Genomic DNA, 70,983 nt, shown 5'->3' on the forward strand with positions numbered 1-70,983 from the left:
AATCTGCACATGGCTGTGTCTATTCATCAATGTCAGCCACTGAGGAATCATTGGCTCTTGGTTTTGTGCTTCACCGCATACTGAACTTGACGGCGGCAGCATTGCCGCAGGGCTTCGGTTTGGCCTTTTGACACGCACTGACTTGTGTCAATGCTTTCCTGTCATTGTCTTTTATGTTATTACATGTAAAGATAATGTATATGCACAAAGCATGAAGGTACATGCTACAATTTCAACATTTTAACATACAACAAAACACACGTACAGAGCAAAAAAATAGTTTAATTCATGTCAATGTGATATGAGAAACTACTACTGTTGTACAAGAGCACATATGCATACACACGTTTCAGAGTGCACACTTATGTGTGTTGATCATGTGGTGTTCTCACACTCTCTCTACACTGAAAGCGCTGGTAGAGATTGAAGGTGAAAGATTTGACTTCCTACGTCACTACGCCCAGTGACAGTTGTCACCACGGAAACCATTTTTCTTGGCAGCATTCTAATGATGGGATTCCAGCAGTCGACTGCATGTTGGCGAGCAAAGTGGCGACAAAGGCTACGACACACTGAAAAAGACACATATTTGAGAGGGGAACTTTTTTTGGGGGGGGGGGGGGGGGTCCTACCTGTGGAGTCCGTACGGACTTGACCTGCAGGTTCCCTTCGATGAAAAACCAGACGTTGAGGCTTGAATCCCGTCACCTGTAATGTTATTGAATGATGAGCGTGAGAGGGCCAACATGCATCCCCATCACCACATGTAAATGTAAAACGACATTCCTGGCATGCAGCACAAGTTGTTTTATTTCACATAAGTAATTCACACACACACAGACTGACCTCTGCGTCTCTCAAACGGATCCATTTAACAGCTCAGCCTAAAGAGATGACGGGTGGATACAACTGTCCTCATCCAGCAGATGCTGGGAGTCAGTACATTAACCCCTCTACATTAAAAGATCCACGCTGCTATGAATTTATTTGGGGTTTCAGATCTCTTCAATTAGATATAAAGTAATGGAAGATCCTCCCTTAAATACATCTGCCTGCTTATTTCTTCCCCGTAGCACCATCACATTCCCTAAGGGTAAACCAATTTACATTCTTGTTTTGCTCTTCAGATCCATGCCAGTTTCCATGACAACATAGTTTCACTTTCTCATCCTCTCTGTCTCACTCTCTCTATCTGCCTCCACTCTCCGTCTCCTCTACTTTCATTCCCCACTGCTCCTCTCTTGTGTTCTTTTGACCTTCCACCAGTGTTTCATTTTCTTTCTCTTCAAATAGCGGGGTCCAAATTCCTCCTCTCCTCTCATTTTCTCACCTAGCCAGAGCTCATTCCTCTGCTCACCATCTACTCGCACAGAATGATGGGACTCAAACATGCCAAATCTCTGCGGGATAAGGTAGGATAACCCCCCGCCCCCACCATTTTTATCATAATAACATACAAATGCACAATACTCTGAGGACTTTTTTATACTCTTAAATATCCCTGAGCCGGTCTATTTGGCAGGACTGATGCCTACAGAGCATAAAATTACTGAAATAAAACATTGTGCAGTAGAGTATCATTTCCTTTGATTAAAAAATTACACTTGTTTGTGCCGACACAATAAGACACCAGAAGAGAAATGAGGAGAAACAGGATGTGTCTATCAAATAACGTGTGTTTGCTTATCCTTCAATTTAGCTATTTAAATATAAAAGAAAAAAGCATCCTTAATCCAGTCTTACCTAATTTCCCATCATAATTTGGGATCTAATTACAGAATAATGTGTTGTGTGCACATCTCTACCGAATGGCATGATTAAAATCTCAGGCCATTTAATTACGCAATAATTAAAAAAGCGTCTGATGCCAACAGGTGAGGTGGGGCTGCACGGGGCTGATTAATGCCAGGCTACTGTGCGTCGTCTGGAAGGGGAAGGTCATGCAGAAGGCGGTCGGTCTCCTGCGCCACTCTGACCGGTCTGCCAGCTCTTGGCTCCACATCTGCAGGTCAGGGAGTCGCAGGAAGCAGAAAGAAATCACCTCTGTGGGTCGTGATTGCTTTCACCGCTCCATTCTGACCCTCATCCGCTGCAGTTTTTCCTTTTTATTCCTCTCCTTGTGAAAGCACCAGTGTAAAAACCCACGTGTTCTGAACATACAATGGGTTGTCTCGTCAAAAACCATCAGAGGTACTCTTTTGTACTCCTCCTTTGAGCACAAGGACATCTTATGGGTGACCTAGAAACCTACATCCTAGGGTGAACAAGCAACAGTTGTCTTTTTTTAAACTCTAGTAGCAGTGGAAACACCAGGACAAGGAGCGCCTATAAAATGTGCTCTACCCCTGAACAATGACCCATGTCCCCTTGATCGTGGCAATTACTTTAGTTGGGCAAAGTGTAGACCAGCACCAGATAGGTATCGTCTTTTGCTACCCTGAGATATAGTGAACAGTTAGTATTGTTCATTAGATAAATGGACTTGTCTAAGACACATGTTGCGCTCTCTCAGCCTTTCACAGATCAAATCGGACTCCCGTCTCAAGTCAAAAACACGGTCGGTTTATTCGCAAAAATGCCTTCATCCACTCGAGGTTTCACTGGAGGGGATGTTCCCGAGCCTTCTGCTACCCACACCACCAGAGGGAGTAATCATCTGAGAAGAGTGCAACAACTGGATACTCACTCTGACTTCACTTCATAATGGTTTCTTCCCAAGCTCAGTTTACAGTGTTCCATGGTTGACTTTGAATCTGAAGGGGCACAGCCCTCTGCCACAGGGTGGTGGCCTGTCAATCAGAAATGGGATCTGATCTGAGAGCTAGTGTGGGATGGGTAGAATCAGATAATCAGATTGAAAAATAATATGCAATATATAATATATAATATAATATATACACACACACACACAAGCACATAGATTAGGATATGTCTTATTTGATTGATCGATTCCTGTCAATTTTAAGAAAAAGACAGCGACAGTGCATGGCTATATTTCATGTCGGAGTGTCGACATCCCTGTCACTTGGAATATTATGAATGTTTATTGGGAAAATCTGGAGTGGTGGAGAAAATAAAAAATAAAATGAAGAATCCGTCGGACTGTCGGGCAGCACATCAGTCCGGGGACAGATCGGCGCGCTGACATACGGATGCCCGCGTGGCCACACTAATGATCGGCGGCGGCGGGGAGTGAGTGGACTCGCGGCGCAGCGCAGCGCAGCGCAACGTCCTGCCCCTCCGCGTCTCCAGCAGTGGGAGTCGTGAACCGCTGCAAGGTGACACGTCCTCCGATTTCAACCGAAACTTCAGCCCGAGGAGCCGCCGTGTGAGCCCTTCTCCCGTCAAACGGCACCAAGCCTCCCCCGCGGTCCTTACCAACCCTGGGGATCGGGACCGTCCTTGCGCAGTGGCACGGCGCTCGGAGCGAGCGAGCGAGCGAGCGGGCGAGCAAGCGGTGGCGGCGGCCACCACTCCGGGGAATGTGGACCGGCCGTCAGTCCTGACACCGGCCTCTTCTGATCAGAGGCGGCAGCCGAATGGGGTAGAGTACACGGCGCTTTCAAAACACTGTCACCGCCGAAGCCATGCTAGTTGCGCCCCCCCCCCACCCCCCAACCGCCCTCCCCCCCCCACGAGCTGTCATCCCTGCGTGTGGACTCGTCTAACTTTCGCTCCTTTTTTTTTGTTTGTTACCAAGTCTCCTGGTCGCTAAGCGAAAGCCAATAGAAGAAAAGTTCCCATCCCGTTAGCTAGCGTCGGTTCGCCTCGCAAGACGTGTGCTGCGGCGACGTCTAGCCTAGCGGGGACGCGGATTAGCATGCTACGTTAGCCCCGCGGACCCGACTGGCGCAGCAGGTCTCCGGGCCGGGGGTTCACGTCGGGGGCATGTGTCCTCAAATCCCCCCCTTACGACGGCGCGGTGCCCGGCTCGAACTTTGCGTTGCGACGGGAACAAATTCCACGCAGACGCGGTCAAGGAGCCGAGTGTAGCCGACCAGCTAGCTCGGGTGGCGGACTCAGACCAAACAACAGTGTTTGGGCTGATTTGTTTGGTGCTAAGCGGCTACACCGTGTGCGGGAGGCGACGGTACCTGTCACTTCGACACACGACCCGGCCGGTGGGCTGGTGTGGACCGACACGATGCTAACGCTGCTGCCGCCGCCCGACCACTGTGGGACGGTTTACTGTCACTGTGGCCAGCGTCGCCTTAATGTAAACAAACTATATATATATATATGTTTGTGGTTTTTTATATATATATATATATACACACACACACATAATATATATATATATATGTTTGTGTTTATATATATATGTATACACACATAATATGTTATATGTTATATATATATATATATATATATATATATATATATATATATATATATATATATATATATATATAATTTTTTATTATTATTATTATTATTTTTTTGTATTATTTTATTTTGATAGGTATTTCCTGTCCCACTGTGATCGTCACACACGGGACACTGGGAGCTGCAGTCAGTTTATAACAACAAAAATATGACGTTGGTTAAAAGGTTAGTTGTCAAATTGAATCAACGAATATCGTAGATGATGGGATTTAAAAAGCCGAAGCGTGTTAATGTAGAAAGTGGCAGCATGAGTGGCAGCAAAAAGTGGAGTGTAGGTTAAATGCTCTTTCTCACACACTCACACACACCCTCTTTTTACTGTGTGTGTGTGTGTGTGTGTGTGTGTGTGTGTGTGTGGTCCCTGTCCAGTGAGCTTATGGCAACCCATGACCCTGCTTGTTCAGCCTGTTGAATATGGTGTGATAATGCTGCTCTTGAAAGCTGTTAACAGGAAGAGATACTGCAGATTTTCCCTGTTGGTACACACACACGCGCACACACACACACAGACACATGTACAGAGAGGCTGTGTGTGTGCGTGTGTGTTTGTGTGTGCACAGGCACATGCTGTGTGTGTATCTATAATATCCTGGTGAGCTATATATAGCGCCTAACAGAGTTTGCAACTTGATCTGAATTGTCTTTGAGGGCTACAGTACACTGTGCTCAGCATTCCACTTGAAGAGAAATACCTCCCGTGTCTTTCTTTATTCTTTAAAGGACAACTCGCTGCATCCCTGTAGGCCTTTGTGTGCAAACCAGTTTTATTTTACAGATATTGTTTTTGTGTGTGTTTTGTCCCTCAGGGGTCCTTGTACATGAGCTTGTTGTGGATAATGACGGAAAACTTTGTGCAAAACCAAACAAATGTAATATGTCGGGACATAATATTAATTCGTTTTTTGGTCCTAAACAAATGACAGAATAGATTGATGACAAAGCTGCCTTCCTGCAATGAGATGGCCAATGCGTCATTGTATAATTGAACAGCAATGCGAAATGTATGTATTGACATATTCTAGGCGTGAACGAAAAGTCTATTTCCTGCCTGTTTTGTTCTGTCTAGAGCTGATCTGAAGGAATAAGCGCGTGGCAGCCACTGCGTGTCCACACAGACGGCTCCTGTGCATGCAGAGACAGATTTGGTGAGCTGCTGACAAAGTGTTTCTTATCTGGCTAGGTGATCTGAGAACTTTGGGGTGAGTTACAGGGAGCACTCCTAAGGTGAGCTATGAAAGAATAATGTGACACTGAGAACGTTTCCACATGACAGAATGCACTAAGACATTTAAGTACTGGACTAGTGATTAATGTAAGAACCCAGTCTAATGTAAAATGTTTGAACCAAGCCTTTTTTTTTTGTGACATTCTGGTTCACATTAATGTCACAGTGTCAGTTGTGGTTCTGTCTTCCTACGTGTTTGTCTTTTGCATATTCTTGCATATCGCTCCCCACACTGCTACTGGTCCTTTTTGATTGCATTAAAGGTTCCATATTGTAGAAAGTGAGTAAGTTTTTTTTAGTATAAAGCAGGCCTAGTTCTATATGAATACTGGGAACGTGTTAAAGTGCTCAGTCCATGGAGAAATGCTCACAGCCCTGTTTTCAGAAGCGGTGCCTTGAAATGAGCCTTTAGCACCACGATAACACCTCTATAACTCTGTGATGTTACAATGAAACAGTAGCCACCCTCAGCGGGACCCACCGTCCATCCTCCATGTGTTTACTTGAAATCTGCTTTTAATTCATTCTCCATGAAAGACTCTTATTATTGTCTCTCCAACGATCTATTAAGCTTTTTTATCTGTTTTAATGCTGTTCTTCTAGCGACTGTTGGATTACTTTTAAATTGCTGTTTTGAGTTTCATCAATCATGATATTTCCCGAGTTACACTTGAAAACCCGCAATTATTATTTCTGTGGTTGGGAACTGCAAACATGCGTACTCGGGGTAAAGGATGAGTTCCGGAAAAAGGATAAGCTGCTCGATGGCTTTGTCTCCATAGCTGCTGCCCAGGCAAAGCACATTTCCCGCCATACTTTCCGCATATAAGTCTCCATTGGTACACATTCCTTTTCCAGTGACAGAAAGGTAGACTGCTCATTCTCCTTCTTCCGGTCATCCAGTCGCTTCATTCCACTCTTAGTGTGGATTCGGATTGTCCTCCCTATCGTCTTTTCCTATTTACAATTCCTTGACCTCAATAAAAAAAGGTCATGAGGTCAAGGAAAGGTGTAAAGGAAGACACACACTATTCTGCGTCATTATGAGACGGCGGATGTTATTGACGTGCATCTGCCGGGGTGAAAATACAAATTTCCGAAGAGGGACTAAAAAAAACTCAGCATCTCCATCCAGCATTTTTCAGTGTGTATAACCACCGTGTGGCATAAGATGTAAATGCTTTATAGGCAACGGTAACTTACATGATGACGTGTGTTCCTGCTGGGTCACATTCATACTCTTCTTCTTCTTCTACTTGTGGGGCTTCTATTTCTCCTTTGCTTTCCCATAGGAAGCTCCAGTGTACCCTATGCTAAAGGAGATAGGAAAGGAAGCATTCAAGCACCTTTCCTACACATTTAGTGAATCTGAACAGCTCTCATCATGGCTGCCGATTAAATACTTTCGGGTTATTTCAAGATTTAGGAAACTTCCTAAGCAAATTTGACTATTTGACCGAACCCTTGAGTTGTTTTCAGCAGACCTTGTCCTGAACTTTTCCTGCCAGCCCCCTAGAAAAAATTTTGCGGACATTTTATGGAGTTCATGTCTGAAAACAGCTTTGCTGTCCCAGCTGCCCAATCACCTCCCAGATGTCCCTGATGGTTGAGGATTCTGTGGCCAGATGGTTACTCTGATGCTGCCAGACGAACCAGGGGTTTGCACCAGAACCAGGCCCCAGGCTCTTGTGCTTGGTTCCACACCAGATCCAGACAGAGCATTTTGGTCCGAGTTTGACTCTCTGTTTGGCTCATTTCAGCACTGACTGCATTTACCAGTGAATCTCACCAAGCTACAGTAGCCTGCAATAATCTGTTACTCTCTGTTGTGCTTCCTCTCTTAGAAAAACTGTCTGCCAATCAGAAGAGAGGCTCTGAGCCTCTAATCTGATAGGCTGACCAACCTGTTGTTGCTAGAGCCCCGGAGAGAAGAGTGAGAGAGATATTAGACCTTTAATAAATGTTGGCATACTCAGAGCAGTGTGTTCAGGCTCTTTAACTTTAGTTTGTTCGGTCAGGTTAGGGCACACACTCAGACCTTGTGTGCTCGGTCCTTTTCTGAACAAAATTGGGTTTTGTGTGGTCAACAGTCCCTTGTCCTTTTTAGGTGAAAGGTTGGGTTTTGTCCAAGTTTGTTGTTGGACCCCTGCTTAGTTTTCAATACCTTGCGTCTCATCACCCTATGGGAGCAGAGGATTGTTGGAGACTCACTAAAATGCATTTTTTTTAATTCATGAGTGCGTAAACTTGCTGGTGTGTGGATGCAGAACTTGGCTGATGCTTGTCTGATTTCTAATGCCGGCCATATCAATGCACACTAGTATTTTGTCTTTGTGAGAGTCTCATATTTAGCAGTGTGGCTTCAACAATGTATACCATTTAACAGTGTATACCATTGTTCTCTCTAAGATTCTGCATCCGGGTGCTACATCTTTCTCTCCTCTTTGGCTTTCTTCTCCGGTGTTTTTGTAATCATACCATTATTTACAGTGGGTTTGTAGTAATGCCTCAGTATTTTACCTAACGAATGGAAAGAACATAATTTAATGGTACAAACTATAGCCAGCAAAAGCCAAACAAGTGCAAACACTGATGATCTACAGGTAATTTCCCTCCAGTAATTACAAGTGTCCGTGTTTAATCCAGGTGAATTACCGTTTTGGCTTTCTTTCATCTCCTTTATCATCTCACCTTAAGTTTGGCTCATCTTGTCTCATCGCCTCAGCCTTGGACACTCACCTTTTTACTCCTTCTATACATTCACCACTTGTTTATCCATTTCTGAATGGCTTCTGCCGTCCGTTTTTCCATCTTGCATCTGTGCTGTCACGCCTGCCTCCTGTCTGTGCTAAGGCTGCAGTTTGATCTTCTTCCTTGCTCTAGTTGGCTTTCGTCCCAGAATGTGCTACAGAGGATGCCACCCTTGACCCTCTGTACAAAGTGAGCCCAGTGCTTCTCTGTCGCTGAGTGGATGCACGACCATGAACCATAGGTGCCTAAAGGCTCCTTGCCACTTCATTTCTAGCCTGTTGCAGAATTCTTATTCTTAAATTGCCCATATATCCTCCTTGCTTTCAGAGAAATTCCCCTAGGTATCTGTTGATCATTTTTCATGGCTTCAGTGAATCAGTTCATCTTTTAGCCGAGTATCTCTTTAAGGCACTCATTTCTGTACGCTTCATAATGCTTTCCCTTGGTGTAAAAGGGTAGTTGCATCTTGGGTGATCTCTTTTGTTTAGAGAGGCCAGCAACATCAGAAGACACCCGAAGATGCTTTGAGGTCTTCACACATGTCTCAGTTTTCCTTTTCCTTTCAGTGGCCTTGCCTCTGTGGCCGGCCCCTCTCCCTGCACATCGCCTACTGGTTAGCCTATATTTACGCAGCCCGGTGACATGTTTTGTTTCCACAGCAACCTGCCATAACCCGCCTGTTTTACAATTCATTTTTTGGGGCTTTCATCTGTGCACTGTCCCATAATGCACTGCAGTTTACCCCCAACAAGTACTATGAGCAGACTGAGAAGGCAGCTATGATCACAGAATTGAGTCTGTATTAACTTCTACCAAAAGTAATCACACCTTTTTTTTATTTACTTATTTTATTATTATTTTATTTTTTTAGCAATAGAACTTTGGACTCAGTCTCTCAGCTCACCTCACATCTCATGTGAGATGTCAGATGTTTGTTCAAATGGATGTTGACCTGAAGTAACCTCTGGCTGCGCTGGCAGACTAATGCATTCCCACAACACCAGGCTACAGAAAAACAAACTGGATGTTAGGCGAAAAGAGAAAGCAGGAAAAAAAATAATATTATGGCAAGGGCAATAAAGAGCAAGACATAGATATGGCTATAGAGTTGAATATGGTAATCCATGAACAGGGTTTCCCTGCCTGTTGTATTTCACAGGCCCACTGTGCTGAGTGCTCGGACCAAAAAATGCCAATCACGCGAGATTTTTGAACAAGTTCCAGTTGTGTCCCTTCCTTGCCTCCAGCCCCCGACGGTATGCAAATGTGGTCTTCTCCTCCAACACAGGACTTTGAAATCCCCTGCCTCTGTGTTTAGAGCCTTCACACTGGCTGCATTAGTACCAAATCACATCTCCAAGATCAGTAGTAGTTTCTCAGTTCTTAATCTGGAATCAGTTGCTCTATTATCAGACACGGATGGCTGCTGCTTTCCATTAAGTGACCTCTCAGTGGTCACAAGAGACCCGTGATTGAAATATTTTTCTTATACATTGGTTTTGATTCTAACCAAAGCAGGGAAAATCAGAGAGTCAATTCATCAAGGAGTCTAAAGGCTGTAATCTATCGGGTGCTGGCACCAATAATCACTCAATGTGATTCAGTCCTGCAGTGGTAGGGCCGGTGGTCGGAGTGAATATTGTACTAGAAATTTATTTGACTTAATGATTAATGTTAAGATTAGCTAGTTAAAGCTACCGTTCTCTGGCTTCTTTTTCTTATTCTCCTCTGCCTCGGGCCCTGAGCCACAGCGGCATATATACGTCGTCACTTCCTATATCCGTAGTTTTGTTGTCTGCAGAGGTGTGTGACTTTGTCTCCATGACAATGCAATGGCAGCGATAATTGGACACAGTTTCACATTATTGCTCCCAGTTGATATTTTTACTTGCGTAGAAGTTGGACGGGGCTTGATGGCTGATTCAACATCTTTAAACCTAGCAGTGCTCGATCGTCATCATGTTTGGTGAATTCTCTAAAGTTGCATGGCTTGCAAATCAATTCATCTCCAACAACAGTAGGATAGCTGACAGAACCATTCTGTGCTTGCTTACAATGTCAACCTCCGATGTTTTTTTCCTATCAAACATGCTTTTAATTAACCCCAAGAACACTTCACTATAGATTTCAAATAATAGGCGTTGTCTCTATATTCAGACAATTATGTTTCTGCATCATACTGTGTCATAGGACGTGAACCACAGGAGACAATAACAGTACTCTCCTTTTCTCAGTTTCAGTTGTGTCCGTCTGTAGCTTTTCTTCTGAGATATGTGTTGGCTGTATATGATGAAGGATTGCAGGTTCAGTGTTTGGTACATGTTTGTCTGCCCTATGGCTACAAATAGTAGTTTTGGAAATCACAATAGTAAGGTACAAAGCAGCTCAAACAGTGACCAAACACATTGTGTCAGCAAGATAGTTTAGAGAAATTACACAATCCATTGCCCCACCCCCTAATTTTATTACACCGTTATGACGATACATCCCATTCAAATAGTTGAAGCTCAATGTGATCATGTGGTAGCATGGTTATTTCTAAATTCATGAGAGTTAAAAGTTGTCCATGTCACATCTGATGAAAATTTGGCATGGCCCACTTTCGAGTTGAATAATTTACTGAGGAAGGCCCACAGGTAGATCCACCAGCAGAGACTCAGATAATATGCAGGAAGTCTTAATCCGTGGAAAGTGGTCAGTGGTGATAAGGGTGGCAATTTTGGGCTTGTTTGAAACCCGTGTGGATATGAAGGGAGTTATTACACTGGCCACATAACCCACATTACAGTGTAACAGAGGCAGGCGGGCAAAAGCCCATCGGAGGTGTGTTGTATTCTTCATCTTTAGCAGGTTGTGATGAACTAGAGTTGAAGAACTTCACAATCAAATAGAGGCTTGGTGTAAGTTTGTGGCATTTGGAATATCAATTGTCGTGGTTATAAAACCCCTTTGCATGTTATGTGGACAAATTCCCTGACTGCAAAATACCTTTTCACGGCAGCCATTTTGATATGAAATGGATAAACACAGTTGTTACTGAGGCTCTGCAGAATTTGATAATGTAATCGGAATCACCTGTAATTAACCACTATTTAATATGAAAAATGCCAGTTTAATATAATATTTACATAACATAACACCAACAAAATATGTTGGCAAACTAGGAAGTAAGCCGAATATCAGTAGGTAAGCACCAGACACACAAACGGGACGCTGGTACCAGATTTACTGCCTCTCTCTCCCACTTCTCACCCATCTCCCCTCCTCTCTTTTTTCCCCATGTGTCCTGTGCATGAGCTCAAATGCCCCCTTTGCTAATTGTCTGTAATAGTGTTATGTGGCTCAGTGCAAGCCACTGTGTTTGTTTCCCCAATTACAGAGCCACGCAGTATTGTGTAGTAACACCAGGTCACAAAGGACACACAGCCAGCGGACCCTGAGGAGATATTACCTGAATTTGACAGGAAGTGTGTCAAATTAGAACCACTTACTCCACCTTTTAAAGAGGACATCCTTTTCGACTGCAAAATCAGTGTTAGGGAAGGAGATGATGATGTAAAACTAAGCTTTCTTTAAGTCCTGAGTGGAATCGGGGAATTGTCACTTTAAAAACCCACTTGTTGTTTTTAGAGGTTATTTGTTGGGAAATTCAGTATCTCTGTGCAGCCGTTATGGATGATGTTGGCCAGACATTCAGATAAGTTTGGAGATACTATGGACTAATTGATGATAAGATTGAGTGGAAAATGTAGGTGGTGAGAGCATCTTTGCAATGAAGTGAAAATCTTTTGATTAAACATTATCGCTATATTATGGTGGATATTGTGTCTTGTTAGTCATTTGCGCACCTTACCTCACAGTTTAACATCCAGCAGCCTTCAGACAAATCAAGCAGCCTCTGGTTAATCTTCTATCTTTTGGTTAATTTCACATTTGCAGTTGCTGTGCCATTATTAATAAAAGCTGTAGAACTGGGCAGACCCTGTCAGGGCAAGTTTTAACTGTGATCAGTCCGTCACAGGGGATTCATTTTGTTAACGGTCATACATGTTGTGTTAGCCGTGGCCGTGTGCTAAGAACATTTAACTAATTTTCCTGCTCTAAGCCTATATTTCGACTGGCGCCATGTGCAAATGCAGTTTATTAACCAGCCGATGTTGAAAAAGTCTTGACTGTGCACCTCTGTGTAACTGCGCGCTCTCCTGCGTCATACACATTACTCATTCATCAATACTGTTAAACACTTTGCCCTCAGTGTTTAATGGTGTTGATCCACAGTGCAGCACTGTGGTATCTGGGTTTTGGACCTGCCTTTGGATTTTGTTCTCACTGTTGGCCCCGACTTCCCAGGGCTCTCTTGGTCTATTAATACTTGCCTGGCCTAAAAATACAGAGTGCTGTGTGACCCACTGGGACTAAATAGGAGCTCAAACTCTTACCGTAAACACACCCACACAAAGTTATAAATTCTGACTATTATTAAAGTTGCTCTACTGTTGTACTGAAGCCTGGAAATCAACATCCCTGTAATATCATCGGAAAGAAGAAAAAAAAAATAACAGAAGAGAATTTTCCACACTCATTGGCAAATACCTTTTGGCAGACTTGATGATGCATCAAACCCCAAGGCCTAAACTCAGAACAGTGAAGTTTGTTTATAGCCATTTGAAGGAATGTAAGGGTGTGTGTTAGTGTGTGTTGGCTTGCTTTGTGTGTGTATATGTACTTATTATCCCGACTTTATTGAGTCTATATTTAAAGAGCATGTGCTATGGATGTTAAAACTGATTGAATTATTTACCATCATTTGTAGGGAGCAGTGACTGGATGAATCTGGACATGGTCCAACCGTCTTATTGAATTTGTCTGCCAAACAACTTCCAAAAATGTCAAATGACAATGTAGAACATTTTATGCCATAATGCATTTGTTGATTGTATGATGGCTAACATTTGCATAAACATATGCCCATCTGCTTTAACAGGAGCAACTCCAGCTGCACATTGGATTAAAAGATTATTAAGAGTCTCACATACTTAGAAAGTCAGTAAGAAAAACAAGACCCAAGACCAAAATAATCTGAAAGAGTTGAAGTAGAAGTGGCAATTAAAGCCATTTATTTTCAGCTCATTATAACACAAATCTAACAAAGGTTCTCAAAATGTGGGGTGGGAGTTTGGTCTTGCCAAACAAAATTAAATCAATAAATCAAAACTTGGCCTAACTAATCTCTGCCTTATCTTAAAAATAAAAACGACACTAAAACCAATACAGAAGTGGCACCAACCAATAAGCTTTGTGTCAAACAAGTAAATTTGAGTACCCCAACGTAACTATCGCCCTACCTCCCATCGCAAATCTTTTGCCATTATTCTTAACAATACGAGTGCAGTAGTGCAGCACCAGCTCAGGCAGGTCAAGAGCAGAGTGATGAGAGTGATGCGGCTTGAAATCTGCTTTTACTCATGGCCCAGAGTGAGGAGGGGGAAGTAGGAGGAGACCTATGAGCGCTGAGCAGCCATGGCCGGACTGCACAGGTGGAAACCAATGAGTCCTTTGGCACCTGGAGAGAAACAGAGGGGGGGGTAAATACACAAAACAAGCACTTTGCCCCTGCCTGGCACCTAGCAGCCTGCAAAGAGGAAGCCCGGTAATGGATAACAACATGTTAATTTGTCCACCACACAGATATACTTTTCATGAACCACAACACACTGTTGAACAGATTTTGCAAATTGGTGAAAAAAAATGGGCTGCTGCTGCTGCTGTCGGTCAACAGAGAGCTGAGCAAGACAACAATAACTGGTGGTGGATATGCTAATATGACAAAACCATACCAACAGAGATTAAAAGAGCACGGAGCCGAGGACGCAGCGCTCCCATGCACGCTCTGTTGTCTCTTGACGGCGGGCGCGTTCCCACATCATAATGACCACAGCCAATCACAGTTTCCCTCTCGTGACACACAACATAGTTGGCTTTTGTACTAACGTTCCACAGTGGGTGTCCACACGTGGGTAATAAACCGACATACCGATCACATTCCAGGTTCACCAGCGGCCTCCGCCTCCTCTCTTCAGGCTCATTCTGACGTCAGGCAGGACCTGTGTGTGCATAAGCATGTTTTGATTGGCTTCTGCCACACGCAAAGCGAAGCAACAGAACCACAATGCAGTTCGTGAATTCTTGACGTCGCCCCATTCAAAGTGAATGAGCAGCGCTTCCGTTGAAGCCTCCAACGTGGTGGTTTGAGTCTGTGACTGAGACACAGACGACTATGGCTGCAATAAACCCTGAATAAGATTTGTTTGGTGTGCACGGCTCTGTGAAGGCACCAGCTTGTTTGATACTTGATCCTAGCGGACCTCCATTATTGCTATACTTAATGTCAGTCACTCCCTTTGTCTGTCTCCTTGTCACACTTTTCTTTCGATGCTACACGAGGTGTTCCTTTAGATGGATGTTTAGTTTTGCTGTCCCAGCTTTGGCTGAAGGGTGCAAATGTGCCACGGTGCAATAATACCAGCAAAAGTTCTCCTTTTCTTCAAAAAACTCCTGGCAAATCTCATTGGGTTACATTTCTCTGCATGACAACCAATTGTAATTCCTTCACACTAATTCGTACTAATCATTTCTTTCCAATTTCCCCCCGTGTCATGTTCTTTGTGCCAAAGATGAGGGGATTACTTAGTAAAGTTAGCCAAGTAGTTTGTCTGTGGCGGGCTCTTGATCTGATCTTAAACACAACAAGCTACACAGGGCGGCATTCCAGCAATAGTCAGATGATGCATCTCTGCAGTATGTATTTCCTTGGGCTTTTTCGCGTGCAAACCGGCACTACAGTGGACTGATAGACTCTGGTCTGTTCCCAAGTGGCTTCCCCCTCCGTGACGTCCCCCGTCGGTTTGTTAACTGCCATTAGTGAGTGTGGATGATGCCGTGGCCTTGATTAGTCAGTCTCTGTCAATAGGTGTGTGTATTTAGTCACAGGAGCCAGCGCCCTTTACATAACAAGCTGAACGGGTGTTTGTACATCTCCAGTCTGAGCATGCTCCGTGGCACAGTGATACTTAAAGGGACGGTGTGTATATTTAGAAGAACACATTCACAGAAATTGAATATGTTGTGCATAACTATGTGTTCATATATGTATAATCACTCGCAAGAAAGAACCCCTGTTTTTTCGTCAACTTTGAATGAGTCAAATATGGTAACATTAGGGGGACCCGACCTCCGTTTAAGTCGCCTTGTTTGCCACGTCGTGTTGTGCTGCGTTCCACTGCGACTCGGGAGGTCGGGGAAAAAAATCACCAACCCGACTTCCGGGGTACGCGCTCCGAGGTATAATGGAACGCAGCATTGAATCCGGTTACAGAAGTGATGAAGGTTGTAAAACAGGAAGGAAAAGGGTTTGAGAGGCCAGAAAGAGAGCTGCAACCTTGTCCACACGGACACAGAGTTAGACTGAAAGTAAATGTTCATACAGTCCCTGCTGTGGCAGACACCATTTGAATGAGGGAGGAGGGAAAGGGAGCACTTCTCTTCAGGGACATTAACTTTTGATTGTACAACCTTGATTCTATTGCAGATTAATGGCACAGCAGCCAGGTTGATTTAATTTAATTCATCATTCAAATGTCATCATAATTAGGTACTAATCATTTCCCAAGATTAGCTGTGAAATGTCTTGTCGCGTTTGCGTGTTGAGGTCAGGATGTAATGAATGCAGATGACATCAATTAAGTTTAGTTACGGCTCTCCAGCTCTGCCTTATTAATCAACACCTTTTTTTTTAACAAAAATGAAAACAGATGGCATCACATACAAGACAGACTTTGCTTGGATCTGTCTGTGCTGATGTTTAATGTACAGTATTATACCTATATAATACAATGGCTTGGATTATTTTAATCACAGTGGATGTAATTTGAATTTGACTTGTTGATTAATAGAAAAAGAAAAACCTTAAAGGAAATGTGAAAACAAAACATATTGATCTACATGAAAAACAAACAACACAGAGTACAAGCAGTTCTCACTCTTTACTCTGACACGCCTCAGTCATCACTGTTCCACCCAGGTATTTTAAGTGGCAGAGAATGGAGATGTGCGTAATCAAGGAGTCTTGAGATATTTTTGGAATAATAATCCTTAAGGTCATGATTTGTACCATCTGAAGTTAATTGTTTGTAAACCAGACCTTCCACGTCACAGGTCTAATCCAAAATGAACTCATTACCGGTTTATGGTTTTTAATTGTGTCCTCCTGTCTGCGAGGCCCTAAAGCACTTTTCTCCAGATGTTGTAACACAATCTGGGTCTTGAAATGTTTCCAAATAAAATTATGTTTAAAGCTTGTGAACAGCACTGTGCAAATATTCTGCAATTTCTTGGCTTGAAAGGGACAAACCAGTTTTCTTTTCTTTTTTTTCAGACCTGTGACCTTTAAACATTAATATGCCAACCAAAACATGGCTAGTCACAACAGCATCCCATCTAGCTAATTGGAAACAACATTCAAGTCTCAAAGATATGTATGTATATATTCATTAAGGGCAGATTGATCACTTTTCTAAACCTAAATTCCAATTTGAAAAAATCATCCCGTCACAAAATTGCTTGAGCTGTTCACTGTTCTTGAGTCACTGTAATATTCCTTGTAGCTGTTTACTTAAATGTAGGCTCTGGACACGTGCAAAGCAGTGGGGATAATGGCAGTGCAAGGCCTATAACTCCTTGTTTACAAAATGTGAGACAACCTTTACTAGACCCTTCGATGCAGCACAGTTTCTTTTACAGTCCAAACTGCGCTGCACCTGACTTCTCCAGGCCTTCCCCTTGCCACTTTGTTGATCACATCAAATACAGCATAAGTGATTGGGGGGGTCTTCTTGCTATCCACTAGACTGGCATTCACTTTGGAATGACCTATCTTTTTCTTAACTATCCACTCAAAGGTCAGTGTCCAACCACACCATTAATCCGCCTCCTCTTTGTGTTACACAAAGCCAGTGAGTCACACTTTGTTAACAGGACTGATGTTTGACTGTCCCCGTCTGAGTTAATGAGTGATGAGGCCCTCAGCCGGCGAACAAGGCGCCTTTCTGTTCTGACTTGCGCCAGTGTTAGTTAATGACTAATTGTGGCACTGTGTTTACCATAACCTGTCAAGGTGAGTGAGTGCTACAGATGGTTCTGTAAGAGCCCGCCAGCTGACCTGACTGACTGTGCCGTGTGCAGAGGTGGTGTTGTGTCATAAGCCAAAAATGGAACACAGTGGAAATATTTACACGAGATCTGCTGGTTCACATCAGCCAAACTTTCTGGGCTAGATGTCTTCGAACAGGCTGTGATGACTGTTTTGACCAAGTATTGTTCGCCAGCAACAGGTGTGGGAGAGTCGTGTTGAGACCTGCACACACTGAAGAACTGTTTAACGAGCTCTGCACAAGCAGCTTTTTGGGGGATAGGAAGCGAGAACACTTTGCAACAAATTTGTCAACAAGGAGACGAAGCACACCCCAGTGGCAAAGGTTAAAATCAGAAGCTTCGGGTTATGGACACAGGCAGGTTGTGTCAAGAGGGCATCAGCTTGCTGCTATGGACATTCGTGTCCTTCATTCTCATTGCAGAGCTTGAATCCTGCTCAGCTGATATCTTTTTTTTTTCTCCCTTTACCAGTAAAGCTGGAAGCAGTTAGCTGCGGACTGCGGTGAAGGCCTCGTCTGTGCTTTCGGGTCACACTAAAATAGTTGTTTTTTTCGTTTTTTGAAAGGTTATTCTAATGAACTCTTCTACAAAAACTCAAATCTGTATTAAGCAGCTAATGAGTTTTGTCCCGTTTGTGCCTGAACTCAAAGTGTGCAACAGAGAGTGCGTCTCTGAGCGAGGGCGGGAGGGAGCGACAGGTATTGCTACAGACAGTGTTGTGGAATGTGTGGTGTTTTTGTGGTCTGTAAAGTGTTTGGTCGGGGGAGGGACCTGAAACACTGCTGAGCTACTTCTGAGTTGCAAGTCACTCCCTCGGCTTGAACTCAGTCTTTGCTCTCTGTCCCTTAAAGGGACAGTTACCCCGCAGTGTCTCTCTGGCCTCGCATTCCTGTCAATCTTTTGGCTTCGTCTCTCTCCGTCCTGTCTTTGCTCATGAAGTTTATATTGACCCCCGGGCCGAAGGCACACATGCTGACAGATAGCACTGACTGTAAAGGTTGCTATCTGCCCGCCACTGATGACAGTACTCTCTTGTTGTCCTACAGGTCCATGCGTGGTAAGTGAGGTGTCCTGGATTGCGTCATGGCAGTGTGTCAGCTGAACATCTGGGTGAGATGAGGTGAGTGCACATGCCGAAGAGTTTGCTTTGAAGCCCTAACCTGGCACTGGAACCAGTGTGTTTCCAATCAGCCACTTTGTGCAGAGTCAGGATTTAAGCTTTATTTTTCATGAAAGAAAAACAAGTAAAATTTATTGAGTAAAAAATATATTTACAAAATCTGTCCACTAACAATGTTATGAGTAATTATTTTACATTTCCAACTGCTTGTGCAGTGGTCAGATTTGTGTTACTCCCAGTCAGATCGGGCCTTGTAGAGAACTAATCCCAATGTGTCTTTCGATGTAAGGCCCAATACAATTCTGAAGATACTGATGTTCATTATTTTTCTTTTCTCCACCAGTGTTAACTGTGAGCAATGTGAGCTCCACTGACAAACGGGCACAGCTATTCCCCACACCGGACCCTCCGCCTTAATCACCAGCTAATCAAATGCTCCAAGACAGTAAACTGGCCAATCATGGCAAGCAGGTCACCAGCGATGGCCGATCCCAAATACCTGGCGTGAACCAGCAGGCTCAGCAGCAGGGAGCTGCTGGCCACCTGGGTTCAAAGGGCGTCATTGCCGGGAGCCATGGAGTCAAAACCAACCAGATTTCCCCGGGCAACCCTGGGCTCAAGGCTGTCAGCCAATCCGTGAGCAGCGTCGGAGGGATGCTGAAGACCAAAACCAAGCGGGAGCGGAGCGTCTCCATTGACTCTGGTGAATCAAGGAATGCCATTCCTCCACCCCTCGAGACAGATGCCAAAGGAGGTAAAGTATGCGTGCATAGAACAAACTGTCAGGGTCTGGGATGTGTAGACACTGTGTTTCTGTTCTAAGTATGCAGAAGTTCACTTCCTCTATGCTCCTATCAGCCAAATCTTTACCCCGAAAATAACAGATTACGTGAATTCACCGCCTCCACAGCAGGAAGTGAATATAAGGACTGAGAGGACACAAGCTTGTTTTCTCTCTCTCGCTGCCCTGACCTTTCAGCGAGGCATCAGAAGTTCCCCGTGGCTTTTGATAATTTGTTAGTTTGTGCCTTGTGCGCGCTGCAGTGAAGCTTTTCGGATGGCTCTCTTTGGTGCTCAGAGGGAGAGACGGGTCTTGAGGCTGTGAAAACTTAGGTAGCCCAGAGAGATTGTTAATAAAGTAAGGGATAATGCGTGGGTGGAAAGTCACTATGACAAAAAGTGTCGTTTTCAGAGTGTCTCTGTAAATATTTGTGTTTATGTGGTTCATCCGTTTCATTTGCATTTGTTTCCTGCTGCTTATTTAGATACATGTTCACCTGACGGTTAAACTGCAAATGACACTATTGTGTTTTCGTAAAAACTCATCTGGACTCCCTGTATATGACTTTAACCTCCTTTTTAAACGCACACATTTACAAAAGTACACACACGGTTGAAACACAGAGGTGTGGTACCAACACACACACCTTCCCAGAGTTGAAAAACAACAACTACCACCCTGATACCAAACAGGGAAACCTGTAGAGGTCCTGACAAATAGTTTGATCGGGTTTGCAAACATGGTTGCTAACCAATAACTAGTGGTAACAAAAACACATTCACTGAAAACAAGAGGTGGGCTCTTTCACACTGCCGCTCTGTGTGGAGGCAGCAGTCCTCCCTCTGTCCTCTTCTCTGTATTGTCGCTGCAAACTTCCTTCCTTCCTCACTGTACATTCACAGTCATTTAAGTCTTAAGTCTTTGACTTATTTGAAAGTAGTTTTCTGCCACAAAGAATAAAGACCTGACAGATCTTCAATGATTTGTCTATAGAGCATCACTATGAGTGACACAAATCGGGGACACTGGAGTTTAAACCCACTGTCAGAAGCTGTTTCTGTCCTCTTAAAGGCAGAATACCTTGTGGAAATGTTCAGGCTGCAGCATATTTCTTGCAGCTGTTTGCACCCACTGCACACACAACAGTTTGTACGTCCATAATATCATTACTCAGGGTTCCCACAGGGTCCCTGACATCTTTGAAAGTTTGTGAATTATAAAAAAAATGCAATTTTCTTCTGATATATTTATTGAAATTAGCCTAAGTAGAAACGCTACATTCTACTGTCAGCATGTGTGGCCTGTTGTCTCTCGCTCTTCGCTCTTCAACTTAGATAGAGAGACATTCACACATTCAAACCTCTCTCTTTTTAAATATTGTTCATAATGTTAATTGTCAATATAATAATTTGTCCTTAAATTGTTAGGGGATAGATTCTTGAATTTGATGATAAGGAAGGGTGGGAACCCTGATTATTGCGCAATGTGAGAGGGCTCAGCACACGATTAGAGAAAAAAGAAAACCACCACAAAGATGCGTGGAACTGCAAATGATCATGTATTTCATTTTTACCTGTTTTACCTGATGAGGTTTGAAATTGTAGCTAATATAAGAAAATAAGATTTATAGTTCAGTTTGTGTAGCATCAAGTTTTTTTTTAAACAAATATTTCCCTTTTTGCACCGAACAGCTCATAATGTTTTTTAAAAACTGGCTCAATGAGACATACTGTATCTCTGGTTAACATAATTCATTTTATGACATGTCTATGGTGCATTTTATTAACATGCTTTGTTGATGCTGGGAAGCTGGGCTGTAAAAAATTGCAGCAGGAAAGGCCATTTGCATTAGTATAGATAGTAGTACATTAGCTTCTTACTCTGGAAAATACAGTGGTGGGTCTACACCATTAGTGGTAAAAAAAAAAAAAAAAAACAACAATACTGGGCTAACCCCTTTTAAAGGGACAGTACTGTGACTGTTGTTATACAAGTGTTGATGTGTGTGTGTGTGTGTGTGTATTATTCTCTAGAGGGTGTTATGCGCAGTAAGCGGCGCTGTGTTCTGGAGAAGAAACAGCCATACAGTGGAGATGAATGGTGCTCTGGACCCGACACAGAGGAAGATGAAGACAAGCCACACACTACGACCCACCGTGAGTCGATCTGCCTCCACAGGAGAGGAAACACGGTGCCATTTGCTGTTATCTGAATGTACCATGTCCTCACTAACAATAGTGGCATTGTGGCCACAGCTGTGAGGGCAGGATGAATTACATGTAGAAATCCCCCTGCCATGTCTCAGTTTTATTTGCTCTGAAAGCAACAGGTTAAAGCCGTAAATTATCCACTGCTGTTTTCAGATCCTGCACATACACTGGAAGAAACAGGATGTCAGCCTCAAATGTCATACTCTACCTTCACACTGAGTTGAATTTACATGTGTTTTAGCTCCATCTAGTGTTTACATGTAGCCAGAAGGATGTACAAATGTGATGATTATGAACCAGGAGAAAAATGAAACCAGTGTGCTGCTGATTTCTTTCGCAGGGGAGCGTGGGCTTGCAGGTCCTATCCAGGGGCTCTCTGAACGCCTGTCAGCAGGGTCCATGTCTGAAGCTAGGGGTCCTCTAATGGGCTGTGGAGTGGGACCAGGGAGAAAGGCGGAACCACCTCAGTCTTCTCAGCAAGTGGTGTATGTTTTCACGACCAGCCTAGCCAACAGGTGAGAACTGCTTTCAAACCTGAAATGCAGTTGATTGTTTGCATCAGAAATACAGTATAGATTACTAGATCCTTAAAAAAAAACTTGATTTTGTAGATTTACATTAGATTATCTACCTGAACATTGAAATATGCAACTTCAGTGATGATTTAGCTTCTATTGTTCCTCTATATGTTTGACAGTGCTGCGGAAGCAGTAATGAAAGGACAGACCGATTCCATTCTTCTGTTTCACCAGCAAAATGTTCCACGCACCAAGTTGGAGCAGGTCAGACACCTACAGCTTAGTGGCAAATTAAACAAAACGTCAAGTTTGTGTTAATATTGTTTTTACTAGACAGGAGGAAAGTGGAATGCACTATTTAGGTTGTGTGTGTGTGTGTGTGTGTGTGTGTGTGTGTGTGTGTGTGTGTGTGTGTGTGTGTGTGTGTGTGTGTGTGTGTGTGTGTGTGTGTGTGTGTGTGTGTGTGTGTGGTAAATTGATAGATTATAATATCATATAATATAATACATACTAAAAATTATAATGTAATTCTAAGAGTACTAGTACCATTTCAATAGCTAAACTGGTTTCTTTTTCTTCGATTTGTCTAGGGACACCCATCAGGGAAGCTTCCTAACATATCTGAGAAGGTAAACTCCAACAGCTCCCCACCCACAGGCACCCCAAAATCCCAAAGCGGAACTCCGCGGCCAGCATCTGCAGGAGTTGGAGGCCCATTGCATCCTGCAGGGACACCGACATCAGCAGGACACTCTGATAGTGAATCCCCTCACACCAGATCAGGCGGTGCCTCCAGCAATAATAGCATTATGACCCAGAGGTCAGAAGGAGGGAACACAGCAACACCTGCAGGCACAGGCCCAGGAAGTGGAGATGGTGAGAGTGCAGGGGGTATGCCTATTCCTGTTGCTCCTGTTTCTCCTTCAGAGAGCTCCTCCATCCTATCTGCACACTTACAGAGTGATATAGGCCAGAGGAGTTGCCCAGGGAACTCCGATTGTCTTTCTAAAGAGCAGCTCGAACATAGGGAGCGCTCTTTGCAGACGCTGAGAGACATTGAGAGACTGTTTCTTCGCAGTGGGGCAAATGCAGGCCCTGGAGACACAGGGGGCACCAACAACAATGCTACTAATAACTCTTCCAACATAAATAATAACAACAATACTGACAGGAGTGCTATTCTTGAGGACAGTGACAATGGTACTATTAACTCTGGAAATTGCAACAGCAGTAGTATGCTATCATCAGCCTTGGCTCCGATGGGAGGGATGAAGAAATATGAAGAACCCAATCAGTCCATCATTCCTCATACACAGTCCCTTGGTGAACCTTCCCTTGACAGCCCTCAAATGGACTCTCACCATAACCTACCACAACACCCCCATCACCAGCTGTCTTCACCTGGGATGGATATGGGTCTCATACTTGGACCAGATGGCCTGACCCCAGAGCAAATGGCGTGGAGGAAACTTCAAGAAGAGTACTACCAAGAGAAGAGACGACAGCAGGAAATGCAACCTCCCACGCATCCACAGCACTTGAGAATGGTGACTGAGATGGGTGTACATGGCGGACCCATGATGATGAGAGGACCCCCTCCTCCCTACCATAGCAAGCCTGGAGACCAGCAGTGGGATCCGGGCAATATGATGGGAGGAGGAATGGGTGGAAATGCACGAATGATAGACATGCACCAAGCGGGACCACGTGGCCCGAGGTTCCTGGGACAGATGCAGAGAGGGCCACCTGGGGGAGGGGGATTTCCTGGTAGTCCAGGGGGAGGTTTATCAATGGAGGGACGAGGACCCCAAAGGCCGACCAGGCCAGGGATGTTTTGGCTAGATGACATAGGTGGTGGGGGTCCTTTTCATGGCTGCTATCCCGGCGGACCTCCTCAGCACTTACAGGGTGACCCAGATCATCTATTAACACGAGAGGAAATGTTTCGCATCATGGAAAAACGGCAAATGCAGGAGCTTTCCAGGTTTGAACTTGACAGATTAGCCAAACAGCAGCAACAGGACAACCTGGGCTCAAGAATGATGGATAATAATGGGGGCCCAGACTTTTCCAATTTGGGTATGGTCCGAGGCCCACCCTCAAACCGAGGTGATCCTATGGACTTTCCTGGCTCACGGGAGATTATGTGCTCTCCTGGAATGGGTCCTCAAATGAGAGACTTAGTGGATTCTCCTCACGGGAGCAACCTCACAATGAACATGAACTCACAGATGAATGTTCAGCAACAACAGCAGATGATGCTTTCTCAGAAACTCAGAGGAGGTCCTGCAGGAGGTGTGCCTTTAAGTGAGATGTTTAGTCCTGGAGAGATTGCACGAATCAGGGCTTCACACAATGGAAGAGGGGGACATAAAGGTATGATCCCAGGGCCTGATGGCCCCTTCCAGTTTCACAATCAAAGTCCCTTTTCTGGAGGACAGGTGGAAGGGCCCTATCTTCAACAACCTGGCCCTGGAATGTTTGGGTCGGACCAGCAAGGTCCTAATCAAATGGGAGGTACATCGCGGCTTAGTCATATGCCAATGACTGGAGGCCTCAGGGGAGCAGACCTTGGTCCTAGGCACCCTTCTGACCTATCAATCAATGTTAACCCCCTGACCTCTTCTTCAGTGCCTCCTCCTCATCAGCTCAAATCACCGTCCCTCAACCAAGCGCCGTCACCTCTTCTTCCCTCCCCCTCTGCTCCAGGACTGAAGTCTCCCTCACAGATCTCCTCTGCAGGGCATCATCCCACTCTTCCCCCTGCATCTGGTGCTGGGACCCCATCCTCTTCTTCCATGAAGTCTCCCCAGGTAATGGGGTCTTCCAACCTTGGTTTGCACTCTCCATCTGCCTCTCCTGGACGACTGAAGTCTCCAGCCATGGCTGTGGGTTCTCCAGGGTGGACGTCTCCTAAAGCAGCTCTTCCAAGTCCGGGTGGTCCTACCAGTGGGAAAGTAGTGGGCAACGGAGGAAGTAGCTCCACTGAGACAGGTACACTCAGAATTCAATCCAAAACACACGTGAGAGATCCCAGCACTGATATCGCCGATGTCTTATCATAATTAATGCTGTTCCTCATAATGCTGTGACACTAATCATCTTTATGTTATTTGCAGGCCAATCCCTCCCCCCCAGGAGTTCCAACTCTACCCCCATTAGCCAGCCAAGCTCTATGAATTCTAGTATGCCATTTACTTCCTCTCCTGATGCCCCTACATCTCAAAATCCTTTATCCCTTATCATGTCTCAAATGTCCAAGTATGCTATGCCCAGTTCTACTCCTCTCTACCATGATGCAATTAAAACAATTGCCACTTCAGATGATGAGATGCTGCCCGATCGACCTCTTCTATCTGGTGTTAGCATTGGAGGTATGAAAACAAGGACACATTGTGTAACAGTATGCTTAGAAGAAGCATCATAATTTCCCTGGTTAAGTGTGTCATTTGCTAGTATTTGTAGATGCCATCAGAGAAAGATTGACTGGCTGAATGAATGATGTGTTGATTCTTGTTTTATTGTTTTCTTCTTAACAAATTCCTTCTTAACCCTGTTATTGTTTTAGTGCTTTTTAAAAATATGAACAGGCATTCAGTTAACATTTCATAAGTGGGTTGAGAAAGGGGCAGTCTAATTTATCATTTTAATGTGATGTTACTGTGATATTTCACATGCTCACCTTGTTTTATCATCAGGAAACATGGGGAACCTCCAGACCTCCCAGATACTTGTCTCCCAAGGCTCCATTGGCCCACACAGTGATCCACAAAGCCCCATTGGTATTGTAAACCAAGGTCAGCAGCACCTATCCCATGACGCCTCAGGACCTGTTCTTTCTTCACCAAACCAAATGGGCATGCCTGCCATGAATTCTGCCATGATGGGGGGAGGGGCACCTGATGGAATGGGGCCCTGCAATGTTTCACCCATATCTCAGAACCAGATGTCAGGTTTTTCTCGCATGCAGCCACCCTCTCATGGGCCCATGCACTCACCTATTGGAGGAATGTCACAGAATTTCTCCCAGTCGAATGAGGATAGCCTGCCACCACAGCAGTTACACCTGCTTAGCAAAGGTCATACTCACCAACGCGCCTCTCACCCCTCAGACTCATTTGCCTCTCTGCCCATGGGGGAAGGCCCAGATCTAAGTGAAGTCATACGACCCTCTCATACGGGGATCCCTGAATTTGACCTTTCCCGCATCATTCCTTCTGATAAGCCCAGTAGCACTCTTCAGTATTTCCCAAAGCGTGAGCAACATCAGCATCCACATCAGGGGCCACCATCCCAGCAACCTACTCCACAGCAACTTCTCAAACAGCTGTCTTCTTCTGGCCCTCCACACAGCAGCGGTCCTTCATCCAACCCCCACTTAGCAAACCTACAGAATATGATGGCTGAACAGCAGCTGCCACTTCACCCTTCACATGTTGGGATACGCCACAGCATGGGTATTCATCAAGGGGGCTCTAGGGGTATGGTCTCTGGTGGGGGCATGGGCCCCATGTGCCCCCCTGGACATATGATGGGAAGGACAGGCATCAGTCCCCAGCAGCAATTTCAGCAACAGCAAGCCATGATGGCCAACAGCCTCCTCCACCATCCATCCAATCCATATCCTGGCATGATTTCCTCCCAGCAGCATCCACACAATCTGATGGCACAGCAAAACATTATGATGATGCAGGCTAAGCAGCGAGGCATGTCAATTCCAGGGGATCCCTTTGGCTCCCAGGGTCCTCTAATGTCCCATCAGGGTCCCATGATGGCCCCTCCCCATCCACAGTCAGGTGTGATCGGGCCCCAGTCTCTCAGACAGCGGGGAATGACTCTAGACAGTCCTATTGGCTATGGCCCTGGAGGCATGGCCAATATGCCATTCTGATCCAAATTTACAAACGCTGTAAAAGAAAAAGAAAAGTCTCCACTAGGTTACATTTCCCATTTTATCCAATTTTTTTCATTAATGCTATTCTTGCGGCTGTTTGAAAAGTGGAATGTAAAAAAAAAATGTATCTGTGATAGTTTTCAAATTAAAACTGATAAAAGAATTTGAATATTTAAAAGCACTGTCACATGGTTTAGTAACAAATCTGAAGCCATTTTCTAAAATACTGTAACATATGTATATTTAAAAGATGTGTGTATTTGTTGTGGGAACAGCGTGGCAGTCAGGAGAGGAGTGCCTCAAATTTATATTTGTTTTAATATCATTGATTTATTTTCTCCAACTACCAAACTGTTGTGCAAAGGAGCTATATATATGTATATATGTGTGTGTGTGTGTTTGTGTGTATTTATATAAATATATATATACACACACGCAGACAAACTTATAATATATACTTGCTGTATATAAGATGCAATTTGTGATTGTTTGCAGTTGTTCTGTATAGCTGTGTTTTAATTGAAGTCCAAAAAAAGAATAATACTGATCTATAATGTGGTTTTAGTTTTGTTTATTGTGTTGTCAATTACTGTCGTTTGATAACTGACAATGGGACACAGCTGTTGTATTATATATGAAATCTTTATTAAAATCAATTAGCAGTTGCTAAAATACAAGCAAAAACGGATTCAGCCAACAAAAGCTTCTTTTTTTTGGGCTTGACTGGGTAAATAAAACATCTGTAAAATGCAATCAAAGTAGCAATGAGTACTATATCGTCAGAACATCTGGTAAGACTTTCATATTATTCATCATTGCAATTGAAACACTGTAGAACAGAACATAAGCAGGGTAGTTACGGCTGATATTGTGTTAGTTTATTAGATTCATTTGATTAGAATCTCGTGCTGATGGTTGTTGCTCCATCAGAAATGGATGGTTGATTGTGACCCTGAGTTTTGATGAAAGGCAGACAAATCGGGCTGCAGCTGATTTCGCACAGCAATTGATTTAACTGCGAGAAGCTGCAACCCCCCAAAAAAGGCACACAGGAAGGGGCAACAGTGGGAGTAACACGGACCATTCTTCACATAAAGGGGTGTTTGCAGTGGGATATAAGGTTGACCGCTTTCTTATTTGATAACCTTTAGGCCTATCAGAGTTTAATAAATAATGTGATATTATATGTGAGCCAACAGCTACAAACAAAAGCAAGTTTTCTGACTGTTGCACAAAGTAACTACCACTGCTGTATAGCAGTAGTTCATGTAAGTCAGAGAAAGGAAAAAGGAAACGTGATTTAATACTCCGACAGTCAAAACCCAGTTGTTTTCATAGATAGCATGATGATCATAAAAACAGGAGACTCTGTCTCTGCTTTCCTCTCTCACAGTAGGAAAATGCACCATTTGGAACTGATAAACCCAGACAGACCTTCCATAGTAAAATGCATGTTACAGTATATGCACTGCCCTTATGTGACGTTTTCACATACTAGGATTAAATTTAGCGATAGCCAAATACTGATCAAACACTGCAAGCTAGATTAAGAGTTTACATCAGACCCATCAGCTTGCAGACAAACGTGCCAAACAACCAACCAGTGACATAGTCAACCACGTTGAAAGAGATTGTTAAATGCAGCATGAGGTCAGCAAGGGCAAGGTGAAGTAGGTCAATGTCAGTATTGTGCATGGAGGCGCCAATGTCTCAGGAGGCCTGTTATCATTGAGTTATTCTCTACCACAGCCAGCAGAAAAGAAGCTGTGAAGCACAGGCTGGAGGGTTGGCACTCGGCAGGTCCTGCTTATCTGCTTCACAGGTGAGGACTGGTAGGCCTGAGATGTTCATATAAGAGTTATCTGTGTGGCAATTTCAGTCTCTCCAATGTCTGCCAGCTTTGAAATATAAAGAGGGAGGGATGAATGTTAGTTTTTAATTACATCATCACCATTAGAGCATCACTTTGTGTGCTGCGGGATAACACACAATTGTACATTTGATTGATTTGGGCTAAATTCTAAGGTGTCTATTTGATAATGAAATGAAAAATTAATATAATTTGAGTTGCTTCGAATCACCACCTTCAAATCATATCTGAATACAACATCCAGCCATGTGCTGGCAATAACAATTCTGCACTGTTGGTATTTTTGTTTGATTGCCTCAAACCTCATCCATCATCAATCAGCTTTGTCCCCGCATGGCATCAGTTCTGTGAGACACTCATCAAGAAAAGAGCATGGAGGTAAACCTTGGCTATAGGTAGGCTATTAAGCCTATTAATCATTTTAACTTGTTGGGAGACACTTGAGTTGCTCTGTTGAAGTGAAGTGGGCTAATAAAGTAGTAGTGCAAGAGGAAACGTAGTAAGAAGTACAATAAGAATACAAGCACAATCCAAAATGAATAAGATAAAACAATAGAATATTGTATACAATAACCATATACATATGGACGTATTCTACACACGTGCAATATTTCAGAGATAGTGATACAGAACGATGATGTACTAGTGCATTATGTCCCTTAACGCCACCGAAGTGCCCTTGAGCAAGGCACTCAACCCCCCATCTGCTCCAGCAGAGCTGCTCCATGGCCCGCACGTCGGACTGTGCGTGTGCCGGGCATGAAATGCTTTACTAATGTCAGTGTTGCGTTGATCTGGATGCCAGTCATATTTCAGTCCTGTCATTGAATCCAGACCAATTTGTCCGGATGAATCTGCTTCAAACAGAACGCCCACGGGCGCAGAACGCCGACAAACACCCCGGGCTGGGAAAGAAAGCGGAGGTGAGGAGTGGATGCGGCGAGTCTCCGGATATTTTGTTTCCCCCCTCACAGGACACGATTGAGGATCACGTCGGCGAAAGAGCGTCTTCGGGCAAAAGCCTTGATTTGAAATGGAATCAGCTGATTCGCTGGATGGGGGCGGGTTCAAATACGGGTGGAGGCCATCTTGGACGGCCGGTTGACAAGAGTCTCTCGTAGTCAGCTAAAAAATTGATTACACTTCTCGAACACCACGCAGGGAGTCGGTTATCGCAATTATCCGAGGTAAACGCATGTGCATTCGATTGTCTCTACTCGCGGGGCGGTTTGGTTTTGACCGAGTGCGCAATTATCCGTGGTTAAATTTGACCGTCAGCGTCAACTACCAATGTTATTTCGACGTCGCTAGCCAGCTTGCTAGCTTGCTAGCAGACCTAGCACGGCAGCCGAATCGCCTGGGATATTTATTGGTGGTCGATATATATATTTATATATATATATATATTTGTATGTATGTTCTGCTAAGTTAACGTTGGGAAATGTGTCTGGTATTATTGGAAACCCCGTTACAGCGCACAACGACCGGCTCGAAACGCGCCGAATCCGGTGACGCGCCGTCGACTGCCGACGGAGCACATTAGCGAGGAAGCTAAACTAGCTTCGCATGCTAGCTAGCTAGCCAGATGTCGGCGGCTCGCAGGGTTGTAGTGTGACGCCCGTTGTCCTCTGGCGAGTCGCGACTCTAATGGACGCGGTCGGCTGCGCGTCCCGTGCGACCCCGGCGAACGTGCAGCCGACGGCGGATGCGCTCGAGGGTCCGTGCGTCGGTGGCGGGGGTGAACTTGTGAGGTAGGCCAGTCGTGGGCAGCGGGTTGTTGACATGAGAGTGCCGCCAGCCGTCAATTGCAACGTGTTGTCACGTCGGTCGTCGCATCGGCGGGTCGTCGGTCATGCTCTGACGTGCTCTCTCTTGCTGTTTCAGGGTTGGACAGACCCGGGTACGGACGCGGCGGCTCAGTGAAGCCAGACAGGATGACTAGCTGAACGGTCGGCCAACACTCGAACGAGCACGCTCTCCCGACCACACTGGCAGGTTCCGTCTATGCTACACTCACAATTCATACAGGAATCCATGCCTAGGACTCTTCTGAAATTCGGAGAGAGGAATTTGTTCCTTGACACTTGGTGACCCCCAAAACAGTATTGTGGAAGAACCCGCTGAGACTGAAGACTTGGACACTTGACATTAAGACAAGCATTGGGAGTCTGGAGAGGGAAGGACAATCTTGACTTCTGTGTGGTCCCAGCGTAGTGGACTCGCACCAGCCAGAGACCGCTGAGAGGGTTTCATCGCTATTGGAACGGAGAAGCGAAGTAACCATGAGCACCGTCAGGACGGAGAACCCGGTGATCCTGGGCCTGTCAAATCAGAATGGACAACTCAGAGGCTCGGTGAAGCCCGCTGGAGCACCAGGCGGAGGCGGAGGGGGCCCTCAGCAACAGCTACTAAGCCAGATGAAAGGCACAATCAACAATGGGAATTCCCAGCCAGCCCCTACAACCAACGCGGTCATCAAGTAAGTTATTTGACTGTAGACATCCAAGAGTTTCTCGGTTCCCGCATCTTGGCACAATTACTGTCAATTCTATATGCATTGTGCTTACAACAACTGTACCCTCCACAGGCCTGGAGATGACTGGAAGAAAAATTTGAAATTGCCCCCAAAGGACATGAGGATGAAAACTTCGGTTGGTACAAGGAAGATTTTTTTCTGTGATTGCTCTGAAATTCCAATTGCAGATACCTTTTTTTTAAATTGTGCAGTTGTTGGTTTGTTAATTATGTGACCATTCAGGTTGGGTTTTTGTAAGTATCCATCAGCATTTCTTCACAATGTGAGCCCCAGTGAGCAGTCATTCTGCAAGTCTTACAGTCATGCCAGTAAATCTTTGTAGAGATTGGCTATTTTTACAAAGAGCAGGGCTATTATCATAAAAAAGGTGATAAAACCTTGTGTTTTATTTAGCAAATGATCCCTTGCAATATATATGCACTATTAACTATTATGTGAATATTTGTTTTTCTACTCTAGAAGGCCATACTATGATCATGGGGGATTAACGATTGTTATGTGGGTTGTAATTTTTATAGAGCATATTCTTGCAGCGTAGTTGGAACAGCGCCACTGATGTATTTAGTCATGGTATTAAAAACCTTTTCATCTTCATCTGAACTGTTGAAGTGGTCTGATTGGTCTTTCCAATGCTTCTACTCAAGCTCCAAGCTTGCAATTTACAGATTTTACAAATGTTTTATCTCGATATTATTCATGTAGCTAATGGAATAGGGCCAGTACGAATTGTCTATTTTGAAGAAAAACCTGAATTCATTGGAAATTTTATGAAATGTTGTAACCTCCTTTCATTTTCAGTTAATTTCACATGGTAATGATTTGATTATCCCTCTGAACCACACTTATTAACGACTCTTATTTTTTATGACAATTACAGGATGTGACAGCAACAAAAGGCAACGAGTTTGAAGATTATTGCCTCAAGAGGGAGCTACTCATGGGAATCTTTGAGATGGGCTGGGAAAAGCCATCTCCAATCCAGGTAGAGTCAGATTTGATCCTGATTGACAGTGAAACCAGGTTTTACTGTGCTTAAGGAATTTCCTGGTTATAGAATTGGATGTATTTAAAACTTTATGGCATCCCTTCCACTGCGTTGACTTTGACCACTTTACTTAGTTAAAACCATGTATGTAATTCTTTGATTAATAAAACACTGGAATCAGATTCTACCACGTCGCACTACAGTAAATGGCATGTTTACTTCGAAATTTAGTGAAAAGGGTTTAGTGCAGTTACGTTGTACTTCCCATGTCTTTTCAAGGTTCACATATTTTATGAAACATTTCAGGGTCTAGTTTAATCGACACATTTTCTACAGGCATTTCTAGGTTCCCAGACAATTGTAATGGTAATGTTTTGGTGACACCTGACTCAGCCTGTAGTGCCATTGTAAGCAACGTGGGTGTGTGAGAAGGAATAAATCCGTCCAACACCTTCTGGATTTTGCTCATAACTTTTGTGAGCAGACACGCTACAGTCACCTCACCCACACTTGTCCAACCGTCTGTCCAAATGTACTGACTTTACTCGGCCATAAAGTAGTATTGTGTATTGATGATGTAACTTATTGTTGTGCAGGAGGAAAGCATTCCCATTGCACTGTCAGGAAGGGATATTTTGGCCAGAGCTAAGAACGGCACAGGGAAGAGTGGAGCCTACCTCATTCCCTTACTTGAACGCATTGACCTGAAGAAGGACTGCATACAAGGTGAGAGCTAGTTTCATGTCAGAAAGATGCCACTTGACTCTCACCCAATCTCAATCAGTATTTCGTTAAGAGAACGGGCATGAAATGGGCTGAAATTGAACAAAGATGCCTGTGTGAAGGATCTATAAACCTAACCACTACTTATTCACAGCCATTTTTGTTGTACTTCAGTCACGCAAGGCTTTTGGTTCCATAGACAGTTGTCAATTGGTCTAGAAATTGATGAGTCAATATGACCGATAAGCAGACCACGGTTTTTAATGTTAATGTCAGCATAAATGGCAAAATTATCGCATATCAGTATTTGCTGGTTTTCTTTGCTTTCTAAGGTTAATCCATAATGAAAGCAATTGTTAGTTGTAGACTAACTGAATAACCATCTACTGTATGCAAAACATATTTCTGTTCATACTGTATGAAAACCAAATAAATAAAAAATATATACAACACAAATCATAGCACCATTTTCTTTTAATATTGTGCAAAGCTTCAGTGTAGTTTCTACCTCCTGGTTTTTGTGACTAGATTGTTTGTGGCCAACTGAATAATGAACAGGCTCAGGTTTTAATAAATGTGTGAATACTCACAACAACGTCTCTGCATTTCCAGCTATGGTCATAGTGCCCACCAGAGAACTGGCTCTGCAAGTAAGCCAAATATGTATCCAGGTCAGCAAACGCATGGGCGGAGTGAAGGTGATGGCGACCACAGGTGGAACCAACCTGCGTGATGACATTTTGAGACTTGACGAAACAGGTAAACATAACAATTTGTGTCCCCCCCCCTCGTTGAAATATGTGATTATGTTCACATGTAAAACAGTTTTGAATGATCTATTAAAGACTGAAATATTGATCTTGGCAATTTGGCTCTCATTCTAAACCATCCTGTTTGGTAGAGTCAGTGAATGTGTCGGCATTTCTTTATTGTTGTGTAATGCTCAATGCCAGCAAATGGAAATCCCCATCTGCACTGTTCAGCAGAAATACTCCTAATGCTTCCTGTCAACTGCAGGTTTTGTATCTCAGGGCACAATGTTCTGTTAAAGGCAGAAAATTATACACATTAGGGGTGGGAGAAATAATTGATTCTTTGGTCCATCACGATTTGCATTTGAACGACTGTCTCGATGCAGAAAAATTTATATTCTGAATTTTACAGCTCAATTTTCAACATCAAGGCGCAACTTCACATCACAGAGCTTCGGCCTGTACGGCAGACCGATGCAAGTGAATAAAGCACGTGACGTACGTCCCTCTGACGTCCACTACATTCCTTACTAACATGCGCGTCGTGTTTACATTCTAAGCTACATAGACAGTAGCTACACAGTTTGCCACGAGATACGCAAGCATTCCAGGCAGCAGTGTCTCTGCAGAAAAAAGTATTTTCTACTGCGCAATGGAGCACGTAGACTCCCCCTGCTCTTACATATTCAGCATCCACCAGCTAAGCACCGTTTGCTATGTTGCACTTCGATCATGGATTGTCATGATTTAATTGTGCCCTGTTTTTTTTTTCTTGTTTGTTTTACCACATATTCCACAGAAAGCACTATTTTTGGATGAGAACTGGTACAAACTTCTATATTGTTTTTTGATTTTGATATAGGCTACAACAAAATGATGGTTTGTTTTGTCTCAGGGATTTTATGCTCATTGCCCATAACAGGAGGATTTTAAAAGAAGAGGACTTTTTATTAATTTGAGGAGAAGAGCAGGTTTTTTTGTTTTCAAGTTTACAACAGATTGAAGTCTTGTTTTTCTCATTCACAAGGATGCCGCTACAGGCACACTTTCGTTGTTGTTATTGTTGCTGCGAAATAAATTGGCAAATACAACCTTTCAGTAGACATATCTCTTCCGTTGATTATTATTAATAAAAATAGAATGTAAAGAAATGTATCTGCTTATTTTCATTATTGATCAAAATAAATTTCATGTACAGAAATATTTGATGCATTGATAATCGTTTGATTATCAAATCGGAATTGAATCATGAGGTGCCTAAAGATTCCCACCCACTAATAAACATATTTTTGAGGCCCAGATGATGGATGCTGGTCAGAATCATGTATGAACTTGAGTATCTGTCTGATCTTGTCAGTGTCTAACAGAGAACAAAGGGACTATCTGGCATCTGTCTATTTCATAATGGTCACAAAACCACAGTGAGGTGGTTAGTTTCATTTTGTAAGGCTCAAATTTTTGACTACGCTGTTGTTGAGTACAACTAGCTATCATTGTGTATATCTCTGGTGGTTGTACAGCTGTAGTTTTAATAGGCAAGTGGTGTTGATGATTAAATGTGATCCAATCTAAACGATTTCTCTTGCTTAGAGAATATTGCACAACTCTGCTATTCTGTCATGCAAATACGGCGTCTATTTATATATTTTTTTCATCACGGTTTTTACTTGTTTTACAGTACATGTTGTCATCGCGACTCCTGGGAGAATTTTAGACCTCATCAAGAAAGGAGTGGCCAAAGTCAATCAAGTGCAGATGGTTGTTCTGGATGAAGTGAGTAAAAAAGTTTATTTCTTCTGTTCGACCCATATTGCTTTTTAAAAATAATTCAGCCTGACTCAAGCAGTCACCTGAGACGACACTCAATATTCCTTTCCCTTCATGTCCCTCTGGTCAACAGGCTGACAAACTGTTGTCTCAGGACTTTGTGCTCATGATGGAGGAGATGCTCGGCTTCCTGGCCAAACAGAGGCAGATTCTACTTTACTCTGCAACCTTCCCTCTCAGTGTGCAAAAGTTTATGGTACATTTTTCTTATTGTTATTGCTTCATTTACCAGTAGCTGATTAACAAACATTCCTTTGTAATGTGTAGCGCAACCATAATATAACAACTATTTATTTTTTATTTTTATAGAATTCCCACTTGCAGAAACCTTATGAGATCAACCTAATGGAGGAGCTTACTCTGAAGGGTGTGACTCAGTATTACGCTTATGTAACTGAAAGGCAAAAGGTCCATTGCCTTAACACCTTGTTCTCCAGGGTAAGTGTTTACTTAATTTTGTTTTAATTATCTAACCTCAGCTGTGTTGCTGTAAAAGGCAAACTTAAGGCCTCTAATGCAAACTAGGAGTGGGACGGGTGTCGAGTATTGTTGTCTAAAATGTGTTGGGACCTTTTTAATAACTTAACATGCAATTTTATATTATAAAAGTTGATTATTGGATACTCTGAACAAATGGCTAAACCTCACAGTTGATCAACAATTTCACTGAGATTGCTCCTGTCCTCTTTTCTTCCAGCTCCAGATCAACCAGTCCATAATCTTCTGTAACTCCTCTCAGAGAGTGGAGCTCCTTGCCAAGAAGATCTCTCAGCTTGGATATTCATGTTTCTACATTCATGCCAAGATGAGACAGGTCAGCCTCAGGAACACTTGTTTACCAGCTCCAAAATACGCAGGTCACGATTGATGCTAGAATAGCAGCTACTATTACTGTCGATGTGCAGCTTGTAGATGTTTCTGTGCAGCTACAGTTCACACCAGTGCTCTATTTCTGGAGTACTTCTGCCACTGCCAGTGTTTTTGTTTTTCTGGGTAACTGCAGACGTACAAACATCAGCTTTTGGACTGTTCCTGTGTCATTTGTCACCCACTCTTAGAGATTGCATTGGAGAAAAATATATTAAGCTTACAGCCTGGTCTTGCAGAAAATGGTCAAGTTTGATTACACATGAGCAGTACTGTACAGTTCCCTTCATATGAAGTTTACATTACATGCTGCTATGTCACTTTGGACCTTTTAAAAAAAGAAGGGCTGAGGGAATCGATGTACTACATACAGCTCTAGAATGAAATGAGATTGAAATCATGTGAATAGGTGGGAAAAAATGTAAAACAATGTCACTTTCATGTCTGGCTGGAAAAAATAATGTACGGGAAACACTGAAATGTAAAAAAAAAATCTACTCAAATGAGTAGATGGTTCTTCAATTTGGCCCAGGATGCATTTGCATTCACATTCACACTGCTAAAAGAATGTGGTCCAGTCCTGGTCCGAGTCATTAATACATCTTGGACATGTTGGTGCTTAAAGCTGTCTACTTGTGATCGGATGTCAGAGTCAGATGTTATGCCAAGGCTGAACGGGGCCTAGATGTGAAGTGGACACGTTACACATGGGTTAATGTGGCTTCCAAATGCACTTGTTCTTTCTCTCCAGGAGCATCGCAACCGCGTGTTCCACGACTTCAGAAACGGTCTGTGTCGGAATCTCGTCTGCACTGGTAAGTGGTAGAGCCACGTATGTTCATGTGTTTTCACAAGCAAAATCCTTCAAAATACTCCTAGCTATCTTTTTACAATTGTTAACGCATTATCACCACCAGACTTGCCCTGCGTCACCTCAAGCCATTCTTTTTTCTTTCTTTTTATTGTTCTATGGAGTGCCAACAAAAACTTATCAGATTTTTGAAACTTCCCCACTGAACTTGTAGTTGGAGTTATATGAATATCAACCCTGTCTTCAGTCTTGACTACATCTGACCTACAGTCTTTAACATTGTCTGAATTGGCAGATGTAATATCATTATTAGCTGCTCCTCTGCATGAATTTCTAAGTTAAATATTAACATGCAAGCATTGAGCAAGTTTCTAGCTTGGAGCCTTTAGTGCACATGTACAATGTGGGCGGTAACAGTTAAGATGGAGCCTGATTGTTGCACTCTAGTGTAGTTGGTGGGTAAATCTTTTAACTTAAAGATGAGAGGCAGGTCATTGCAAGGAGAAAATTAAAATACTACACATCGACAATACCATAGATCTTTAGTAGGATATTACAGATGGCATGGCAGTGTAATTTCATGCTGAAGGCAGCATGGAGATCTCAACCTGAACTTATTGCCATGGATCCCTTTTGCATTGGCCCAGTTTGTCCACAAACTTGCTCAAGTTGCCTGTGGGAGATCACCACTCAGTGTGTTTGGAGGGTACTGTTGGCCTTGGTTATGTTAAATTGATTTCGGCAACAAAGCTCCATGTTTACATCTTCCGTTTTTTATTTTTGTGACTTATCCGGGATGTAATATATTACTGCTTATATTCTTAAAATTATTTTCCTGCATTTAATTTATACTTTGGTCATTTATGTGTTCTTTTTTTCCCTCCTAGATCTCTTCACAAGAGGAATTGACATTCAAGCTGTGAATGTTGTGATCAATTTTGACTTTCCGAAGCTGGGAGAAACGTACCTTCATCGCATTGGAAGATCTGGTAAGAGCCCATATCGTGTGTGTGTGTGTGTGTGTGTGTGTGTGTGTGTGTGTGTGTGTGTGTGTGTGTGTGTGTGTGTGTGTGTGTGTGTGTGTGTGTGTGTGTGTGTGTGTGTGTGTGTGTGTGTGTGTGTGTGTGTGTGTGTGTGTGTGTGTGTGTGTGTGTGTGTGTGTGTGTGTGTGTGTGTGTGTGTGTGTGTGTGTGTGATCTTTCTATGAGCGTCCTGTTTGTATAAAGATTTATTCATTGGCAATTAATAATGGTGGTAATAAAATTTCAAAAAATTTTGAAACATCCCTTTCCTACCGTCCAGGCCGCTTTGGACACTTGGGTCTGGCCATCAACCTCATCACCTATGATGATCGCTTCAACCTGAAAGGTATTGAGGAGCAGCTTGGAACAGAGATCAAACCCATCCCTGGCATCATCGACAAGAGCTTATATGTGGCGGAGTACCACAGTGAGAGTGGTGAAGAAGTCAAGCCATGAGCCAGTGAGTACACACAACCACACTGGGAATGCACACATGCTCAGTTCGTCGTTTCTTCAAATTTCTGAAAAATGTAACTGCTTATCATTTTCCCCATCGTTTGTCTTGTGATAACAATGTAACAATTTTATACATGGCCCAGAACTAATGATATCATCATTACAATAAGTGTCGTTTTGGCCCTGATCTGAGACTTTTAATATTCGCTATTTGTTCGAACTACAGATCTTCCGATACCATTTTTCTGTCACTGATTCCGATACCTGGACTTTGCGTATCGGCCGATACAAGATCCGATACTACTTATATAATGTATTTTAACAACTTAATGCTACTAACCCTGTATGGAATTAATGATTGCTATCATTGTTGTATGAACTGGCTCAGGTTAGGCCCTTTGAAAAACAGTTGCAGAGAATGAAGCCATAGAACTTCTTTTATTATCTTGTCGGACACTGTCATAACAGAAAAAGAACACAAATAAATGAATATAGGAACAAACAACAATTGCTTCCTTTAAATAGCTGTCAAAGTGCAGCCACATCTTATAAAAATAGACCTTTAAAGTAACTGTATAAAAGTCAAAATTAGTTGCATACAACTGTTAAAATACCCTTTTCCAATTTATTTTTAAAATAATAATATTGGATCAGTACTCTATCCGACTCTGTGTTGGGGAGAAATGGTGTCGGAACATCTCTAGTAATAACACCGGTATCATGAGTTTATTAACCCGTGAAGAACTTTCATCCCTAGTCGTGACTCGTCATTAGTAATTAAAAGTGGCTGAACTAACATTTTCTTCAATACAGTCCTGTCTAACTTGATTTTACTCTTCTCTCTCTAGATCAGTCCATCCTCCATTCCCCCACGTACCCATTTTCAACCCCCCACCCCAACAGACCCCCTCACCCCCACCCAATTTTGGAGTTGTTTTTCTTTCTTTGTTTTTTTGTTTTTTTTAAATGTACAGTTTCCGTCTGTCTTCCTTTTTTGGATGCCACCATAAGGAATGTGTATTTTTGATGGATACATTTCGGGAGAACTCATTTGCCTTTTCATATGGCTAAAGTGCTGCACCGCCGCATCTGAAGACATGAGCACCGGGAGGAAAGCACGGGACCAAGTTGAAAATACCGATGCACATCGTGACGATTCATATCCACGACTGACACAAAGCCAGCACCGACAGACCCCAAAACACACCCTCCCATCCTCCACTTTTAATTTTGAAAGTTTTAACCAATTTGTATCAAGTGCCTTAACAAGCAGTTCAACTCGTTCTAAAGTAATAACTCTTCATAGTCCTCCATCTTGCTCCCTTCAGACTCACCAAATTGTCTAGTCGTTACACTTAATGTCTGACCACACAGGTGAAAGCATAACTGTTTTTGGTTGTTTCATCCGTTTGCAAAGGAAATGGAAAATAATTAGGAGGGAGCCTGGTCTGAATTATCTTTTTCGCTGGCTTGGTTGCACTTGCGTCTGGCTGATAAATGAGGACGAACTTGGATTTTCCATGGACAGAGATGCTGGATTTTTTTTCACAAGAGACAGCCAGACTGTCCAGTTGCTTGTGAAGAAGCTCGTGCTTCTGAGAGACCCGGACCCTTTCCTCCGTCTTCAGTGTCAGAACACTAAAAATGAACACGCAGTCTCTCAACACCATGAGTCACGAGGAGTCCTGTTTTTGGTGGAGTTTAATTGTAAAGGAATGTCCTTTTTCTTTCTTCTTCTTGTGTTTCACCTTCCTATGGATGGCCATACTTAATTCTGCAAGACGTGCAGTACATGTGGGGTGCGCCACACACCTTGTGTATATACCTTCATTTTAAGATTGTTTTAAAACAAGTTCAAAAGGCTGGCTGGCGAGCTGCAAAGCTTTTTTTTCCCCTGCTTTTTTTCTCCCCTTCTACCTTGCTAGCACTGGAGAATGTTTCCGAAACTGCCAGTTTTTTTTGATCTGATATATTGGCCTGTGACTTTATTTATAATTTTAAAAAACCATTGCAGAATTTGTTAGAATCTAAAACATTTAAATGACCTTGTGCGTGACATGTTTTTTGGGGGCCGAGCTCATCGCAATCTTTTTAGCCCCTCCAAATATAATGGCTTGTGCAATTCTTCGAAGCTGCACTTAAAACTGACGATTGTCAAAACTGTACGCCCACATTCTCCTGCTACCAGTGTTGACAAGTGTTCAGTCTAGTCAGACGGCTTTGTTAAGCTTGTGCTTTTGAGTAATGAATTATTTTGTTGTCACCAGCCTTAACTTGTGAAACTGACCCGTCGAGGCGCACTCAGATCTCCAGTTGAAGTGCGCGGCGTTGGAAAGAGAAAATATTCTATCATGTAGTAGTACTACTCGCTGCAGTGCAGCTGAATTGGCAGAGTATTAGTTTTCTGGAGGAGGTATTAGCTGTTACGTTGATCTATGCTCTTTAAACGCAGCTACAAAATGTTGGGTAGGACGTTTTACCCCCCCCCCCCATATTTTTTTTTCTTTGAAGAATGTTGGCCTAATGCATCAAAATGAACCATCTGACCCGAACATGTAGCAGGAATTCATTCTCTGTGGATTGCAAGTTAGCTGGCTTTCCTAAAAAAAACAGCAAACAAAAGATGCTTTTCTAAAAACAACCTGAGCAGGTTGGGGCTGCACTTAACGCTCAGAGATGGGTTCAGGCAATAACACTGACTGCACTGCTTTTTGTACACTGGTGATGCCCAGAGGGGAGAAAAGTGTACAGTATGTTGGTGCAGAAGATGGGGGGGGGGGGAGACAATTGGCATAGAGGGGGAATGGTCTAGAAAGATAACAAAATGACTATTAGTCAGTCTGCTTGTTTAAAGGAAAGAGAAGAAGAAAAAAAAACCCGGGCACCTCAGACTGCTGAGTTTATTGCTTATGTTTCTGCCCTGTTTTTGCTTTGATGTTTTGGGTTTTACGTTTTTGCATTTTGAATGCAACATAACAGCCTTAATTTGCATTGAAGTCGTCTGACCATTCGTTTGTTTGGTCAGACCCTTTGTGCAAAAGAGGTTCCCCTTATGAGTACGGTGAGATGCTCTCTTGACTGTTCTAATCGATGAGAAGTGTTATTGCACATTTAATTTAAGCTCTTTTTAAAAGATACGTGTGATGATGATGATGATAAGTTAAAGATGACCCCTTTTACTTCTCATTGGTTAGGACTGTGATCCCTGTTCTCTCAATTCTGCTGCTGTTGCCCCCGAGATACATGCACATCTAATCTGGCTGTTTTGATTTTTGATAAATTTTATTTTATTTTGGGTGGGTTTGTTGAAAAATGTTCAAATTTATGAATGCATTAGTTGAGTGAACAGGGATCCAACTGTGCAGGCACTTGGCAGCTGTCTGTTGTGTGTCAGCCCACTGGTAGTAAAAACCCACAGCAGATACTTTGAAAGCAACAAATCAACAATCCTTCGAGATGGTGGTGTATTTGCTACCTGTTGATGAGAAGCTGTTTTACTGCCGGTGGCTGTCATGTCAACCTTAAAGACTGAGACAAGAGCATCTCGCCAGAGATCGGGCGACTAATTGGAAAGTTTGTGAAACCAAAATTGTCTCATTCTTTAAGGTCATTTTTTAAAATTGCGGGGTGTTTGAATTAGTGCGCTCGCTGCCCTGATGCAGATGTTCATCCTCTCCTCGATGCTTGTGACACATTCACGATAACGCTCGTGTACAAATTGGCAATTCATCACTATATCTGTCGAGGAGGATATGAGAGGGGTCCTTTAGGGGATTCCTTTCAAAACTGATGCATCAGTTAAAATGAAACGGGGAGGAGCCTTTCTGAAAACAGGATGACACAATCTAACGATCCAACGTTACGATAATGGGTTTAAGAAATGTTTTGAAAAAAAAGTTGCCCTTAGATTTGGATTCTTTTTCTTTCTTATTTTCAAATGAGATGTTCAAGTGGAGTACACCTTTTTATTTCCCAAAAAAAAGAGTATCCAAATTTAAGTGAAGAATTTAAAGCCTGAGTTCATTTTTTTTTATTATTTGTTGGAAATTTGGTCATCACATAATTGGCAAGATTTTTTTTTTTCAGTGGAGCTAATTTTACAATGGACTTCAGTTCAGAGGATGTCATGAAAAGTTATTGGGCACATTTTGTTGAAAATAAAGCTCACTGAAATTTAAAGTCTGAAGCGTTTCTGTTTTCCTTGCCTGCCACTGCAGTGTCCTGTTACACTTGTTCATGGGTGGAGACTCGCCACTGTCTCTGTGTGTGGGCAGCCCGACTGTGTTGCTATTTGTATCGTGACCGGGTGAAGGAGAGGGCTCGGCACAAAGTGAAAGAGAAAGTTGGACTTTCTTTGGACTTTCGCCCCAGTTAGCACAACCACTTCCCCCTGTCGGCAGAGGCAGGGTACCATCACGTTGACCACAGGTCAGACTCCGTGTCTCTTCAGTTCTCAGCTCGAGATGTACAGATTGGTACTGTTTTGCTTTTTTTCATCAGCTGCCCTGTTGGCCGGTGTAAAGAGTGGTTCTCCAGCACCATGTGACAGGTAAGATAATAAAAAACACACTTTTCCTGTAAAGAGTTTAGTGTCTGAGAGACTGCATGTAGCCCACGTCCTGTTGTTGAACTTATGTTGATTCTACAAGAAAGTTGTTTTTGATTCATGGCTGTAAGATAGACTTGTAAAAGATTAACTTGTCAGTGTCAAATATTTTGCCACCAAAAATTATCAATCTGTTAAATATAAAGATACTGCAATATTTGACTAATGATTTTCTGTCCTGAGCAGATGGTGAAGTTGAATTGGTTTGAAAATAGATTGTACTGTAACGGTAGAAATGCAGCAAAATGTTTGGGATAATATCAGTGTGAAAAAGTCCCCCCCCCCAAAAAAAATCAACATTATCTGTACCACCTACTGCAGCCAGTAAACATTGTTCTCATATTTGTGTCGTATAATTCTTTTCTTTAGCCGATACTGTTTTCAGCAGACCTTTGCCCTCACCTGCATATTCTGTGATATGGTTTATTGTTTCCCTGCAGGACTCTGGAACAAGATAGGGGCTATTGTACTAATGTGCATTTGGCATTTTATGATAATCTGTCTAATAATTAACCACTTTTAAAACATATTCCAGTGAAATATACTGTACTGGGCCCATCTTGCATCAAGTGCAGAAAGCCAAACTGTTTGATGATGACAAGTACTTTGTTGACATGAAGCTGAAGGCGATGCCTGGTAAGTCAAAGTAAATGATCTTCGTTGTTATTTAAAAAAATAAAAAAAATTCTTTTATAAGCCCTTTATGAGGTTGCTTCTGTTCCCTGCAGATGTTGTCTTGTCGGCTTTTCACAACCTTTCCAGCCAAATGCCAAACATGACAGTCCTGCCTGCCAGGCTGCAGGAGTTCCTCAGTGTGAACTTTGAGCGAGCGGGGTCAGAGTTCGAGCCATGGACGCCGCCGGACTGGCATGACAAGTGAGATCCAGTTATCTGAGGAGGACTCCCCGTTCGGACTAGAGCTGTAGTTATGAATTTGTGCATGGTTGTGATAATGATTCGACTTGTACGTGCAGGCCAAAGTTCCTCGGAGGAATATCAGACCCAAAATTACGAGAGTGGGCCGAAAAGATACACAACCTGTGGAAGTCTCTCGGCAGAAAGGTGAGGATGATGAATTAAAAAATAAAATAAAAAAAGGTGTGGATGATGAAATAAAAAAAGAAAGGGGAGGATGAAGATTCAACATGAAAGACCATTCATGATTGAATAATCATTTAATATCTTTTATTTCTTTTCTTTGCGCAAAAATGCTCTGAAAGAACAGGTTTTAAGTTTTTCCATTGTGAGTTTTGGATTGGTTTCTTGGTCTTCTGTTATCATAACCTGAATAACTTTAACATCATTGTAGGCTGATGGATGATGTCCCCAATGTTCTGCTAGTGATTCACCCCCCAAAATATTGAAAATAATCATTAGTTGGTGCCCTAATAATGATGAGTTTTCAAATATACATTCCTGTTGCAGCATTTCCAAGCATCCACCTACACGCATGTCTAGCCTTATGAATTTAAAATGACTTCTCCTCCAGATGCGCGCCGGTGTTAAAGATCACCCCGAGCTCTACTCGCAGATGTACGTCCCGCATCCTTTTGTTGTGCAGGGGGGGCGCTTCAGGGAGCTCTACTACTGGTGAGTGAGGCGCGATGAAGCCCGTCAGTCAGCTGTCTGACTGATGTCAGTCGAGTGTCACCAGGGTCGTCGGAGTGAGGAGGAGACACAGCCACACCCTGCCGAGGGGACGGGGGCGGGTGGGTTTCTATACTGAAAGCTCAACCAAGATGCCATGTGCAGACATGTGACATGAGCCTCTCCGTGCCCAACAGGGACTCCTACTGGGTCGTCAACGGGCTCCTGCTGTCGGAGATGACAGACACGGCCTACGGGATGATTCAGAACTTCCTCCACCTTGTTAGCAGGTAAGCCTTAAAGCGCCTCTCATCTTTTATAGCACTCGACAGGTAGTTTGGCGCACTCCTTTTGAATAATAATTCATTTAGCAGCCCAAGTTGTACACTTTGGAGAACGGGGGGTCTTCATGATTCCGGGGAATATAAATATTTTTTCCTCCTCTCCTGCAGATATGGCTTTGTCCCAAATGGTGGGCGGATTTACTACGAAAGGCGCAGTCAGCCTCCATTCCTCACTCTGATGGTGGAGAGCTACTATCAAGCGACCAAGGATAAAGATTTCCTCAGGTGATATTTACGCCCCGAGCCGATGTCCTGCCAGACGCATTATCATTCTTCAGCTGCCTCGTGTGTCCCGCAGAGAAGAGAAGGGGAGAAGAAAAAAAAAGGCATATTGTACATGTATATTTCATTGCTTTTGTCTCTCCCTTCCTCCAGTGTTTTTGTTTTTCCTATCCCGCCTAATAAGGATGACACCCCCCCCATCTTTTGTGTTTTAATGATACTAAAAAGACTGAATGTTGCTTCCTCCTGCTGTCTAGAGGAGCTTTGCCTGCTCTGGAGCAGGAGCACCGCTTTTGGATGCAGAACCGCTCTGTGGCTGTTAAAGTAAACGGGTCAGAGCATGTACTGAATCGGTATCATGTGCAGGTGGGCCTGCCCAGGTATGTCTCCAGATAAATATACAAAATAATTAAAGCAAATTGAAGAATATGAATATTGCCTTCACTTGCGCTTACCTGTCTTTTGCTCCTTCCAGGCCTGAATCCTACACCGACGACCTGGATTTAGCTGAAGGACTCACTGATGGTAACGGCTTATTAGCGGTCATATCCTTGGTGGCTGAATGAATCCCCCCCCTCCGCTCCACACGAGCATGAGAAATATGCCATTTCATTCCATGAATGAAAAGAAAAAGCAAATAACGCTGCCGAATGTAATGCATTTTTATAATCAGTCCTCGGCACAAAAGTGGAATATATATTCCCCTGGATTCAAGGATCATCTGTGCAAAACAAATTTGCTCTGAAAACACCCCGGGCACCGTGTCATAATGAATATTTAATGTTAAACACCTTCATTTCTCTCACATCACCATCACAAGTTGACCGCAACTTTAAGACAAGCTGTTTGGAGGGAAATTGCTGTGCTTTTGTTCACTAGAATTTCTTAGCCCTTTATGTAAGAATTTCATTCATTAATTAAGAAATGGTCCAGGTCATTAAGCTATTTAGAGAATCTTTTTTGCAATTCATGTTTTCTCCGTTCCCTCAGACCACAAGGAGCAGCTGTGGATGGACCTGAAAGCAGGTGCAGAGTCCGGGTGGGACTTCTCATCCCGCTGGTATGTGGACGGCGGCGGGGGCCACAACAACAACAAAAACAACAACAGCGGCTCCCTCAGGGACACGCGCACCAGCCAGATCCTGCCCACCGACCTCAACGCTCTGCTGTGCCTCAACGAGAAGACTCTGGCTTCATTTCACAGGATACTGGGTATGAGCGTCTAAGCAGCCAGTGACCTTGAAACTATTTTTGGCCCGCCCGCCGCCTTCAAGCTCCTGACACGCGTCACGTAAAAGTGTGATGTGCCATTTCCTGACAGGTGACGGTGACTCAGCTGCGCTGTACGACCAGGCGGCGGCGCGGAGACAGGGGGCGATGGAGTCCGTGCTGTGGGACGCCGAGAGGGGAGCCTGGTTCGACTACAACCTGATGACGCACGCGAAACACTCCGAGTTTTATCCCTCCAACATGGCACCTGTCTGGGCTCAGTGCTATTCTCGGCCCGAGATGGGGGAGAAGGCGGTGCAGTATCTGAAGGTCGGTGGGACATCAGTTTATGTTGAGGAGAAACGGAACCTTGTGTTTATCTTTTTAAGAGTCAGTTCATCCAGATGACAAGAGATTCATGTTTTTCCTCCCACGCTTACTTATAATGGTATGGAGCTATGCAGATACTGTTTTTCTTATTTTTATTTAACAGGTTTTGACATATTTGTCTCCAAGATTTCTGCACTGCATTGATTGTTTTTGTGGTGCATCCAAGCGCTGAATCCATTCACATCTTAGAAAAATCCCAGCAACAGTCTTTTACATAAAAAGAATTTCACCACAGACTCAAAAAGAATGTGAATTTTATTACGGGGGCCCCCTTTGAATGTTCTGCAAACTTATTGGTATTTTGGTTCCATTCAAAATGAAAATACCCAAACACCAAAGAGTTTTCGGCAAAATGCCTCAAAAGAAATGTCTGTTTAAAAGGTATTTGTGCCAAAGACTCGTCTAACCTTCATTCATCCAGATGTGGTCGATATATGAGCGATGTTTTTGCTCATATCGACCGCCGCACGCAGCTGCCCCGTCTGACCCGTCCTCTCGTCCGCCTCGCCACTGCGGCTCCACTCTCTGACAGTTTGGATTTAAATGTTTTCCGCTCAAGTGCTTGATCTTGACGGGAGGAGAGATAATTTCCACACCGGTATTTCGAGGTGCGGTGTGAACCCCTTTTCCTCTGCTCAGGGTCGCTTTGTCTGTGAACAGTGCTCACCTGCTCCAGCAGGTGGCACACACAGACCACACGGGGTTCCATCCATCCATGCTCTCCCAGGTTACTCCTGCCTTTTTCCCCCCCTGTCTGTGCAGGCGAGCGGTGCTCTGCGGTTCCCCAACGGAGTTCCGACGTCGCTGAGAGAGTCCGGGCAGCAGTGGGACTATCCGAACGCATGGCCGCCGCTGCAGCATATGCTCATCAGCGGTAGGCGGCCGTAAATTATCTGCCACCACGAGAATTCACCAGACACCCATAGTGATGATTCACCAACTGCTCAACAGATTGCTCGGCTGTCCCTCGCATAATGTTTTTCTGAAAATGCACAGCAGTGGTGTGGTGCTTTCTTTGTATTCTTTTGCTCCATGGCTTAGTGCACCAACACAATGGGTCCGAATTGGGAAAAAAAAAGGTTGAAAACGATTGACCTTCGGGTGTAATTTGAATATTTTCACATTTACACCTCGAAAGGCATCATGTGGAGTTTGTTTACATTCAATATCTCACCAAAAGGCATTGTGTAGATTTGACGTCCCCTCATACAACATTTTCAAAGCCAATGTTCTAGGTGTTTATACAGCAGCACTGTTTGCTTCTTCCTCACCTTTACTGGTGCAGCGTATCATTTCTTAACAACACCTGTCTGTCAGTGCAACGGTGTGAAACCATTAGGAGGAATGTGCCACACGTTGAAGCCCTCTCCTGAACACGTCACCGACTCCACGTGGTTCCTTGCTGGGGGCAGGTCATTGTCATCCTCACCACCCACAGACACCAGCGGCAGCTCGGCGTCTGCCCGGGCGATGCTCTGCCAGGTCCGAACCGTAGCCAGTTTTCTCCTTTTGCCTTTTCATATTGTCTTCAGCGAGTGTGACACATGACCAGAGATCAGCGCTTCTCTTCGTTTCTGTGTCTGTATGATCACTATCCTGCCGTCATTTTTTGTTAAACTGGGATCACGTGTTACCGGGAGTCACGCACACACACGGCAATTATCCAGTAACCAATCCACTGGAGTATAGAGGGTCGACACAATGTAAAAGAAGTCACTACCAATACTTCCCCTTTGAGCAGTCGCGAGTTGAAGACGGCCATCTTGGGTTTGTCCAAAGATTGAAGTCTTCTCGTCTTTTCCAGGTTTATCCAAACTGCCCTCAGAGGATGCTCAGCAACTAGCGTTTGACTTGGCCCAGCGCTGGATCAAGACCAACTGGCTGGCGTACATCAAGTATGACGCCATGTTCGAAAAGGTGATTTCTTTTCAAGGTTTTTGTACATCAGAACTTGTGTTGCGCAGCGATAACCCAGCTGGCTCGGACTCATATATATGTATATGTATATGTATTCTTTTTTTCTTTTCCTCGTGACAGTACGATGTGAACGGAGATGGCAAACCCGGCAGCGGAGGAGAATATGACGTTCAGGTATTTCCTTTCATGTGCTGATGTTGTAAAAGCAATGTGCTTATAGTCACACTTGTCCTTGTAATTGTATGCAAAGCCCTGTCAATTCTATCTACCTTCTTCTGCTACTTGACTAGAACACATTTGCATTCTCACATACTCTCTCACTCCTCCTTACTTTTCTTTTCTTTCTCTTCTTTCTCATTTTTGAAGATTCATCTACTTTTCACTTTGATTTTCCCACTATTTCTCTAAGTAGTCAGACTTGTTTACAATCGAGTGTTTTTAATCACCGATTTTTCTTTGCTGACGTGCTAAATCAAATTAAAAACAGCCCTCATTATTCCACCGTGTATCCCTTTTGGTGTAGCTGGGTTTTGGTTGGACCAACGGCGTGGTGCTGCAGCTCCTGGAGCGGTATGGGGCGACTCTCACCTCAGGAAGCCGGCAGGTGTCTCCCGGTCTCCTGCTGCCTCTGGTCATCTCGGCCGCTCTCGCGCTCCGGTGAATCGGAGGTGACGACAGAGTCGTGACTGGAGGTCTTGATTTTATTATTCCCGGTTTCGCTGCGCTGCACCACTCCTGTCCACCGACAGACGAAATTACTTTAAAAGTAGGACCTTTTTTTTCTCCCCCTCCTCGGCGGAAAAAGGATCACTTTTTGGGATATGATTCATCATGATTCATCACTAAGAATTCCTTTGATGAATATTTTAGTTCTTATCCTCAGAGCTATGGATCTCTTGTGTTTTTCAGCAGACGCAGATCATTCAGCCCCCCCCCCCCCCACAAACACGTGCATGTGCACCGTTCCTTCAGCTGACTCAAACACTTTCTACAAGCCATGTGTTTTCTGAGTTTTTGTTAATATACGATTGAAGTACGTGCAATTATCACAAGGAGTCCCATGAAGAGGTTTTATGAAACGCTGTGCCTCTGGTTGTGACCTGCGTAGATGACATCAGTGGCTCTGATGCAGTGTTCAGCTCCTCTGTAGCAGTGAAGTGTGTTAATGGAAAGAAAAGCTTTTATGTTATTAACTGCACAAGGGTCCCCGTGGACTGTAAATGAAATCGTTAGCTTATGTTATATTTAATCTGATTATAAACAACTTGGCTGTTAGCGGTGCAAATTGACACATTAGTCTTATGTCGAATGTAGTTTAATGCTGAACAGGGACGCCTTTATTTATTTTATAAAAAAAAAATGTTTAGAATCATGTTCACGTAAGCTTGGCAACTGAAATCCTTGCCGACTCCTCCCCGTCTTGCATCCCGGCTCTGATCCTCCACACTTCTACCTGACAAATCTACCACATCACACGTAGCAATTGCTGATTCTATAAGTCACATCTGCAAAGATGAAAACATTACACTGATGCACTGCAATGTTCATTCGGAAAACTTATTTTTTTTGTTTTAAAGAAACTGGATGTGCCTGCAGTCAAACAAAGAATTTAAGAAATAAGTGGTATAATAACACTACAGTGATAAAATGACCTTTGTCCCTTTGATACATAAAACAGATAATATATGTGGTGACTGTTGTTTTTTGTGTAAAAAAAAATGCTCAAAGTAACAACTTTGCTTGCAATTGGGAAAAATACACGTTCCTTCAAATATTAAAATCCATTCCAAACTCCCAGTTGTCAGCTTCTAATCCTTGTAGGAGGTTGGGTTTGCATCGGAGGCTAACCTCATACACTGCCACTGATATCAAAGAGACAAAATGACTCTGGATTACGTGCATGTGTTGTGTTGTGTGAATCGCTGGTGTGTGTGTGTGTGTGTGAGGTACAGACGGACTCTGCCACTGACAATTAAAACTGCTGTCGAGTTCCGAAAAATCTTGATGACTATAACTTTGGGAATGATTCAAAGGCCTCGCATGTTAAACAAACCTCGCCTTACTTCAGTCTGAATTCAGATTCTAAGAACACAGAATACAAAATAAAATAAAGGCTTGAAAACGTATATATAATATAGGCATTGGAAACATTTGATTGGAACTCGCACCCTTAATTTGAAAAGACACAAACAGGTGAAGATTTTTTTATATTTTGGCGTTTGTTTGTCCCGAAGGAAGTCCGCCTCTCTTTTGTCATTCCTTCCTTTCATCGGTGTTGATATGCAGGTCGAGCATGAAATTAAGTCCATACAGATATTCAAATGGCTGTCAAAATAAAAAGTGATGAGAAAGTTGCTCCCTTGAGAAGAAATTGGATTCCGGTCTGGGCTTTGAAGACGCGAGAGCCGACCAGGGATTCCATCTCTCTCTCCTTAGCATGAGCGCGCGCACACAGATTGACCGTGCGACTTCAATGGACACTAGGCCCTTGGTGCAGCGGCCCGTGCGAACCTTGCAGATCACACCGTAGTGATGTGCAATTGTGAGCCTCCATTTACAAATCTTCTCACTTTCATATTCCCTCGCGTAGCTCTTGACACCCATACAGTAGAGGCCGTTTGTATTACACTGTGCTTGGAGCGTTTTAAGCAGCAGACTGCAGTCGTTACGTTTCCAGCCCCGTCTGGCGGCTGCTAATTCACGTAGACCCGGCTCCTTTTTGATAACTCGCACATTACCCTGCTGTTTTAGCAGAGGTGGGTGGTGTTCCCTTAATGAGATTGAGCCTGTAAAGTGTTGGGGAAAAAAAGTTGTCCGGCAGTTAAGTAGCTGTGTGTGTGTGTGTGTGTGTGTGTGTGTGTGTGTGTGTGTGTGTGTGTGTGTGTGTGTGTGTGTGTGTGTGTGTGTGTGTGTGTGTGTGTGTGTGTGTGTGTGTGTGTGTGTGTGTGTGTGTGTGTGTGTGTGTGTGTGTGTGTGTGTGTGTGTTTTTAATTACCTGAATCTGAGTAGGCCTTTCTTGAGGAGCACGTTCCGCACCTGCTCCATTAAACTAAAGCAGCAGTGACAAGTGCATTACGTGTTGCTGTGCAAAGCAAAGGTCAGCGTGGCTCACCAGTCGTGCAGCGGCTGCAAACGCATACAAAGTATAGAAACTTGTTTCTTAAAGTCCAGAGGAGCTTTCACATTTTTGATTTATTAAGCCGACCCAGAATCTGTAGGCATTAGACGACAATGCTCACACTATATGTCTGGACAAATGTGGTTAATGTGGTTTCATTCAACACAATCATTTGTGTCTTTAAAATGCAAAGTTAACCGCGCGTACCTCGTGGCCTTACATATTTCAAAAAACATACAGTTCTGTCCGCCGCCTTTTCCCCTGATTTACTCAACGAGAATGAGATGGAAGAAGATGTGCAGAAATGAGTGAAATCTGTTGAGACAGAGGTGAAAGTGTGTGTGGGGAGATGGGCGGAGTGGGCTTGGGGGGGGGAACAATAGAAGCGGATTCACATCTCCGGATGTCTCGGTGGCTTTAGTCGGGAGGGGCCTGTGCTTCATTACTGCTTCCCTGGCTCCACCGGCCCCTGCAGCTCACATCATGAAGACTGCTCATTATCCACCGAGTCCTCGTGGTGCCGCTCGGTGCCGCGGGAACCCTGCACCGCACTGCGAGGATAATCCCCCCTCCCCACCCGCCGCGTCCCCGCGGCCTGTGAAGACCCACAGTTGGGGATGTGCAGGGAGGTCGACCGTCTCTCCCCTTGATGGTGAATCGGAGAGCCCGGAGGACGGATCCTCGGCTACCAGCAGACTCCCTTTCAATACGCTCTGATCAATAACTCATTGAGGGACCGTGCCCGTCTTCCTGCGTTATGCATTTCCCTAATTATGACCGTGGTCTCCTGCAAATTGTCTCTGGCTTAGCAGCTAAATTGTTTGGAGGGTTTCTGCAAAACTCCTTGACCTCTAAACTGGAGGGATTGGCCAGCTGGAGGCATTATACGGATGGATATGAGATAGCCTGGCATTATCGATTCTGCACTGTCCAGAGATATCAGGCGTTTTGGAATCGATATAGCTCTTGAGGAGTCATTCCCATCGAATTCCGTGTGCTTAAAGGGAGAATTTAAAATCCAATCTGGAGGAGGGAAGCGCTCTCGGTGAGAGGAAATGTAATATATTGTCTCAGCTGATCTGCACTCTTGAACTTGAGAGTCGGAGGGGGAAAAGAATGCGTCCAAAGCAATTTACCTTGCTTATGCTGTTCACAAGAGTCCTAGTTGGCTCTCACCTATCTCTGTATGATGTTGTCGGCTGTGGATACGTTCTGACCTTGTTTGGAATGAAGGGCTCAGCATCTCACTCTGTCTGCATCTGTAATTAGAGTTCGAGACAGACCCCTGAAAACTCTGAAGTTCTTTCCGTGATATAAAAAGCACTTTTCTGATTTAAAAATCGCAACAATTTAAGTCCATATAAAAGCAATCTTGGTTATTTTGGGACTGGCCGTGGGGTTTGATCAGATTTGGTCAACGGTGCTGGCAACGAAATTACAACGACTGTCCTCGCATTTTTTATCCCAAATGTAGCTGAAGTGTGTATCTTCACATTCTCTGTCCAACTCCAACTCACTCGCATTCGAGTCAGAGAGAAAAGAACCAAAGCAACCTCTTGTGTTGAAAAATGAAAATGAAGAATTCTGTCTTTGGTGGAGACACGAGTTTGTTCACCCAGCGTCGAATCCCCCCTGGAACGAGGCCGATGAGAAGGAACGTAAGTGTTCTCATTATTTTCTTTGAATCTCACTTGTGCAGATGAAGTGAAGACACCTCATGTGGAATAGATCAGGGCTTTGGACAGAAAGTACAGAAAAATGCCCAATGAACTGAAGGAAGAGAGATCAACAAACCTTCATCGCACAGTTGCTGTGTTTGTGTTACAGCTGATTTCCTTGGTCAGACCATTTTTTCAGACGCCACCGAATGATAAACACGCTGTCTGTCTGTTTTTCCATCTCCCTGCTTTTGTCCAAACGGGCCACTGTGGGGCAGTAGAGCGCTTTGTCGTACTGGATGACGTGCTTTGTTTTTTCCCAGTCATCCCATTTTCGGTTGTGGTGGGCACACGATCAATATGCACACGGCAGCAGCCTCTACAGTATCAGCAGTGTCCTTGCCTGCTGATGGAAGGGGTTTTCACCGGGGACTTTGCGTCGCTAAAGAAAACCACCAGTCATTGACGCAGAGTTTGTGTTCGTTCGAAGAGGCGGCTTTTGTTGTCGTTTGAGCCATAAGGCCGAAAGGAGAATCGCGCGCAATCTGTCACACTGATTTTTCTATCATCCGTCCGAGTGGTACGTCAGTGCGATGAGTGATACGGATCAATAGTGTGCTGGTGGTGAAGACTGGCCTTGTTAGATCCCGGGCCTCTCCGCCACGAGCGGGAGATGGTTCTTGTTTTTTGTCTGAGAGATTGAGAGCGACCACGCCTCGTGTACATGCCACCGAGGGAGCACGCGGGAGGGTTGTGACATTTACCCGCTCGCAGAGCGCTTGCACCAAAAATGAAAGCGGTGTTGTGTTAACTGCCGGGGCTTGCTGCGTGATGGCAGCGGCGTAGTGGGTGACAAAAGGCGCCTGAGCCATTTTCCTTTTTTATTTTGGCACGCAGCGAGTGACTGACTGCACGGTAGCTCCGCCGTGGGATGCAAACAAGTCAGTCAAACCGCCAGGCAGGGGGAGGCCATGTCTGGAGAGAGAGGGTGGTGGTGGTGGTGGTGGGGGGGGAATCAGGAGGGAAGAGAAGGCAAGAGAGTGAAAGAGAGCACATGAGGAGTCCTGCTTATTACAGCTGCACAGATGGTGCAGCAGATGAGATGGGGAGGGATGGAGGGAAAGATGAGGAGTGAGAGGGTAAAAATGGCACAGGAGCACATGTTTGACAGTGTACATGAGGAGCGCTGGATTGGAGAACTTCCAAGGGGAGGGGCTTCAATATTAATTCTTCTGTGGGCTGGTCGGAAACTTTCCCACCTCCTCCAATTCGTCCGCAAGGAAAAACGGCTCAGGAGCTGCGTGTGAAATATTAATTCCAATCGCGTGTGCGAAGCCTGAAGGGAGGAGGGATGGAGCGGCATATGGCGGGAGATCCTGGGGGGGAAGGAGCAGCGCGATCACAACTCCACAAACGGGAAAAGAGAGGGTCGGAGCGGCGAGGCCGCACGAGGAGGAGCGGTGAGGAGTACGGGGGAGGGAAATTAAATTACGGGGAGGGAGGATACAGCGGAGCTCATGAGTCTGCATTTGCCGAGGAGCAATATTTGAATAGGCCAGACTTTGTGCTCTGTAAGCTGTTATTCCAGGCAGAGTCAATATTCATTCGGTCTGTCTACCGGTGATTAATGCAGAGGTATTAGGGAGCAGATGACATTTCTCACTCGCATTTAAAAAGGCCACCTCGACCGACACAGCGGCCTCACGGTTCTCCCCTTGGTGCCTGTCGGTGATCAGCATACTTCAAGTTTATCTGGTAGATTCTAACATCCATATTCCCGTCGGAGCAGAATTTGAAACGGGAAAGACGATGGTTGTGGGCGCCGGTCTACGGCGATTCGTGACTGTGCCGTCAACGCAGGGGACATCAACAGATACTCTTCAGTGATTGGACCCCGTGGAGGATTAGTGATCTCCCCTCCCACTGGTGTAACTGGCTGAGCATATGGCTCCTAGGAGGACACCTACTGTAGGGTTCCCAGGAGCCCGCATTCCGCAAGTGCCACAAACGGCCCCAGGTTACTTACATGTACTGATCCATTTTTCAAAAAATGATTAATAATTTTGCTTGCAGAGGACATCTAAACCTTTTGAGGTGTTATTGCACAATTTATTTTAAAAAGGGAGATCTCATTGAGTTTGTTGCTTATATGTGGTATTAAGCATAAGAGTTGAAGTCCAGCAGTCAATGTTAATATTCATCTTTTATTTTAACAGCCCGTGGACTCACTGAATAAATTCTATCAAATATACCACAAGTGATAAAGTGTGTTTCACCGGAATAAAACAGAAGACAACCTCGAATTCTTGAATCTCATCAGACCTGAATGTTGCAGTTTTCTGACTTAAACCTGGCGAGGGCACCGTCCTTCCCTCCAGCTATACTGCCTATTGCAGTTAATTAACACAGTCCATGACAATATAATATCATCGAAGCCTTTGCTAATAGAATTCACACCACTTATGACACATGGCGACCAATAACGGCGGTTGTACGCGATACAGTGGGAAGGTCGAAGAAAAGAAAAAAACGAAATGGATTAAGAAAAGAACTTTTTGGTCATTCGTTTAACAAAATTTAACCATGAGGATGATTTCTTTGACATGATATTATTATATCTGAGAAAACGTTCAGTAAATGTGAGTAAAAATTAAATAAGTGGTACTTAGCAGCGTCCGCTAGATTCGGTGAGTCCAAAGTTGTGAAATAACAGAATCATCTGTCCCAAAGTAATCCTGGAAGGTGACTGATGTTGCACTTTTGTCCTTTATGAATGTAACTCTGGCTGAAGGTCCAAACCAATGAGAATCTGGTTGTAGGATGGTCAATGTGCACTTGCCAAACCCTTTGCTATAGATGAGGATTCCATGCACACACTATCACACCATCATCTTTGTGCAGATGATGTGGTAGTTTATTTACAACGGTCACAAAACTCACAACAAGAAAATAATTCATTTGGAACCTTTTCAAAAAGCACAATATAAAACATTGCAAAAGGACAACAGCCTCTAAACACCACCCATCCAACAATCTATAACACTGAACAGACTTTACAGACAGATGGGAGGACCACCAGCGAGATAATTACACTGCCTGAAATTTTCCATTTTACTGAAAGAATGGAAATACTCGGAACCAAATGACTCGCATTTAAAAAATGAAATGTCTTCTTTGAGATCTCCGCACTTGAACTGATGAAAACCACGTAGAGCACTGATGGAGACAAAGCATCCAAAGTAACAGAAATAAAACCCAAGAAGTAAGAGTTTACAGCAATTTGTGCCTTCGTACCCGAACCATGCATTCTGTGGGAGTGGTCATTTTTAAAACCACAAACCAAATGCACCGTCAAAAGGATGTGATGTGTGTACGGAGAACATCCCAATGTTCAGCCTTCTGCCGGCCGCGGTACCAAGGAGCCTCTGCAACACGCCGGTGACCCTGTGGGGACCGAGCACACTTCTCTTAGCGCTGATCCTTCGAGTTGAAAGGCTGCGTAGACACTGGAGCGGGATGGTCCCGACCAGCGTGCTGAGCAGCACCGGGAGCCTCCGCTCCGTCCGCACTTGCGGCCTCACCGTGAGGTGAGTCACGCTACTACAGCCCGGGGCTGCCACCTAGAAAAGGCACATCTTCAAAAAAAAAATCCGACAGCCGACTTGGCCAAAAGCCTTACTGGTAGAGAAACTCATAGTGAACTAGGACTGCTGGACACACTAATATAGAAGCATGCTTCCTGATTGAACATTCGCCAAGTACGAGTCCCTCATATCTCGTTTAGAACTCCAACACTCAATCTTCCGTGTACCTGCACATTGGGGCCGAGTGCTTGTAATTCATTTTACAGGGAGAGAAGTGAATCAATGTGGCTTATGAGACAAATCAAATTCCTATTCCAGTTCACGATCAGTGTTCTCGTGTACCTGTTTATGAACAAATTTGTGTCTCCGTGTTCAAGTGCAGGCTGCGTCATCCTGATATTAACGCTCACCCTCACACACACACACACACAAACACACACACACACACACACCTCGGCGAAGGTGTGTTTGATGGAAGGGACGCTCACTCGTTCTCTCTGCAGAAAGGACGGATGTGCTGAGGTGATTTCTGTCAATCTTTGTTTCATGTCCCCTCATTAGGAAACGCGCAGCATCCGAATATTTACGAAGGTCAGGTCAAGACCATCTTTGTCCACTTGAGACCTGTGGTGTCCCGGTGGAACAGGGGTAATGAAAAAAACAATTTCCTCTTTTGTCAGAGCTACGTGAAGCATGTAATCAGCGGATCCTGCCAAAACATCCCTCAGCAGGAAAAGAAAGGGGCATTTCATTTTAAGGAAATATTGGAACTTCACAGCTCTTCTTGCAAATGATTGTCATCTCTTTTAAATGAAAAATTCGCAGGCTCTCCTGACACATTATAACCCAGCGTCCCATTCATTGCTGCACCTTTTGTGATTTCTGCATTGGCTACAAGGAAATGGCTCTTGGTCCCTTTTCATCCACTTTAATATCTGATATCAGAACTCGGATAAAAGAAGACCAAAAAAAAAGAAAGAAAAAAAGCCATTTTCTTATCAGATGACCTCCACTCTTCACCTCTGGAAGAAAGTAAAAGAAGGGGGTGTGTGTAAAATGAATTTTTAATGATTAACAACTCCTGATGACGGAGAGATTCTTTATGTTGTGTTGCTGGGCGAGCTGGAGAATCGGTTAAAACACCCTCCCATTGCAGGTGTTGTGCCACCAGATGGAAGTGAAGTGATGGTTATATATTCCCCAGGCGCTGGCTCTGCCTTTGAAAAATGCTGGTGCTGGGAGAAGATGGCCTTGTGCTGTTTGAAAGGCGAGCGGCGGGGGGTGGGGGTGGGGGGCAGACGCTCTGATATTCCAGCTGGGCTGTAGCCGCGGGGCCTCGTGGCGGTTCTCTGCCTCGAGGTGTTCAGTCACGCCTACGCAGCCCAGCAGGGGAAGCTGGGGAAAATGGCGGCGGCGGCGGCGGCGGCGGCGGCGGCGTGCTCATCAGGCCGCTGCCATTTACCAACGAGGGCAGGAGGGAAGGGCTGAGCACGGACTTCGCTCTTTCACAGTGTGTCGGGAAGCCTCTGTCTCGCTCGGCGCTTGGATGTTGTTGAAATAATGTTAATAAGCAGCCTTTTTTTTCCCTCTTCTGGCTTCTGACCCCCGACAAAACAACAAAGTAATCTGTATCATAACAGGGGGCCGGCAGTCGGTTGGATTCGAGTTGACTTGTAAGAGGAAAGGAACTTTATTTATTGAATGGGATTAATTAGTTTGCCATTGCGGAGATATATATATATTTTAAATAACCCATATTATTAGAAAATGCGGAGAAGCCCAAGCAGGGTCCACTGCCAATCCGGGGTGAGATTTTTTTTTCGCACAGCACGTCATTACAAAGAGATGAAAGACATTTCAGAGTCTCTTTTCTTGTAATGGTTACATCACATTGGTACGAATGCAACTCGTTCTCCCTTCCGAACTATCAAATTTTTCGTTACGTTTCAAAGAGATGGGCTACGTTTTTGTGGGGGGAAAAAAATGATGTGTGATGATTCCTCGTGCCAGATCACTGGGCTCAGAACATTCTGCTATAGGGAACACCAGCACACGGGTTGGTTGTATCCAGATGAATGCAAATCAGTAACATTAATTAGCAATAATGTGTAAACAACATCACAATGTGTGTAAACAACCCATTTAATACATATCTGTTGTTTTCCGTTTGCGAATATCAGTCATTATTACTGTTCAGTTGCATTGGCCAGAGGGCAAAGTTGAATCTGTGCTGCCAGGTCACACTCAACATGTAAATGACCTATGTGTGTGTATGTATGTGTGTGTGTGCTGTGTGTGTGTTAATAATAACCATATTTAATGAAATACTCGCTATTAAGTAAAATTCCATGTATAGTACATTTCTGTGAAATACATATAGAATTATGCACATTTATTATTATTATTAATATGAATAATAATAATATTTAATATTTTCAACCCACTGCACATTACTTTTGCTCTGTGTATATATGTACACAGCTTTTTGAAAACAGTTTGTTCCTGTATTTTTAATTGTATTTCTGCTACCTGTGTGATACTGTGCTGCTGTGACAAGTGAATTTCCCAGAGCCGGATGAATAAAGTTTCCTATTCTATTCTATTCTCATTAGCTGCCTGCCGCACACTTTATTCAGACATGTGAAGTGTTTTTTTTTTAAAAGTTCTTGCCCGCTGGCAAAATCAGCAATATTTGGATTACTGGAATCCTTTAGCGTTTTAGTTTAGTAAGTTTAAAGTGGATATAAACACTAATTCTAATAATAGTAAGGGGTTAAATGAGTGTCTAATGTGGAAGGGTTGACCCCGTAGACAATTATCAGCCCACTCTGCAGTTCCTCTCCGCTTTACAGAGCTTTAGAGCGTCTTCCAGCTAATTGTTTTTTTAACTTTATTGTTTTGGGTCACTCCCATTCTTGCTATAGGTTTTACAGTAACCTACTCAGCACCAAACGGAGGCAGTCAAACTCAGCAACCAGCTGAACGCAGTGACGCATTTTAACGACCAGCGAGGCCAGGCACTTTTCCTCCGGAGTTAGAGGCGACCGGAAACTGAACATTGGATTGATGCTCAGCAGCAGATGGATCACAATGTTGCTCTTGATCCGTGAGAAAATGTGAAAATCGGCAACTGCATGCTGACAAGTCACAGTTGCACAGTGTTGTTTAGAGCTTTCCGCTGCCCGCCCCCCCCCCCAAAAAAAATGAATCTGTTATTTTAGCTTTAGGTTTATGTCAAATATTTTACAAATCTAGAAATGAAAAGTCAAATTCCAAATGAACCAAATTGTGTGTGTGTGTGTGTGTGTGTGTGTGTGTGTGTGTGTGTGTGTGTGTGTGTGTGTGTGTGTGTGTGTGTGTGTGTGTGTGTGTGTGTGTGTGTGTGTGTGTGTGTGTGTGTGTGTGTGTGTGTGTGTGTGTGTGTGTGTGTGTGTGTGTGTGTGCGGGCGGGCGGGCGGGCGTATTCCTGCCTGGATGCCAAACACAAACAAAAGTGTTCCTGAGTCGACGTAACCTATCTGAGTGACACATGCAAATGTTGCTATAACTGGCATGCGGAGTGTTGTGACCCACATTCGTAGCACTGTTTGAAAAGGCATTTTAGCCGCTTCGAATGTATTGCTTGCGTCATTTATTCTACCCTTTAAAAAAAATTGGCCACTGAAGGCAAAAGATTCCCCAACCGCTCAGACGGTATTGTTTGTCCCTGAACCCGAGCTGAACTCCGTTCGGTTTCAAGGTGAAGGCGGACGATTACAATTACACTCGTTTGGTTTTCCCGCAGCAAATGGCAGCGGTTCTTTCGAGGAGACACGTCCCTGCGCTGTGCCTCCTCCGGCCTCACTGAGTTGTGGAGAGGCCTTGGACGCGGCGACTAAGTTTATCACTCTTAATGAGGGACTGTGCGGTAGGGCCACACTCCATTACGCATCAGCCAGATGATAAATTACATTCCTCTTCCATGACTCCTTGACCCCGAGGGGTGTTTAATTAATCAGAGGCCGGACATGGCCGCCATTAGTCGGAGGAACAGTGGCCAGGGCTGCCCTGGACACATTCCCACTCCCACACATCATTATTTGGCTATCTCTGCAGCTCCCTCACCTTGGAAGCCAGGTATGAATGTGCAGAATTGGAACAGAGAAAGAGAGCGAGAGAGAGAGAGAGAGAGAGAGAGAGAGAGTCGTATCTTCCTGACCTCAGGGGGGCTGTTACCGCCACTAACTGCTATTTGAATGTGAAACAACCTCGGCTCCTAATCAGGTTTGAATATGAATAATTGCGTCTCGCAGAGTAGCCGGGGGATGGGTAGGCGGTGTTCTCGCTGCTCAGGTAGAGCAGTAGTTCCCGGTGGGATGGAGGGACCCGCGGCGGTGGGGGGGTCCGGGAGGTCTCTGATAATGACATTCTATTCACTTGGAATGATCTGACCCCAGCAAACTCACAATTAGAGCAACTGAAGCCCCGTTCTAATGAGGTTTCATCCTCGCCGGTATCATACCACCATTAATAATGACCACCAAAGTTAATTCAGTACTAAATCAACAGCAGGAATCTTCTGTTCTGGGACATAATCAAACAGGAACGTGTGTTAATGTCGGTTCCGCGGCATGAACAGTTTCAGATCCCTTATTTCAGATATATGTTTTACTTCAACCATGTAACGAACAAGGTTGATTAATCGACCCTAGGATTTTACTGTATCTCGAGCTGCAACAGTTAATTTCCCACACTGATGAATATATCGATTGACTAGATTGGGTCTTTGACATGTCAGTAAATAGAGAATGAAGCCCGTCACAAGTGGTCACTGTCTTCAGATTGCTTGTTTTGTGCAAAAACCAATGATATTGAGTTTGATTACAAGTCAAGTTCCAAACACAGTAGGGCTGTTTTTCTCAATCTTTTTCTTCTCAGCAGTCTCTCTCAGCAGTCTCTCAGCATGGTTGTTCCCAGGTAGAAAAAAGGTGTCCGAGCCCAAAACCCGCTGTCCCCACGTCAACTTAAATTCTCGTCATACATCCGCAGCTCGCTCTTTTCCACTCCTGGACCTCGGCGTGTCGTCACAGCAGCCGCTACCCGCACACCTCCCAGACGGTGCGTTTGAGACCCAAGAACATAATCAAGCCTCCGCAGCTTAACCACCAACATTATCTCTCAAAGGAAAACCAGCTCTCAGTGTTCAGGGAAAAGGAAAGAAAAGGGGTTGATGACCCCCTTATCACTCCTAACAGTGAACCAGGTTTGGATTCTGGGACCACCGTTCTCAACTGCTGCATCATTTCACACAACTCTGCTCGTTGTGACAAAAAATCCTGCGCTGTCTTGAAACTTGACAGTTATTTACTCTTATGGAAAACTCATTCAGGCTTCCATCTCCTTCTAAGAGCACGTTATGGCCTCTGACAATTTAAGCTACTTGGTAGGTTTATGATAAAGTTGTCCTTGGCTCGGGGCAGTGATTGTAACGACGGGGGTTTCACGACTGTCTGGTACATCAAGGTCTTCTGTTATTCATCCTTTGATTCCTTTCTCGAGGCCTACACTGAATACGGAATGCAACTTTGGGATACTGAAAACATTTCATTCCAGTAATTGTCAAGATTCTTTCTTTTTTTCCCCCCCCGCAGGAATCAAATCAGCACTTTCTATCACATGTAGATTGTGATCTGCCCGGCTTCAACACAGCACAAAAAATTCATCAGACCTCGAACTACTTGAGTGACATGTTTTCCTCTGTCTGCCGAGAGACCCTCAGCATCTCCTGATGCTGGTGTTTGAGCTTGCCTGTCTCCGCTCTCTACTGCCACTTCTGTGCATTCGTCTGCACCAAAGACTGTGACTCGTGACACAGGAATACCGCGCCGCGATTTCAGAATTGACGGGGGGCGGGGGAGTGGCTCGAGTTATGGATTTGGTTAGTGATTTCACATCTGGCGTTAAAGGTCAAAGCCACGACTGAAATATGTGAGCTGCAGACTGCTGCCAAATGATGACGCACTTGAAATGGGCCTAAAAAAAAGAATCTACGTTACACACCTACTGAGCTCATATCACCTTTGGTATCAGATGAAGGTGGCTGCAGGTTATCAAACTGTTTCCCCTCCCCCCCGAAAAAAATCACTGCAAGCGCTCATCTTCGATGTGTGGTGACTCTGTTTGCATATTCAGCTACTTAATTCTTAGGTATCACATTTCTGAACAACGTATGCAGTGAATTGCCGTGGTCACGGGGTTATTTGGTTGCCAGCGGAGGCTGAGGTATGAGTTGCAGCCTCTGTGTGGCGGTGCATGCCCAGAGTGTCCCTCTCAGACGTTTCCGGGCTCAGCCAGTTCTGCACGAGCAGCCCTCCTGGCTCCTCTGGTTTGTCTCATCTGCTCTCTGCATGCTGAGCATCTTCCAATCTGGCCACGAGCGATGGAGAGACTGGCGCTCTCGGTGTCGGCTCTCCTCGGGATTGTCAGCAGTCCTCTGTCAAATCCCCCTACCGGCTGGCCCCGCGGGCTCCGAGGAAATTAACCAGGAGCTGAGACCGGGGAGGGGGTGACACTGGCAGGCACTTTTCTTTCTTTTCTCTCTCTGTTTTCGCTGCAACCGTATTAGTCTTTCACAACAGACATCCCCCCCGAGATCCCTGCCAGTGGTCAATTCATTTGGGGGGAGTGTGAGGGGCTGCCGAGGAACACACACAAAAAAAATATGAAATGGACTTCTCTGCGAGGCTCTCTGGCATCTGACCAGCCGCTCTCTGCACTTTTCAATCTTATTTCCTGGTGCGTTTTCCTCCGAGTGACTCAACTTGGACCTTCCACTACTCAACCTCGCCAATGCATTAGCATTCACACCAAGCAAGAAATTCCCCTCGTTTTTTGTATTGTTTTGCTAATGGCCGAAAGGGCTTCCAGACCAATGTTGGACTAACCTCCAAACCAGCACTGGATACCCGCCAAAGTGGCACTGAGCAGAAAAAATAAAATAAATACTTCAGCCGATGCCAGACTTCACGAGCCTTTGCCTTGGGTCTATCTCCCACCTTGATAAACAGCAAAACAACCTGCTGAATACAACATATTGTCGCGGATAAAGTTAAGTGAAACGCTGGAACCAAAGTGTCCGAGCCAAAGAAGTATAATAAACAGAGTGCTTCTGAACAACTGCAAGTTCAGAATTGGCATGTGCGGGATTTTAACGTGCATCTGTTGTTTAACATACATTTTCTGAAGTTAACCAGCGTTCGACGGCGCCGTCGCTTCCGATGACAGGTTGTGTTGTTAAAGTGACACACTATGATTCACATCTTATCTGCCCGGGAAAACCTGCTGTTCATAATTACATGAAAGGACCAAGCCAAGCTGTCCAACTAAACACAAACCACTATGATGTGCTCGGCGTTCGCAATTAACTTTTATCCACTCGCTGACGTATAGGTGACTGCTAGATGAAAAAAATTCAGCATACATATAAATAATTATACGTATACGTGTGTGTGTGTGTGTGTGTGTGTGTGTGTTAGCGATACTAAGGCATTATGTTGTATAAATAATGATATATATGTATACCTCAGTGGGATTATTTTTTGTCTTCCTTGTGAAGACACGCCTCTACTAGGCTATAGTTCATTGTTTGGTTACGTTAGGATTGTGTTTTATTATATGACTATTTCGGTACAAACATTAACCCGCACAGTGTGGTGTACAGTCTTCTGAACTCAGGGGTAAATCTACCCTCAGCTGGATCCTTGGCAGGTGTTAATATCGGGGTCTGGATGTATTTGAACCAGAATGGCTAAATAGACTTAAAATATATGATAGGTGCCTGTCCCTTTAATATTTCCCACTTTATTAGAGGCCATTGCAGGCAAGGTTATTTTATCAAAGTATTGAATTTTTTTAGGGGGCATCTTCATTTTTCAGCAATTTATTTTCACTAGTTCAACCAGAAACTGACGTTTGCATCCGGCTGTTTTGCCATAAACAGTTTCTCGATTGAGTGTGCACTATGTGCCATATCATAATTCAGGACATCAATATCAAATTATGCAGTTACATGAACTTGATGGATTTGTATTCATGATGCCCAACCCTAGTGACTGGGAAACTGTAATCATATTTAAGAATGAAAAAGATCCCCCCCCGAACAGCGCTGGCATACACAGTATGTAGACAGCCAAAGATTGGCCCCATATAGCAGTTATCACTGACAAACAGGTGTATATAGCTGCTGCTACACACCAGCCTACAGGGATTTGCCCCCATTAAGCCAGAAGAGCACGAGCGAAAGCATCAGCCACTGATATTGGGAGATATGGCCGCCTCCAGTTCACCCCGAAGGTGCTGGATGCAGTTGAGATCGGGCCTCTGTGCAGGAAGGTCAGGTTCCTCCACACCAAAGTGGGAGAACCATTTATTTATGATCCTGGCGTCGTGCACGGGTTAAATGTCCTGACCAAAAGGGAACGGGGCCCGACGGAAACGGCTGCTGCAAAGTTAGAAGCACCCTATTGTCTCAAATATAATTTCACTCTATAATGATGTAGAATTGAGGCTTCCCCTAAAGGAAGAGTTCACACTTAATTTGGTTTCTTGCAGCACTAAAGAGAGGATCAATACCCTTCTCCCGTGTAGACATTAAATATGAAACTACAGCCAGCAGCGGTGAGCTTAGCTTCATATTAAGACAGAAAACAAGGGGAAACATTGAGACTGCACCCGATTTTTACCATATTATATTTAGTTTGTCTCATCTGTACAAAAACAAAGTCTTCGAAGGACAATTGTGTTTTTTATTCAAACTGTTTCTTGGCCGGGAGCAGTGGTTTCCTCGGGTCTGGTGTTCACCAAAGAAACTAATGAACAGAACACGGCCTAAGACCAAAAGTACAGAGGAGGGGCCCACATACATGTGACGTAAGACATATACTGAGTAATTCAGAAAGTATTTCTATCTCTTTCCAAACGGATAGGATGAGGTCTGAGATGAAAGAGAAGATCCGCATGAGCATAGTAACTAAACGCATTAGTATAACGTTGCATCTTCACCCTGTTGGATGTATGCTATAAATGCGGAATGTACACGTACCTTAAAAGACGGTTATTACCGTAACGCTCTCTATCTATCTCACCGGTCCTCCACTCATGCTTGATGGTGTCCATATCATAGAAGACTGGCGAGCTCTAAAGCTTGACATTCATAGAGCATTATCGAAAAAGCCTAACGGATCAAAAGGTAAAAAAAAACAACTAAAAACAGCCTACACCAGGGGGTGATTGTCTTGAAGATAAGATACAGTGACAGTGTAAGATCTATGATAATAAGCCTTTCCGCCAGACTACGGCTTTACAAAAGCAGTCGCTAATGCATTTGTACAAGACATTCTCTTGTTGGTTGAAAGGGGGAGTTTCGTTGAGGAGATAAAAGTTAATAATTGCCAGTTCGTCTCTAGCCTTTACGTGTCACCATATAACAAACCCCCCCCCCCCCCCCCCCCCCCCCCCCCCCCGTGACTTCAGAATGGATTCTGAATAGAGGTTTGTCCGTATGCTTTCTAATGCGTGACTCTTATTTCCAGCTGTTAAGAGGACCCTTTTCACTGCTTATTATTTGGGGGAGGGGTTGACGAGGAAGATGAGCAAGAGGCGAGAGAGATGGGGGAGAGATGGGTTTGATCTTGAAAGCAGGGAAAAGGGCGTAGGAGTCCTCGGGGCCTCCGCTTCTTCTTAAAAGGTGCTCCTAGCCTCCGGGGGAGATGCTCGCTCTTTTCCCTTCTCAGTCTGGCGCTCTTGCATGTCTTCATCCTCATCTCCCAGCGCCCCCGCTACTCAAGATCAATTATGATTGACAAGCGCCGGGGTTCAGAACTCGTTTAAGCCGCTTGTTCCACGCGTAGATATCAGCCGCTCGCTCTCAACCCCGTGACACACCGCCCAATTTCTTACTCCTCCGTCACATCGTCAGCCCGATCTGAGATCATGCAGAGTACCCGAGGAGTCGCTGCTCTCGCTGGGGTCCTTGCAGCGCGTCAATCACTGTTAACTGGATGACTTTTTGCACCATCTGCCAGCTCAACTTGACATGAGGAAAAAGTACTTTCACAATGAAAATCCTCTTCTTCTTCATGGTGTCATATGTAGAGCTGAAGAAAAACTTCAAGCTGGCCCATATTTGTTGTAATGTTTAATATGCCGGCAAATGGATTATCCTGGTCATCTCCCTTCAGCTTCGGTGTAAACGGTCGCCGGTGCTAGTTTGTCTGAAGTGTCCCAAAGGAGCATGATGATGAGATCACTGTACAGTGTTACGTCGCAAACCTTCAGGTCTCGCTCTCTTCCACAACATCCAGGCGCGATTCTCGTGTGACTCTCAAAATGAAGCGTCGGTTCAAGATGAGCAGCGGAGGTCTCATTGACGTGTTCGGCCGCCTTACAAATGTGTTTGGGTCGGGGGAATCGAGTGGCCACTCGCCGTCTTTACTCAGCCGCCATTGGTCGATCCATCACTCTGTCCAGGCGGGAAATACCGAAACTACACAACCACTTGATAGATTACTCAGAAAGCATGTTGCGGCCCCCCAAATGAATTCCAATAACGTCCCCTGAGATCTCCTGATCTTTCCCCGAGTGTCACCACGAAGTTGCCAATGATGATGCTAATATAATCACCGTGACAATGATAACGTCACCGGGAGCATATTGGCAGTGTGGCTGTAGCCTAAAGGTCTTGTCAACGGGGTTCCTTTAGGAGAGCAACATTTCTTTGAGCTTTCAATAATCATACCTCACAAAAATGACGACAGGCGTACCACATGTTTAAAGTAGATTGCTAACTATATTGGACATCAAAGTTAAGTTGTTTTGGCAGCAGGTGAAGCCTATATAACTGGGACTATCTTAACGTTTTGAATTTTGATTAAACGCCTTTATTTATAAACGCCCTAATTTTTCACTTCATTCGATCCTCTCTTCCTTTTCCCAGCTTCGCGTATGCTGTTCAGTTTTAAGTAATTCCAAATTACCTTTTTTGTAAAACAGGCTGTTAAGCTGCAGCCAATATATTAGTCCACGAGTCGAATTGCTTACACCGGCTCATTGTTCTCACTTGTGAACAAAACCTCTCGTCCTCCACACAACGTAATGAGCCATATATTGACGATTGACGCAATATGAGTCGTGCAGAATTCTTCTCTGTACTGATCACTGTGAAATGAACCGCTAACACCACACAACTCTCAGTCCTCTGTGACTTGTGCTTTCTTGTCCATACACTTCTTTATTTCCCCTTTTCCCGCCCCTTGTGCTCTTATTTACTGCGGGGGATTTCATGAAATAAGCCTGATGACTCTCAAATTAGGCCCAAATACAAGCACAAAGCTCACCACTGGGGATTCAGTCAAAAAGACGTGCCGAAATGAGGCTGTTCCGGTGAGAGAATCCCACCCAGAACTCTGCAATCACTTTAGTTTTTGGTTTACGGAGGAGCTGATTACATGAAATGCATGAATTTGAAGAACACTGATAAAACCTTTTCATACATTGGCACAGAGATTTCTATTTATCCGTTTTCTCAATATCCATTCAAACGCGCCTTATAGCCCTATTTGTGAAATACCCTATGAATCCATTGGGTTTAAAATATTTTGTCAATGTGAAAGAAAATGAAAAAAAAAATTCTCATCACCGCAGTTGCAACTGGCCCCCGTGATGTCGGACCCTGAAAAGGACAGTGCATTTGTTAAAAGTAATACCAATATTCCTCACAATCTTCGTAAAGTTGTGAGTGCGAATTGAGGAGTAGCCGATTGGTTTTCATTCTTAGCAGTAGCTGTGGGGAGGCAATTTAATTCCTTCTCCTCGCTGCCTCCCGTGAGACTTTATTTTTTTATTTCCATGCTCCTCTTCAAAAAAATGTCAACATGACTTTGTCAGCACTAAGCACATCCTCTGCTGTGACAGATATCACCTGACCCCAATGTATGAAAGGCACAGAAGAGGCACATTCCTCTCGCACAATATGAATATATTATCATTTTTTGAAATGTCCTGTATTCAGCGGTGGAGAGTTATATTGACGGATGTGCTGGAAACCCAAACGGACTGCGCATAAATAAGACAAAAGTGCTCCGGCTGCAGAAGAGCTCATGATGACGTGCGGCCTGCTCACAGACACTCTGATATCACGATTCAAGTGCAGATGACATGCAGGTATCAATCGAAGGGGAACATTAAAATAAAAAAGAGCATCCAAACATAATTGAATCAATTAAAAAGTATTTCATTTCCAGATGGCTGGTTCTCCCGACGCATCTGCACAGAGTTCCTGCCTCTGCTTTTCAGCACAGCCTCTTCATAGTGCAACGTCATTATGGCGCAGATATTAGTTAGTGAGGATGGACCTCGGCCTTTCTCAGCAAAGCAAGGCAAGCGGCGGTAATGGAGCAACCCTCTCTCTCTCCCTCCAATGGTGTCTCCTGCCACTCAGGGAGAAATGCTTGTTGAATTCTGTTCTCGACAACAGCCGTAAAAGCAGACAAAGTCGGTCGTGGTCGATGGCGAATCTATATGTTTCATTAACATAAACAGGAAGGAGTGCACATCTGACACATCTGCACATGGACTTGGACCGCACGTGTGTCCACGTGCACCCGTGCCCGCACGCACGCGGACACACGTGCACAAATTGCATTCAAAAGACATCTGCCGTCACGTGACCACGAGGCATTCAGATGCTTCCTTCCAATGAATATAAAGTATAAACACTCCTCCAAATTCTCTCCCCCATGGCCTCCATTTCATACCATTATCTTGGCATAATAAACACATTAGCTTCCCCCTACCCAATTCCTGCTCCTAAGATGAATCTTCCCCCACCATATAAAATAATTTGCCAAACATTAGAAGTGCCGATGAATAATTCACGAGGGTTCACGGAGAGTTTCAGCCACGTCTGGTTCCTGGAGGAGGCAGCGCTGACAGACACGGAGGTGCTGCAGTCGGACAGGCTCCCCGGCAAAGAAAGCGGAGGGTTTTACTGAAAAAACCCTCGCTTTGAAAATGATATACGGTCTGTCGTGTTCACTCTGAAGGCTGCTTATTCACACGGGCACGGGGGCCGCTCAAATGGAGACGCAGTATCATTTGATCTCTATTGAATTGTCACAATCGGTTCAGGTGAAACGATATCCTTCATGCTCCGTCTGGACTTGCGTTTCCTGTATCCTGCTGACTTTACCAACGCTAACCTTTTAGGAGATAACCTCCCGTTTTCTGTCACCGAAAAAATAAATAAATCATAAAATGGATTCATCTAGATGACGAGCATATTTTGTGATGCTCCGCACTGTACAGAAGGATCTGGGCTTTGAGCTTCCTCACCCATTTTTCACTTCAATTCAACTTAAATGTTGGGTG

General features: G+C 44.1%; 4 protein-coding genes across 8 annotated transcripts; 3 read left to right on the top strand and 1 right to left on the bottom strand.

Annotated features, from left to right (window-relative positions):
• Positions 1-3,031: 3,031 nt before the first annotated feature.
• On the top strand, positions 3,032-27,779 carry bcl9l (bcl9 like). Of its 5 annotated transcripts, none has more exons than XM_047335806.1 (10): positions 3,032-3,544; positions 5,453-5,531; positions 18,619-18,692; positions 19,036-19,446; positions 21,507-21,629; positions 22,024-22,198; positions 22,381-22,465; positions 22,792-25,195; positions 25,321-25,575; positions 25,900-27,779. In XM_047335806.1, the coding sequence occupies exons 4-10, from the start codon at positions 19,125-19,127 to the stop codon at positions 27,090-27,092; spliced, it is 4,557 nt and encodes a 1,518-aa protein (XP_047191762.1). In that variant the 5' UTR covers positions 3,032-3,544; positions 5,453-5,531; positions 18,619-18,692; positions 19,036-19,124; the 3' UTR covers positions 27,093-27,779. The 5 variants fall into 5 exon arrangements, with proteins under 5 accessions (XP_047191762.1, XP_035479890.1, XP_047191765.1 ...); XM_047335807.1 differs by lacking the exon at positions 3,032-3,544 and adding an exon at positions 4,501-4,551; XM_035623997.2 differs by lacking the exon at positions 5,453-5,531.
• Positions 27,780-27,915: 136 nt separating this feature from the next.
• Positions 27,916-29,671, bottom strand: LOC118299524 (C-X-C chemokine receptor type 5). The gene is given in 8 exon segments (XM_035623340.2): positions 27,916-28,128; positions 28,130-28,260; positions 28,263-28,309; positions 28,311-28,501; positions 28,503-28,547; positions 28,550-28,628; positions 28,630-28,790; positions 28,792-29,671. Coding segments are annotated over 8 exon segments (825 nt in total). The 5' UTR covers positions 28,825-29,671; the 3' UTR covers positions 27,916-27,990.
• A 264-nt stretch (positions 29,672-29,935) lies between these two features.
• On the top strand, positions 29,936-43,123 carry ddx6 (DEAD (Asp-Glu-Ala-Asp) box helicase 6). The gene is made up of 14 exons (XM_035623999.2): positions 29,936-30,152; positions 30,850-31,444; positions 31,553-31,616; positions 32,379-32,483; positions 33,083-33,212; positions 33,822-33,968; positions 35,640-35,734; positions 35,862-35,984; positions 36,098-36,226; positions 36,486-36,602; positions 37,407-37,470; positions 38,354-38,455; positions 38,769-38,948; positions 39,793-43,123. Exons 2-13 carry the CDS (start codon positions 31,248-31,250, stop codon positions 38,942-38,944), a joined length of 1,449 nt encoding a protein of 482 aa, XP_035479892.1. The 5' UTR covers positions 29,936-30,152; positions 30,850-31,247; the 3' UTR covers positions 38,945-38,948; positions 39,793-43,123.
• A 129-nt stretch (positions 43,124-43,252) lies between these two features.
• Positions 43,253-51,013, top strand: treh (trehalase (brush-border membrane glycoprotein)). Its single transcript, XM_035623998.2, has 15 exons — positions 43,253-43,493; positions 44,086-44,186; positions 44,279-44,426; positions 44,525-44,612; positions 45,040-45,140; positions 45,335-45,427; positions 45,590-45,706; positions 45,961-46,083; positions 46,179-46,228; positions 46,694-46,915; positions 47,025-47,242; positions 48,065-48,176; positions 49,107-49,219; positions 49,340-49,393; positions 49,743-51,013. Exons 1-15 carry the CDS (start codon positions 43,408-43,410, stop codon positions 49,878-49,880), a joined length of 1,764 nt encoding a protein of 587 aa, XP_035479891.2. The 5' UTR covers positions 43,253-43,407; the 3' UTR covers positions 49,881-51,013.
• Positions 51,014-70,983: the final 19,970 nt, after the last annotated feature.

This window comes from Scophthalmus maximus, chromosome 11, assembly GCF_022379125.1.
Source record: "Scophthalmus maximus strain ysfricsl-2021 chromosome 11, ASM2237912v1, whole genome shotgun sequence".
Classification (NCBI taxonomy): domain Eukaryota; kingdom Metazoa; phylum Chordata; class Actinopteri; order Pleuronectiformes; family Scophthalmidae; genus Scophthalmus; species Scophthalmus maximus.

Bases quoted from the DNA above. Each gene is read 5' to 3' on its own strand.
- treh (XM_035623998.2), top strand. From the start codon at position 43,408: ATGTACAGATTGGTACTGTTTTGCTTTTTTTCATCAGCTGCCCTGTTG. The intron at 44,613-45,039 runs GTGAGGATGATG...CTTCTCCTCCAG, and splicing joins GGAAGTCTCTCGGCAGAAAG to ATGCGCGCCGGTGTTAAAGA. The intron at 45,141-45,334 runs GTGAGTGAGGCG...CGTGCCCAACAG, and splicing joins TTCAGGGAGCTCTACTACTG to GGACTCCTACTGGGTCGTCA.
- bcl9l (XM_047335806.1), top strand. From the start codon at position 19,125: ATGCTCCAAGACAGTAAACTGGCCAATCATGGCAAGCAGGTCACCAGC. The intron at 22,466-22,791 runs GTCAGACACCTA...CGATTTGTCTAG, and splicing joins CACGCACCAAGTTGGAGCAG to GGACACCCATCAGGGAAGCT. The intron at 25,576-25,899 runs GTATGAAAACAA...TTTTATCATCAG, and splicing joins ATCTGGTGTTAGCATTGGAG to GAAACATGGGGAACCTCCAG.
- ddx6 (XM_035623999.2), top strand. From the start codon at position 31,248: ATGAGCACCGTCAGGACGGAGAACCCGGTGATCCTGGGCCTGTCAAAT. The intron at 35,985-36,097 runs GTACATTTTTCT...TTATTTTTATAG, and splicing joins TCAGTGTGCAAAAGTTTATG to AATTCCCACTTGCAGAAACC. The intron at 36,227-36,485 runs GTAAGTGTTTAC...CTTTTCTTCCAG, and splicing joins TTAACACCTTGTTCTCCAGG to CTCCAGATCAACCAGTCCAT.